The following is a 55407-nucleotide window of genomic DNA, read 5'->3' on the forward strand; positions in this document are numbered from 1 at the left end:
ACATTGATGGTAACCATTGCTGACTCTGCTGGCAGTACTTCGACTAGCCACAAATTACTATAACTTAAATAGCTTCTATTGTTGGTGAGAATTGTGAGCAAAGGGTGGTTAATGACAGTGATCTTGTGAAGAAAGAACTTGTTTCAAATCCAAACTCCACCATTTCAATTACGGGTGACCATGTCTCCCTAGGCTCTCTGATACAGTTGTCAACTACAACTTATGGAAATCAAAATGGCAAGATGTGGATGACGTGATCTAACAGGTAGTCATGAGAAGAGGTAATGTTGGGCCTCAATATCTCCATTACTTATCTGGTTGCTCTGCCATAGTTCCATAGAGATTGAGGTTTTATCTTTTTTCTTATTGTTTGTATGTTTTCGCTTGTTTATGCTCATCCAAACAGACCGACCACAATCATCCCAGAACCTTCTTTTCCATTTTAAATCTTGGAGGGGGGTGAGGGGTTATGATGGAGCGTTGTCACTATAATTGATGAGGAAAAGCGTTGTAAATGTATGTAGTGTTGACTGGGGAATTTAGTTCTAAGGGGGTAAGACCATCAAAAATGAAAACATTGGGGGTCCAAAAATTGCAAAATCACCTTTATTATTAACATATAAGCTACAAAGTTTCAATATCCCAAATATAATGCACTCAATATCTCTACAATAATATGATAATTTGGATTGGGCAGATAAAGGTCATTCATACCAGGGCACGAAACATACAACGTCCATCACCTGTGACTCTCTGTATTGAATAGCGTTCGACTTTCTTTAAAGCTTGTGAGCCTCCACCTCTGGTTAACAATGTCACCAAATTACAAATACAGAACCATGAGAAACAATCCCAGTAATGAATTGCTGCTTGTACAAGATATTTCAAGAAAACAACTCATGCACACCTGTATCACATTGGCCTGTTTGGTAAAATAGTTAGCCTATCAGCCAATTTTGGCTTGTTTGACCCACTATTAGCTGTTTGACTTGGTTAAACAACCAATATGAGTGTTTGATTAATTAGCATTTTGTACCAGCTTATTGCTCTAAAATACTAAAATTCAAAAAACTGTTCAATTAGCTTTTTGAGAAAGCATTTTGTATGTAATAAGCTATCAGCTAACAACTAATTTACCAAACATCTTTCTACAATCAGCTAATGCTATCAACTAGTCAAACCCACTAACCCAATTAGCTAACAGCTATTTACCAAACACCCCCATTATCCAAAACAATGCCATATGTAATAGGAATATAGCAGCCATATATTCTACCTTTTACAGTTCACTTATAATCGCATTTCAACAAAGACTGCTGAAATGTTTACCCAATTTCAATTTCAAAACCTTATCAAAGAGGGAATGTAAAGGAAAACTATGGTAAAATGAGGAAACAGCAAATCTTAAGTCTAGTTATGCTACTCCATTATCCTAATGGCCAAGTAATCGCTGGAAAAAATGTATAAGTATCTTGCTGGATTGCACCTATAATTCTAACGTAAACAAGAAAAAGGGTCAGAGGCTCACAGTGAGGGTACGATTCTGGCAAAGAAATTATGGGTGGAGGTGCGTTTCTCAGTGAGGAACCCAAAGGGTAGTGCTTTATGTTGAAGAGTCCTGAGAATTGAAGTTGGAGTGGAAGAAAATGGCGAAGAAACGAGCTCAAACTCAGCTACTCCTTGCCTTAGCTGCTCCAGAATTTCCACTGCAGAGTGATAACTCAATAAGCTTAGCAACCCGCAAGCAAAATGATTCTGTCGAAAATGACAAGGATTGAGATCTACCGTTAGAAAGCCTGGTCGCCGCCATTAAAGCGTTACAAAGGTATTTCTAAAAACTACAGGAAGAAAATGCGATAAACCTCTCTACGCCCTGTTAGTGAAAGTGAAACTCCAAGTTTGTCGTAATACTACTTCTCTCCCCTTGAAATTTATAAATTGGACTCTAACCCCTCATGGCTTAGAAGGACGCAGGGGTAAATGAGCCAAGCAGCTCACGAGCCCGCTCAGTCAATTTCGAGCTCAAGCCGAACTCGATCCAATTTATTTCGTAATCAAGTCAAGTTCAAATGTTATATATATATATATATATATATATATATATATATATATATATATATATATATATATATATATATATATATGTATGTATGTATGTATGTATGTATGTATGTATGTATGTATGTATGTATGTATGTATGTATGTATGTATGTAATCTAACGGCTCGATCAAAGCTCGAGCCGAACTTAAGCCGACTCGTTTCATAATTGAGTCGAGCCCGAGCCTGTTTATTGTTATCGAGCTCGAGCTCGAGCCAACCCAAACTCGATTTCGGCTCGTTTACACTCCTAGAATGATGTGGACTAAAAAGAGTGAAAATAAATAAAAACTTGGTAGGGTATATCCCGACCGACATAGCTTCACCACGACCGAGTAGCCTTTGTCTCTTTCTCTTTGTCTTTGCAGGTAACAGGTCGGGCTCCTTGAGAAGAACCCGGTCGGGTGCCGACCGGGAGTTGCCCGAGCGACGGTGTCGACCGCCGAGCGGTAGCCCTTTGGCGAGAGAGCTGACGAAAGACACGTGGCGATTCTCTACGACGACAGACAGGGCACCCGGGAGGACGACACGTGGTGGCTACGTGGAGGACATGCCGAACGGCTGGAATCCTGTCCCCGGCATAGCGGCTATAAATACCCACAGTAGCTACAGTGTAGGGGACTTTTGGACGATCGATAGGTTGTTGTTAGAGAATCCCGACCGCAGTCAGTCGGTACTCAGAGCAACCAAGTAGATTGTACTTAGGGCCTTTACCGTGATCAATAAAGACATTTACTTGCTTTATTCGGTCTCGGCTTATTTCATATTGCTTACGTATAATTAGCAGTATCATTTTGGCGCCGTCCGTGGGGACCCGTGCAAGAAACCAACGTCTTGACGAGCACCCGATCACTATATCGACATGTATCTGTGGGCACACAACAACTTTGCCGACGACCAGGCGGATGCGGCGAGCTCCTCCGACCACTATGCCACCCAACAGCAAGGTCAGACGATGGACCTCAACCTCAACCTCTCACCACCGCATCCATCAAATGCATACCCGGCCGCACAACAGCCGGTGAATTACATACAACCGGGGTACCCAACACCCGGTCTGCCATACCAGCAGCAGCCGATGATGTATCCCGCCCAGTATCCATACCCGGTCCCACCTCCACCGTATGGGTATTGGCCAGGCCAACCGATGTGCTACACTCCCCCGGTTGGTTATCCACCATATACGCCGGCTTATACAGCTCCAGCCGCCGCCACTCAGGTACAACCGACCGCACAGGTAGAGCCGCAGCGTCAGTCCGCATCCCGGGCTCGACGCTCGGCTCATTCGCGGTTGGGGTCGGGGGGTGCTGATGCGATGGAGGCACCGGCTCAGGCCGTCCAAGCGGAGGACCCTGAAGAAGTTGCCCGGGCGGTAGCTTTTGATCGTCTACGACCGGAGATGCGCCAGCGTTTGGGACCCCAAGACCCGAACCGCGGGCAAGAAGACATACAGATGCAGGAGGCTAGCCAGGAGGCTTCATCTGGGTATAGCGGGTCGAGATCTCACCGACGGCGACGCGCTCGGGATACAGCCCAAGCCGCTCAAGCCGCCGAGCTCAACGAAACCCGAGGATTGCTCTATAACCTCCAGGCGGAAGTTGCGCAGCTCAGGAATGCGTACCCTGCAACACCCCCGGTCAACCAATCGACCTTGCACCAGACGCCTTTCACAGCAGCGGTAATGGCTCAGCCTTACCCGCTTGACTTAAAGGTCTCTGGAGAGAAGAGTTACGACGGACGGGCAGATCCTGAGGCCCACGTGAATGATTTTTTCAGCAACATGATGCTGAAGGGCGTTTCGGACGCCGTGATGTGCAGGGCCTTCTATTCGACCCTCACCGGTCGGGCAGCAGAGTGGTTCCGTACCCTGCAACCGGGGTCGATCGATAAATTTGAGACCTTGGCGATCAAATTTGTAAGGAAGTTCATCACTTCCAAAGTGGTGAGGAAGTCTTACATGTACCTCGAGAAGGCCAAGCAGCTAGAAGGGGAAAGCTTGACCGACTTCCTCATCAAGTGGAAAGCAGCGGTCGGGGAGGTCGAGCCCATGGACGATGCGACCGCCACCCATATGCTTCACATATCTCTCCGGGCGGGATATCTGTACCAGGACTTCATCCTTCACCCCCCGGCCACGTATGAGGAGGCCCTTCGGAGGGTCACAGATTATGCCAACGCCGGCGAGGCGAACGCCGTAAAGCGCTTGCAGGAGGTCGGCTCTTCGTCCCGTAAGCCGGCCGGCCGAGCGGAACATCGCTCGGGAGATGACAATCCCCGATCCCGCATCAGGCCTGGCGAGTTTACGGCCTTGAACCGATCCGCAGCGGAGGCCATGCAGTACGCCCAGTCCTGCAATCTCATCAAACTCCCCCATCCCGATCGAGACGGCCCTGACAAGAGTAAGCACTGTGCTTATCATCGATGCGCCGGGCATGATACCGAGGAGTGTACCCACTTGCGCCAATTGTTGGAAGATCTGCTCAACCTGGGAAAATTGGACAAGTGTGTGGGGAAGAGAGAGGACAACAAGAAGAATGCCGATCGGAGAGATCATAGGCGTTCTCATCACCGCTCCGATCGGTCAGGTCAGGACCGAAGAGACGACCGAAGGGACGATCGTCATGATGACCGACGGGACCCTGACCCTCCCTCCGGTAGCCGCCCGTCCGGAAAGCCTACCATCCACGTCATTTTTGGTGGGCTGGAAGATGCTTCCCGACCGCGGACTAATTGCCCGGTCGCAATAGTGGATTCCCGGGAGACCGGGAAGAGGCAGAAGATGGAGCCCATAACCTTCACCCTCGAGGACCAACCTACCAGCAGCGACCACGGCATGGAGGCGCTCGTGGTCACGATTGACGTTAATGGGACGGACGTCCAAAGGGTTATGGTGGACACGGGCAGCAGTGTGAACGTCCTATACTTGGACGTGTTTGAGAAGCTTGGCCTCGACAGGAAGGAGCTGACTCCGGTTGGTGTACCACTGTCAGGATTTACCAGGGCTCTCATTTACCCCGAGGGAAAGATAACGCTCCCGGTCGAGATCGGCGCGCCTCCAAAGTCGGTCAAGACAGAGCTGGGATTTGTTGTGGTCAACCTCCATTGCGTCCACAACATTATCTTGGGCCGACCCGCCATTATGAAGATCGGTGGGATAATTTCTATGCCCCACCTGTGCATGAAATTCCCCACCCCTAATGGGGTCGGCGTGGTCCGTGGCGATGTCCAATCCGCCCGGAAATGTTACACCCGAGCGGTCAATAGACGTGACTCTGGTCCATCTTCCCGGGTGAACACCATAGCCAAAGAGGAGGCTAAGGAACGGAAGGAGCAGCCTGAGCCTTCCGAAGAAATAGAAGAAGTTCCCTTATCCGAGGACCGCCCGGATAGGAGGGTCAAGATTGGCCGAGCCCTTACCCCCGAGCTTCGAGCGGAAGTTTTGGCCATACTCCGGGAGTATGCTGATATCTTTGCGTGGGGGCCTGAAGACATGCCCGGGATCGATCGATCGGTCATCTGTCACAAATTGGCCGTCGATCCCGCAGCTAAGTCGGTCGCGCAGAAAACTCGACACCTTTCCTCCGATCGCCGCGAATTTGTCAGGGAGGAAGTCAAAAAGATGGCGGCGATCGAGCACATCCGTCCGGTGGTCTATCCCGAGTGGGTGGCAAATATCGTTCTTGTTCCTAAGCCCCCAGCATGGAGGATGTGCATCGATTTCACGGACCTCAACAAGGCCTATCCGCTCGACCCGTATCCTCTACCGAGCATTCACCAGATGGTCGACGAGACGGCCGGGGCCGAATTAATGAGCTTCATGGATGCTTTTAAGGGGTACCATCAGATCATGATGCACCATGAAGACGAGAGCAAGACAGCCTTCGTGACCCCGGATGGGCTGTATTGTTACCGAGTGATGCCGTTCGGTCTCCGGAACGCAGGAGCGACCTACCAGAGGATGGTCAACATACTCTTTGCCGATCTACTGGGCCGAACGATGGAGGCTTACATCGATGACATGCTGGTCAAGAGTCGGGACCGATCCGACCACACTCGGGACCTTCGGGAGTGCTTCCAGATCATGAGGAAGTACCAATTGCGGCTGAACCCGACTAAGTGCACATTCGCGGTTCAGACCGGCAAGTTCCTCGGCTATATGATGACCAAAAGAGGAATCGAGCCTAACCCGGCCAAAGTAAAATCGATTCTGGACATGCAGCCACCTTCCACCGTTCGGGAAGTCCAGCAATTGACCGGTCGGTTGGCAGCCCTCAGCCGATTCCTCTCCAAGCTAGCCGAGCGCGCTTTACCTTTCTTCAAGGTATTGCGAAAAGTTAATGGATTCGTCTGGGACGAAGAATGCCGAGCGGCTTTTGACGAGCTGAAGGAATATCTCATGTCACCGATCGTGCTCTCAAAGCCTGAGCTCGGAGAAGAGCTAGACGTGTACCTCGCCGTGTCCGATCGCGCAGTAAGCGCAGTGTTGTGCCGAACCGATCCGGAAGGGGTCCAGCGACCGGTGTACTATGTAAGCCACGCGCTACATGGTCCCGAGCTCCGGTACTCCCGGCTAGAGAAGGTCGTCTACGCCTTATACATTGTCGCGAAGAAGTTGGCTCCCTACTTCCAAGGTCGAGCAATTCGCGTGTTGACCGATCAGCCGATCGGGCCAGTCCTCCGAACTGCTTCATCATCAGGTCGCCTAGTCAAATGGGCGTTAATGCTGACCCAGTACGCGATCGAATACCGACCGAGACCGGCTATTAAAGGTCAAGCTCTTGCGGACTTCTTGGTTGAGTGCACCGCCCGGGATACCCGACCTCCTGAGGTTGCGGATCCCAAGGCTGAGTGGTGGTCGCTGGCTACAGATGGGTCAAGCAGCAAGAAAGGGGCAGGAGGAGGAGTGGTGGTCACGAGCCCGGAAGGATTCAAGGTCTATTTTGCTCTCATGTACCAGTTCCACCCGACCAACAACGAAGCCGAGTACGAAGCGTTCGTTAACGGCTTACAGTGCGCTCGAGACTTGGGGGCTGAGTACATCCGAGCTCAGACAGATTCCGCGCTCGTGGTCGGGCAAGTTCTCGGGGATTATGAAATCAATGGAGAGCGTCTGCAGCTTTACCGAGATCTTGCCATGGAGAAGCTTGCTCAATTCCGGGGGTATACCGTCCGACACATACCCCGATTGGATAATGCCGACGCAGATATTTTATCTAAATTGGCTCAAGATGCCCCGGAACACATGTCGAAGATAGCTCGGATTTTGGTGATCCCGAGACACAGCATTCATCGCCTACCGGTCAATCCCATCCAACCGGTAGAAGACAATTGGATCACCGATCTGAAGGAGTACCTCGAGCACGGTCGCCTCCCAGACGACCCACACCGTGCTCGGAAGGCCAAGCTGAGAGCCCCAAGGTTCCAAGTCTTGGACGGTCATCTATATCAGCGATCGTATGGAGGTCCCCTCATGCGTTGCTTGACCGCATTTGAGGCTGATTTAGTTATGAAGGAACTGCACTCGGGAATTTGCTCTTCACATCAAGGAGGCCGATCCCTGGCCTGTCGTATCATGCTGATCGGGTACTATTGGCCGTCCCTCCAGCTAGACTGTGAAAAGTTAGCTCGGGAATGTGAGACGTGCCAACTGTACGCCCGGATGCCTGGACGATCGGCAACCTTCTATCAGTCGGTCACGACCGCAATCCCTTTCGCTAGGTGGGGAGTAGACATCTTGGGCCCCTTCCCTCAGCTCTCTGGTCGGAGAAAGTTCGTGATCGTCGCCATTGATTACTTCTCCAAGTGGATAGAAGCCGAGCCCTTAGCCACGATTACCTCTCAGCAATGTGCTCGCTTCCTTTGGCGCAATGTGGTCTCCCGCTTTGGTGTGCCCGTGCATCTCATCAGCGACAACGGCCGCCAATTCGTAAGCCAATATTTCCAGAATTTCTTGGCCACGATCGGGACGACTCACGTCCGGTCGTCGGTGGCTTACCCTCAGGGAAACGGTCAAGTGGAGAACGCGAACCGGACGATTTTGGAAGGTCTGAAAAAGAAGTTACACTCGGCTGGTCGTAGTTGGGCCGATGAGTTGCCATATGTCTTATGGACTTATCGGACGACCCCGAGGGAAGCTACTTTGGAGACCCCTTTCGCCCTGGTTTATGGGGCTGAAGCCCGACTCCCGATCGAGGCTTGGATCCCGACCGATCGAGAGAGAACCTACAATGCGGAGGAAAACGAACATGCGATGGCCGTGGATCTCGATGCGGTCGAAGAAAAAAGAGAGCTAGCCGCTCGGCGTATGGCCGAGTACCAGAAGCGTGTTAAGAGTTCGAAAGACGTTCGAGTCAACCCTCGTTATTTTCAGGTCGGAGACTACGTTCTACGACGAAGGGAGGCCAGTCAACCTCTAGAGGGCGGAAAATTGGCTCAAAACTGGGAAGGGCCGTACATCATCAATGCGATCATACGGCCGGGTACATACCGACTGGAGACGACAACCGGTCGGGTAATCGAGGGGACTTGGAATTCCGAGCACCTCGTTATGTTTAGGCATTGAGCCTGTTTTTTGTAATCTCTGGACGAGGTGGGGGCTTGACCTGCGAGTAAGTCCCGGTCGTCGTTTGTAATTAAATTTCTGTTTGTAAATATTTGCTAACCGCCTGCGAGCGGGAAGAATTAATGTATATACGACCGTTGATTGCTCGATCGCTTGCATGCGTCGGCCCGATCGGTTAATTTTCATACCTCCAGTGCATGCAGGTCAATTCATCTTCAAGCTACACCGACCGGGCGAATTTATCGACCGGTCAGATGCGCTCAACATCAGCGGACATTTGAGTCACGCCACCGATCGGGGAAGCCAGGAGCTCTCGGCATCATTCCCCGGTCCGTCCAACTTCTTTCCACGACTGCACCCACTCGTGCCTCGAGCGCACAATCGTGTGGGGGCTGGGATGAAGGGGGTAGGCCCGTCGCTCGGTTACATTCCGACCGTAGAGGCTTGCTTGTTTTCAAAAATTTTCGACAAGGCCCGGAGATCGGGTAAACCCGATCGGATGGCCAGTTTGACGTCGAAGTCTCGGAGGCGCGATCGTACGGCCGTAGGGTCGGGTGTCAAGTGGGTCGAAGCAGTGCAAGACTGGGCCATAAGGCCGCGAGGTCGAGCGTTAAGGATCAGCATTTACACGACTAAAGATAAAAATGCGAAAAGAAAGAACGAACAACACGAGTTAAACAAAAGAGAAAGTTCATTCATCATCGAAAGGTGCCCGGTACAAATTCGGGACCGGGCTCCCGATTGAAGTCACTTACAAAAAAGAAGTAAAGCTACCCTACTTCTTCGAGCTCTCGGCATCGGCCTTCTTCGGCAAGTCTTCTCCGCCTGGAGCGGCGTCGGCTCCGCTCACCTTAGTCCGCTCCTTCGGATCAAAAGGCGCTGGACCGGGGTCGGGTACTTCGTCGGGGAGCGTGGTCAGGACCAGTTGGAGGTCGTCCCCTTCAAGGGCCTGCTCCATAATCTTCCTGGTCTGGTCCCTCATTTTACGTTGACCGGCCTTGTACGCCCACCGGCCGAACGTCCATATCAGCTTCTCCCCGACCTCTGTGCCCCGAACGGACTGGAGAAAGCGACCGCCCGACTTGGCATCTTGGAAAAGATATTGGGCGAGCTTATCCGGATCGTTTTGTCGAGCCTTGAGCTCGGCCGCCTCCCCGATCGCCTGTTGGGCGACCTGCTCGGAGAGGTCTCGCTCGGCCTTGGCCTTCTTCAGCTGAGCCTCCAGCTCCCAGATCTCCTGCAGCCGCTGGTTGGCGACCTTCTTCAAGCCCTCAGCTTCGTTGGCATGAAGGGCCCGTTGCTGAAGAAACTGGGTCGCTCGGGAGATCTGCACATATGAAACAACCATGTTAGCCGAACGGCAATACTTCGAGAAAATTCGGAAGAAGGAAAATACGCTTACCTCAGCCAGGTCGTAGCCGATCTTTTCGGCTACCTGGCTCGGGGTCAGCTTGGAAAAGTCTTCCTTGGCCGACCCGGCGTTCCCGATCCGAGAAAGGATCGACGATCCGCCTCTGCTGCCCCCGCCCGATGGGGTCGGGCTATGTTGTTCCCGGCGCCGCTTTAGGGCCCCGGTCTCTGCGGTGGTCTTCTCTGCCACCTTCTCCTTCCCCTTCCCGACCGCCACTCGGGAAACTAAGACCTCTGAGGCGTCCACCATGAAGCCTTCGGTCGTGGTGATGGTCGACGCCCCAATGGGTCGGGCAACTGGGATCTCCTTCTCCCCGGCCGGCTTGGCTTGGCCCTTCTTCTTGCCAAGCGAAATCTTGGCCACCGGGCGCATGGGGACATCCTCATCTCCGAAACCGGCCATTACTGCAAGTAAAACGAAGTTGGTTAGATCAAGAATAGAAGTAATCGGGTGTGAAGGGTCCGGGGTCGGGATGGCCATAAGGCCTCTACCTTTCCTCTTGCCCCGGGCGGGCATCCGCTCAATCGTTACACCCGCCGGCTCGGGTTTATACTTCTCGGGCTGGTCATAGACCGGATCGGGCAGCCGGGCCGCTTCGTAGCTCTCGGGCGACTTGAAGATGTGGTATTCGTAGATCTCGCCCGAGATCTTGGCCACGGCGTCGATGAGGGTCGGCGTCTCGACTGGGAGGACTTGCTTCCGAAAGCGCTGGCTCCAAACCCTCTCGACCGGGAGGATCCACGGATCATACTTCACAGAGAAGATCCGGTCCTTCCACCCCCGGTTGTTCCCGAGCAGTCCCTCGATCGAGCACCTATCGGCTCGGGACTGTGTCATCAAGAAACCCCCTCCGTACGCGGCCGCTAGCACCTTCACTTGATAGACAAAGTTGAAGAGCTCCATGGTGCAGGCCACGTCGTGTCGTCGGCAGATCTGGGGGAAGCACGCGATCATTCGATGCGCGTTCGGGCAAATCTGCCCGGGCATAACCTGGTAGTACCCTAGGAACGCGGTGAGAAGGCTCGAAAAGGGGAATGTGATCGGGGCCATTAGCGAGTCGTAATGCAGCCCGATCCATTTCCCCTGGTGCCGCTCGATGATATTCCCGAGCTGCCTGCTGGTGTCGAACTCGACCCGACCAGCGAGAACCGCCGCAATCCTGCTTGCCTCCCCGTTGGTCAGCAAGCTCTTATGGCCTTCCACGCTTTCGCTGTTGAGGAACTCGTACCCGTCCCCGCGTGGCGCGGCCGGCTCGGCCGGACTTCCTTCAACGGCCTCTGCTTCGTTAGCCTGATGTTCTTCTTCAGGCTCGACCTGAGGGTAATCCCCTATTACCCTCAGCGGCGTTCCTCGGACGTCCTCGGCCGGGGAACTCCGTCCGCTCGTAGACGTTTCTTCGTTCCCCGACCTGCTGGAGCTCGACCCCGACGTCTCCGACAAGCTGGAGAATAGGACATGATGTCCACCTCCTCGCTGCTTTGCTCGAGCGTATTGTCGTAGTCCGCGACCGAAACGTTTTGACTATCCGAGTCCGACATAATTCTACCTAAAGGTCGGTCGGGAGTTAGCTCGAAGTTAGTGCTATCCTACTTCTACGCTGAGTGAAGAATAAAGAAAGAGTAAGGAACTAGGAGCTTACCGAGTGAAGAAACTTGGAAGAGGATCTGAAGTTTTGCTTTGCTTGATCGGATTGCTGATCTGCTGCTCGGGACTTTCTGAGGGTACCGATTGCTTCAGAAGATTGAGGAAAGTTCAAATGAAGGCCTCAGGAACCTATTTATAGGAGAGCGTTTGGGCGGGAAAATCATCCACTTACGTGACACGACCAGCGCTGATTCCGAGGCGACGGTTGCAGTCGCAGAGGCCGGCAGTGGCCGACACGTGGCGGAGAAGGGAATGACAGCTGGCCGGTCGGTTTGGCGGCCGGCGGTTGGGCTTCTTCATCCCGGCCCATTTTTTCCCGGACGATCAAAAAGGCCCGGGCTGGGGGGCTCTTGGTAGGGTATATCCCGACCGACATAGCTTCACCACGACCGAGTAGCCTTTGTCTCTTTCTCTTTGTCTTTGCAGGTAACAGGTCGGGCTCCTTGAGAAGAACCCGGTCGGGTGCTGACCGGGAGTTGCCCGAGCGACGGTGTCGACCGCCGAGCGGTAGCCCTTTGGCGAGAGAGCTGACGAAAGACACGTGGCGATTCTCTACGACGACAGACAGGGCACCCGGGAGGACGACACGTGGTGGCTATGTGGAGGACATGCCGAACGGCTGGAATCCTGTCCCCGGCATAGCGGCTATAAATACCCACAGTAGCTACAGTGTAGGGGACTTTTGGACGATCGATAGGTTGTTGTTAGAGAATCCCGACCGCAGTCAGTCGGTACTCAGAGCAACCAAGTAGATTGTACTTAGGGCCTTTACCGTGATCGATAAAGACATTTACTTGCTTTATTCGGTCTCGGCTTATTTCATATTGCTTACGTATAATTAGCAGTATCAAAACTATTAAAGAAAATGTTATTTGTTCCATTTTTTTTATCAAATATTAGGAAAATCATTACCATCTCATATGAAAATGTCATTTTTAAAAAAGTATAAAATACAACCTTTTTTTTTTTCGTTCAACATTATAACATTGTACAATTTATTTTTATAACATTGTTTAACATTATAACATTGTATAATTTTAGTTTTATAACATTGTGCGGTCCATAGTGGTGGATGAGTGGGTGACTGCGTACTTCACCATGCTGACGGGGAATGCGACTTGTTTTTATGTGATGGTATGTTGTAGTATTAGGCGCAATGAAAATGATAAAATACGAAATGGGAAGGCTGTCTTGGTTGGGTCATTCGAGATGAGGAGGGTAGCTTTTTGGCCGCTAAGAGAGTGTCGTGGATACGGGTGTTCAAAGCTTGCGAAGCCAAGGCGCTGGACGTGAGAGAATCCCTTAGTTCGCTACACAAGATGGGAGTTGATGTTAAGATGAATGCCCAACTTGTGTTTAATGCTCTTCATGGAGAATCTTTGAATGTTACATATGGTGTTATTGTTAACAATGTTAAAATAATTGCGATTATGTTTAATAACATTCATTTATATTTTACTTGACGGTTTGCGAACTATGCTGCCCATGCTATGCCGTACTAACTCCACAACAGAGCTCCATCCATAGATGCCTGAACTCGAACTGGAACGCGTGTGCGAAGGGGAAAGAGGGAAAGAGCAACAAAAAAGAGAAAAAAAAATAGTGTTTTGTTTATGATTACGTCGGCGTGTGCGATGAGGAAAGAAAATCACGCTGAAACCAAGAAGAATGGAGAAGATCACACATATTCCCAAAATTAATCATAGGAAATAAAAAAAATTACTTCAATATCCCTCTACCATTTAAAAACCAGCGCCATTCTTGAAATCAATCAAACTCATTGAAACCAAATATGTGATCTCATATATATATATATATATATATATATATATATATATATATATATATATATATCTGTGTGTGTGTGTGTGACCGTTCAGCTGCGAACCACTCCCCAGATGAGAACGTATGGTCTAATCTAGACCATTGAAATAAGGCAATCCACTGTTGTGGTTAAATCATCGTAATCGCGTTGATTAAGGGTAAGAAAAACTATTCCGAAGGGTAATTTGGTCAATCAATGGGCTCCCCAACAGGTTTAATAAACTCGTTGAGTAGTCCCGTTGGACTAACGGGTCTATTCAATAGGACTATTCAATGGGTCTATTGAAACCTGTTATAGAATATTCTGTGTGATCGAGTATCCTATATTTTAGGAAACTAGAATATTAGCATACCATATCAGTCTAGATCAAGCTAGTATTTAAGGGGAGGTTGACCAACCCTAAAGACATACAGAAAGAGGGAGAACTCTCAAGAAGTATTCTTTTTCTCTCCCAGTACTGTAACATGGTATCTAAGCCTACACGATAAAGGGATTTTTTTTTTCGCTCTGTTGCCGTCACCACCCACACAGAAAGGTTCGCCGGCGACCGGCGACCGTAGCTGCAGATTTCGGCGTCGATCTAGGCAGCGCGTGAGGCTCACGCGCCGCCGCAACCAGCCGCCACGCGCCGGCGCGTGCAGGCATTCCGGCCACCGGAAAATTTTTCCGTCGCATGTTCCTGGGTCGCCTGAGTCCCTTCTCCTCGGTTCTGGACTTAGTTTGGACCTTTGCCGCTCCGGTTCTAAGGTTAGGTTGTTTCGTACCCCTCCAGGCTCACTTTTAGGCATAAATTCTGGTCTGTTTGGGCTCAAATATTTGTGGGTATGGCTGAGAATAAGTCTGTGGTTGTTACTGATATAGTTCCTGTTAGTTCTAAAATCACGGGTTGTAAGCTTAATGACTCTAATTACTTGGAATGGATTCATGTTGTTAAACTTTATCTTACTAGTTTGGATAAGAGTGACCACTTGTCCAAACCTTTGGCTGACCAAGATGCTTCTTGGGTTCGAGATGATGCCCGTTTGTTCCTACAAATCCGTAATTCTATTGATGAGGGTGTTGTTGGGTTCATTAGTCATTGTGCCTCTGTTAAGGAGTTAATGGAGTATTTGGAATACTTGTATGCTGGAAAGGGGAATGTCACTCGAGTTTATGATGTTTGCAAGTCTTTTTTCCGTTCTGAAAAACGTGATTTGTCTCTCCCTGCATACTTTATGGAATTTACGAAGACTTTTGAGGCACTTAATCAGCTTATGCCATTCACTGCTGACATTAAAGAGCAGCAAAACCAACGTGAACAGTTGGGTGTTCTGAGTTTTTTGGCAAGTCTCCCTTCTGAGTATGACACGGCGAGGTCTGCAATTCTTAGTAGCTCTGCAATCCCTTCTCTTGCTGATGTTTTCCCACGTCTAAGTTGATCGGTGCAATCGCAACCAAATGTGCTTGAGGCTACTATCCCGTCAAACAATGCTCTTGTTGGCCGTCATCTTCGCAGTGGGAATGGTAAAAATTCTCAGGGATACACTTCTGGTGGTATTGTCTGTCATTATTGCCATAAGCCTGGCCACATAAAAAGGGATTGTCGGAGATGGTTGAGGGAACGAGGAAATCCGACTGCTAATGTTGCATCCACCGCTGAGGCGTCTTCCAAGACGGTCACTGTCTCTGCTGATGAGTTTGCTGAGTTCTCTCAGTATCGAGAATCTTTAAAGCATTCATCCTCCTCTTCAGTCACTGCTATTGCTGACTCGGGTAATGCAACTACGTGCCTTCTCTCATCCTCCTCCAAGTGGGTTATAGACTCGGGTGCCACGGATCATATGACAGGTAACTCTAGTTTGTTTTCCACACTTTCTTCTCGCCCACATAGTTCCCCCGTCACCTTAGCAGATGGTTCTACCTCCCATGTTCTTGGGTCCGGTACCATTACGCCCATCCCCTCGCTCCCCTTGTCTTCTGTCTTGCATCTACCTAACTTTTCGTTCAACTTAATTTCAGTCAGCCAGCTTACCCGTACTTTAAACTGTTCTGTTACGTTTTTCCCTGATTATTGTCTGTTTCAGGATCTTTTGACGAAGAGGGTTATTGGTAAGGGGCGCGAGTCTGGGGGCCTCTACGTTCTTGACACCACGAGGCGAGAGCTTATTGCTTGTTCAGGTGCTGTCACTCCAGTCGAAGCTCATTGTCGTTTGGGGCATCCTTCCCTTCCCTTGTTGAAGAAATTGTGTCCGCAGTTTTCTAGTTTGTCTTCTTTACATTGTGAGTCGTGTCAGTTGTCCAAGCACCATCGTGTGCCTTTGAGTCCTAGAGTTTACAAACGAGCGTCTGCTCCTTTTGAGTTAGTACATTCTGATATTTGGGGTCCGTGTTCTGTGACCTCTAAACTTGGTTTTAAGTATTTTGTTACGTTTGTTGATGATTTTTCCCGAATAACATGGTTATATCTAATGAAGTCTCGTTCTGAACTTTTTGAGGTGTTTTGTGGATTCTGTGTTGAAATTGAGACTCAATTTGGTGTTCCTGTCAAAGTTTTACGTAGTGACAATGCAAAAGAATATTTTTCTTTTCCCTTTGTCTCTTATATGCGTAAGAAGGGTATGTTATATCAGTCCTCTTGTGTTGATACACCTTCCCAAAATGGGGTCGCTGAACGCAAAAATCGGCATCTGCTTGAAACTGCAAGGGCCTTGATGTTTCAAATGGGGGTTCCTAAGCAGTTTTGGAGTGATGCCGTTTCCACAGCCTGTTTCTTGATTAATCGGATACCCTCTGCGGTCTTGAGTGGGAAAACACCTTTCCATACTCTGTATCCTTCAAAGCCTATGTTCCATGTTGACCCGCGTATATTTGGCTGCGTGTGCTTTGTTCGAGATGTCCGTCTCCATGTCACCAAGTTAGATCCCAAGTCTTTGAAGTGTGTGTTTCTTGGATATTCCCGTGTGCAGAAAGGGTATCGGTGTTACTCTCCTGAGCTTGGTATGTACCTTGTTTCCATTGATGTTGCCTTTCATGAGGACGTCCCTTTCTTTCCTTCATCCCCAGATGCTGTTCGTAAGGGGGAGGAGGATGATATATTGATGTATACGGTAACGTCGTCTGTTCCTTCCCCTGTTCCTACCCCTCCTGTCTTGCAAGTGTATTCTCGTCGACCTCGACCTGACACACTCGTACCGGCACCGCCTCCCATTCCAGACTCGGTACAGACTCCGTGCCCTGACACCACCTCTATGTCATCAGATCCAATCTTAATTGATGACCGTCTGATTGCCACCCGGAAAGGTAAACGTACCTGTACTTATCCTATATCCTCTGTTGCATCATATGATAGGCTGTCACATGTCTCGTGTTCTTTTATTGCTTCCCTTGAGTCTATTTCCATTCCTAAGACTGTTAGGGATGCCTTGTCCCATCCTGGGTGGCGAAATGCCATGATTGAGGAGATGAACGTTTTGGATCACAATGGTACTTGGGAGTTGGTCACTATGCCTGCGGGTAAAAGATCTATTGGTTGTAAATGGGTGTTTACTGTCAAAGTTAATTCTGATGGGTCTGTGGCTCGATTGAAGGCTCGTCTTGTGGCTAAGGGATATGCCCAAACTTATGGAGTTGATTATTCTGACACTTTTTCTCCTGTGGCTAAGCTTACTTCTGTCAGGTTACTCATCTCAATGGCTGCCATTCATGATTGGCCTTTGCATCAGCTTGATATCAAGAACGCCTTTTTGCATGGGGATCTTCATGAAGAGGTGTACATGGAGCAACCTCCTGGGTTTGTTGCTCCGGGGGAGTCTGGGAAAGTATGTCGTCTTCGGCGATCGTTGTACGGGCTGAAACAAAGTCCACGTGCATGGTTTGGAAAATTTAGTCAAGTTGTTGAGAAGTTTGGGATGGTGAAAGGCAAATCGGATCATTCCATGTTCTACAAGTGGTCCAAAACAGGTATCATCTGGTTGGTGGTTTACGTAGATGCCATTGTCATTACAGGGAGCGACACCGAAGGGATTTTGTCTCTCAAGTCATTTCTTCACAGTCAATTCCAAACGAAAGATTTGGGACCACTAAAGTATTTCCTGGGTATTAAAGTTATGAGGAACAAAACAGGTATATTACTCTCCCAACGAAAATATGTTATTGACTTACTCTCTGAAACAGGAAAACTAGGTACTAAACCATGCAATACTCCCATGATACCGAACTTGCAATTGTCAAAGGAAGGGGAATTGTTTGAAAATCCTGAGAGGTATAGGAGATTGGTTGGGAAGCTAAACTACTTGACCGTAACCCGTCCAGATATTGCATACCCAGTTAGCGTTTTGAGTCAGTACATGTCATCTCCAACTATTGATCACTGGGCAGCTGTAGAGCACATCTTGAGTTACTTAAAGGGAGCTCCGGGACACGGAATTTTGTATAAGAATCACGGTTACACTCGGATTGAGTGTTTTACTGATGCGGATTGGGCAGGTTCCAAAGAGGATCGTAGATCAACAACTGGATATTGTGTTTTCTTTGGAGGTAATCTGGTTTCCTAGAAGAGTAAGAAGCAAAATGTAGTCTCTCGTTCGAGTGCAGAGTCTGAATATAGAGCGATGGCATAATCAACGAGTGAAGTAATGTGGATACACAACCTTTTGTATGAGTCTGGTTTCAAAGCTCCAATTCCTGCAAAGTATGGTATGATAACCAAGCTGCTCTTCATATTGCATCAAACCCGGTGTTCCATGAACGAACTAAGCACATAGAGATTGACTGTCATTTTGTACGTGAGAAGATACAACAAGGGTTAATCTCCACAGGATTTGTGAAGACAGGAGAACAACTTGGGGACTTATTCACGAAGGCCCTTACTGGAACCCGAGTCAGTTATTTGTGTAACAAGTTGGGCATGATCAATGTCTTTGCTCCAACTTGAAGGGGAGTGTTATAGAATATTCTGTGTGATTGAGTATCCTATATTTTAGGAAACTAGAAGATTAGCATACCATATCAGTCTAGATCAAGCTAGTATTTAAGGGGAGGTTGACTAACCCTAAAGACATACAAAAAGAGGGAGAACTCTCAAGAGGTATTCTTTTTCTCTCCCAGTACTGTAACAAAACCGTTGATATGTGATGTGACCGTTGAGTAATATTGGATAATTCGCTCACCTTTATCGTGCATTCGTGTACAAAATACTGTGCATTGCTACATAGCATGTAGTGCATTCCTATATTGAATGTTGTGCATCGATCACTATCTAGTTTGATTATTAGCTTGGCCCAGACCGTGCATTCATATATGTTTTGATCGTGCATTCATATACAGAATATTGTGCATTCCTATGCCAAATGTCATGCATCCATAACTCTTTGGTTGTGCATTCAAAGATAGCTCAACATCCTACGATCGACTTCCCCATGTCCTACGGTGTACTGCACTAATGCACATCTCACCAGCCTACGATGCATACTGGGTTGCACAACCAACACAACAGAATGCACGTACCAAAATGAGTACATATACACCAACATCCAAATATAGGTAATATTATACTAAAAAAAAAAACAAGCAAAAAAAAAACATAAAAACAAAAAAATACTGATCACTTTTCAAGGACGAACACTCCATCGATTATGAAGAAATCGTGACTCCAATTCGTAAAAGTGATGATCCAAAAAATAGGAAACAAATTGCCACATATTATAGTTTAAAAAAAAAAAAAAAAAAAAAAAGACACTACTAGCCTCACTTAAAAAAGAATCAATCCATGTCAACTTAGAAAGTCAAATATAGGCCATCCAACTAATAAAAATGAACGCACAAAATTAATCTTTACGTTCTTACATGGGGAGTGGTTCTAATTTGAGCGCCTCTCTCTCTCTCTCTCTCTCTCTCTCTCTCTCTCTCTCTCTCTCTCTCTCTCTCTCTCTCTCTCTCTGTGTGTGTGTAAAAATGTAAAAAAATTAGTTCTTCACAATGATGAACTCAATGTATTAAATTTATGAACTCAATTTGGCAATCTCAACAACAAGCTAATTTTTATATTATTATTCTTAAATTTAATGTTTATTAAATGGATATTTAACTGAATGACAAATTTTGGAACAAAATCAATACTCAAGGGACCACTTATGGTCATATTGAAAGTTGAGAAAAAATTTTGATAAATATCAATAGTCAAGGGACCATTTATGGTCCAATTGAAAGTCAAATGATAAAAATTGATAACTATCAATAGTCAAAGGACCATTCCAGGAATTAACTCTTTCTTTTAATTAATTATATTATTTTTAACCTAGCCAGCCATTGATGTTTGCAAATTAAGAGGTAAATGTTTAAATATGAGTTAATACTCAATATAGTCCTCGACTATAGTTGTTTTATTCAATTTAGTCCTAAATGATTATTTGTACTTATTTTAATCCTTGATTTTGATGGTTTTACTCAATTTAATTCTCTATTAATAATTCTATTAGTGGACTATTAGTAACAGAGTTAACATGGTAATTCCCTTTTTTTTTGTTAGATTACTCTCCTAATTTCACCCTCTTCTTCATCGATTAAATTTCTCTCATTATTAATCAACTCAATCTTTAATAAAATGAAGGCTAAATTAGAGATGACCACGGTTCGGTTCGAATCGTAAGTTCGAACCGGAACTGTGATTGTGCAAATCGAAACCGAACCGGAACCGTCCGTACGGTTCCGATTAAGGTTTGTAAAATCTTGGAACCGGAACCGGTTCCGGTTCCAAACCAAAAAAAATTAAATATTATAGCGTTTTTTTTTAATTTTTTTAAATAATTCCGGTTAGAACCGGCGGTTCCAACCGGAATCGTCGGTTCTGAACCGGAACCTTACTATAAGGTTCCGGTTCCGGTTTCGCCATCCACGGAACCGGAACCGGAACCGTGGTCACCCCTAGGCTAAATACATGTCAAAACATTGAAAGAAAGAATACATAAAATAAAAATGGATTTCACCAAGATGGATAAAGTGGATGAAATCAGAATGACAAAGGAATGTAGGATGGGGGTCGTTATACCATGGACCGCGGTGCACATGTACCGCGGTCAAAACGGCGCCGTTAGTGTTAACGGAGTGCGCATTTTTTTGTATGTTAATTACCAACTGACACTACAGTATATCTAAACCAACACTACCTCACGTATTATTTTTATATTATCAAATAAAACTGCAGTTATATTAAAATGATAATGTAGTTGTGGTGAAATGAAACTGCAGTGTATATAAAATGAAACTGAATAACATTTCACATATTTGAGTGTTTGTACAATGAAGTTATAATTATATCAAAATGATCATGTAGTTGTGTTTTAATAAAACTATAGTGTATATAAAATAAAATCAAGGGAAAATGGTCAAATAGGCCCTCAAACTTTATCTAGAGATCAGAATCAATTAGACCCTCAAACTTTTTAAAATTGCAATTAAGTACATAAACATATTAATTTAGTTCATCAAGCTCCAATTACTTGTTAGTGACCTGCAATATCAAGTCACTGAAATTCCAGCGATTATCTGGCAATAAAAATGAACGGAAAATGACTGCCGAAAAAAAATGGACGGAAAACAAGTGTCGTCCGACGGAGATGGCGTCATCTCCCAGCTCAACCGCTACAGATCCTAAGGGGGCGTCATTCGAGGACCACATGGGCGACCTCCCGGAAACGGACCGCGATAACGAGGAAGAGAAGCCTCCGATCGAGGAAAAAGACGAAGGATCTCGAGACAGAAAACAACGATCGTATGAACCAAGCGGAGGCGGCGGCGGAGCAAGAGAGCGGCGATTTGGAGAGTACTAGTAGTAGGATTTGACGATTAGTAGTATTAAGAAACCAGAAATAGAAGACATGCATGGTAGTGGAGGAGAAGCAGAGCGGGAGCGTGAAAGGGAACGACGGAGACGGCACAGTTGTAGAGGAATCCGAGCAAGAGAAATTGGAGACTCAGACGGCGGCGGCATCGGCCGAAGAGAGCTCCATCGCTCAAAACTCAGAATCCGAGCAAACAACAACACCAAATGACAAGGGAGATCTACCAAAACAATGATAATCACCAGTCTGAAACTGAAGAAATTATTCAAGATCCACAAACCGACAGCCAAAATGGTCGCTTCTCCGTCTCCGTCGAGCGACGCCTTATTTTCCGTTTATTTTTATTCCGGCGGTCATTTTCCGTTCATCGGAATTTCAATGACCTGGTATTGTAGGTCACTAACAGGTAATTGGGACTTCATGAATTAAATTAAGAGTTAATTCCAGCAATGGTCCTTCGACTATGTTGATTTTTCACAATCGGTCCCCGACTTTTAATTTGGACAATTTAGACACTTGACTTTTAAATTCTTTCCAATGTTAGTCCTTCCGTCGAATCAAAGTTAAATAAACGTTAATTTAAGGGGTAAAAACGTCCTTCAACTATGAGTGTATAATTCATCTTCGTTCTCCCTGAGAGCTGAGATGAATAAACGGGAAATCTTCAAACCACCGAAAACCATGGAAATATAGCTCGGAACATCCACGCCGCCAATATTGCTCCGATGAAGGGGCAAATCCAGTAAACATAAAACTGCTCCCATGTATTGTGCCAGTTATTTATGTAAGCCCAGCCGAATGCCTGCAAACGTAAATTCAGAAACCAGCTTTACATCAGAGGTCCAACTCGTGCAAATTCCGGTTCCGCTCGTCATCGGTGGCCGATCGGCGTTGATCTCCAACGGCCCACCCCACGGATCTCTGTCGTACATCTCTTGGTATTCGATTTCCGCCCCCTATATCACGCGCAATTCCGATAAAGAATGCGAAATGCGGATCTAGGTACCGGAGATCCGCAAGTCTCGATGCTAAATTTCTGAGCTTTCTTTCTGCAACCAAGACTGTTCAGGACTAGAGGAGAAAGAGGGAAGGGGTGGGTGAGGTGAGAAGAAGTGAAGAAGCGAGCTTATATGACAATAATGGGTTTGAGCTGTAATGCTGCTGTTTATATTTTTTAAAAAATCTCATTTTTTAAAGTATTTTTAAGTATTTTGTTGTTCTAATGTCTTGTCTGGTTGGAAGAAAAATATGCAATTTGTAGTTGGGGATTGGGACTTACCTGCTCCCATAGTTTTCCCTTTCATTTGTTTTTAGATGGCTGGAAATTTGTATTCTTTCTATCCTTCTTTCTCTTCTAGTAATATGATGGTATTTTGTATATGTTTAAATACATTTCACACAGACGATTATATTCCTCTGTTTGTCATTTAATTTCCTGATTGAGTATCAATCTTCGAGAAGTGGCAGAAGTGTGTCTCTGATGTAAAGCTGGTTCCTGATTTTTTTTTTTTTTTTTTTTTTTTTTTTTTTTTGCAGGCATTCGGCTGAGCTTACATAAATAACTGGCACAATACATGGGAGCAGTTTTATGTTTACTGAATTTGCCCATTCATCGGAGCAATATTAGCGGCGTGGATGTTCCGAGCTATATTTCCATGGTTTTCGGTGGTTTGAAGATTTTCCGTCTATTCATCTCATCTCTCAGGGAGAACAAAGATGAATTATACACTCAGCAGTTGAATCACGTTTTTACCCCTTAAATTAACATTCATTTAACTTTGATTTGACGGAAGGACCAATATTGGAAAGAATTCGAAAATCAAGTGTCTAAATTGTCCAAATTAAAAGTCGAGGACCGATTGTGGAAAATCAACATAGTCGGAGGACCATTGTTGGAATTAACTCATTAAATTAATATGTTTATATACCTAATGCAACTTTAAAAGTTTGAAGGCCTAATTGACTTTTCAGATAAAGTTTGAGGGTCTATTTGACCATTTTCCCTAAAATTAAATAACATTTTCACATATTTGAGTCTATAAATATCGAATGAAACTGTAGTTATATCGAAATGAAACTGTAGTTGTGTTGAACTGAAACTGCATGTATACAAAATGAAACTGAATAATAGATTTATTTTTTGCGAAAGGGTGTGGAACGGCAGAAAACGAATATCGTTTCTTTTCATTAAACAAAACGACGTCGTTTTGATGCTCAGTGCATAATCGATTATGTACCGCGGTGCACGATATAATATGGCGTAGGATGGAATACGAAGTCAGTCCATCGTGCCGGCATTGTGTTTGCTTCCAGTCCCATCAGTGCGTAACAAGCTTCTAGTGCGTTTTCTTCCAGCGCGTTTGGCGTGTGTTTGCTTTCAATTTGTCAACAATTGTTGGGTTCTGCATATGCTTTTAGTTTTAGGTTTATAGGGCTTGTTACGAAGGAGAAGGGGAAATTAGGAGAGTAATGTAACAAAAAAAATTAAAAGAATGAAAATTATCATGTTAACTAGTATTTTTTATGCGCGATGCGCAAAAAATAGGTGCCCAATATTAATACATTATATTACAATTTTAAATTTATTTAGATTTTAGATATATAAATTATTCTAAATAATAATAATAATGTAAATCATTTTTATAAATTTGATATTTATATTTATGAAATAATTAACATATAACTCAAATATTTAATGTGTATATATTATTATTAAGAGTAAATACCTAAAATGGTCCCTCGACTATAGCTAAATTCACAAAATGGTCATCGACTTTCAATTTCAACCAATTAAGTCCTTAACTTTGCAATTTTGACATGATTTGGTCCTCCATCTATTTGACTATTTGTTGACCGTGATCGACGATCTCCAGAAGAACCTTTAGCTCTCGTCGAAGCACGTGGAGGCCTCCAGGATGATGTTGCACTGGTTCGGAAACACGCCGTCTTCTTCGCTCTGGTACGAACTCAACTACATTGAATCCAAAGGGAGGATGAAGAAAGACGACCAGATTTGGTAGATTGCTTACGACAATGGATTCAAATGTAACAGTGCGATCTGGAAATGCAACCGGAACCTTAAAAAACCGACGGTGGACTATGAAATTACATATATATCCTCAAAAATCATGGTCAACAAATGGTCAAATAGATGGAGGACCAAATCGTGTCAAAATTACAAAGTTAAGGACTTAATTGGTTGAAATTGAAAGTCAAGGACCAATTTGTGAATTTAACTATAGTCGAGGGACCATTTTGGGTATTTACTCTATTATTAATGAAGAAGATAAGAAAATATATGGTGGATGCATGTGCATGGTAACAATAATGGAAAAGATAACGGAAGTTATAACGGTAGGGGTATGTTTGTCCAAAATATTTTAATGTACAACCTTTATAGCATAATGTACAAAAAAAACTTAACGAAAAAAACGGACATAAATCAGGGGTATAACTTTCATTCACACTTATTATGTTTTTAGATTCTGTTACTAACAACCAACAAATGGAATTCTTAACGGAGGTCTAAATTGTATAAAATCATCAAAGTCGAGGACTAAATTAAGCACAAAAAGTCATTTAGGACTAAATTAAGTAAAATCACTATAGTTGAGGACTATATTGAGTATAATCTCGTTTAAATATTAATCATTGTGACAATGACCTTGTAATCTAATGGTATGAAGTGACTTTCCAAAATGGGAGGTTATGGGTTTAAAGATACTACATTATTATCACATAACGAGTAGAACTCAAAAAATATTTGATTATTCTCCGTCACTTTTTAATATTGTGAGATATTACTGTACGTTGTATGGCTTTTTGTTTAGTTAATTTAATTCTTTTAACTAAATTATGTGATTTTTTTTAATGTTGTGAGATATTACTTTTAGCTGTACGTGGTATCGATTTTTGTTTAGTTTAATTCTTTTAATTGAATCCTTTGATCAAAGTATGTTTGAGACCCTTGCATTGTATTATAAAATTTTGTTCAAGTTGAAGTAAAATTTACTTATTCATATATTTATGTCAAGTCTAATTCCACCTACAAAAATAGAAACTAATTTTTATTATTTTTGATAAAGTTTTAACATTCAGCGTTGTAGAATTATCGAAGGTCCACCTAATACATACATTTATCACTATAAAATACTACCTACAAGAAACCTAACCTTAACAAACCCATTGACTATTTTCCATCTGTATACTTTCTCCATGATTCTAGCAACACTTGGCTTTCACTCAATTGATGAAGTAAGCTAAGAAACAACGGAAATAGAGAAGGAGAAAAAAAAAAGAAGACAAATTAGACGAGATAAAAATATTTCAAAAATATATTTATTAGGGTAAATTTATGCACTCTTTTAAGAGATGAAAGTACACAACCATTCACGTCTTGTTGATTGTTGTAACATATATATATATATATATATATATATATATATATATATATATATATATATATATATACATACTAGTCTTTTCTATGCGCGATGCGCAAAAATATATGCCCAATATTTATATATTTTTTAAATAACTAACAAATTCCTACTAATTAAAATCTATATGAAATCAAATATATTTATAGACACATAAGAAAAGTAGTAAGGAAGGCTCCCTAACCTAATATTCTCTCTGCAAGGGTTTTCCCTCATCCTCCATTGATCGGCCGCCGCCTCCGCTCGTTTTGCGGAGGCGGCGCCGACCTCCTCTCGTTTCTTTTCCTAATCCGACCGTCTCTCAATCACTAGTCCTTCGGTCTCTCCTCCGTTGCAGGCACCTCTACCCGCCTCTCTTCCACCGCCACCATCTCCTTCGGCCCCTCACCGACGTTTCTTCCTCCTTCACCACCGTCCCTCGCCATCTCCAACTCTAGATCCAAGCTTCTTTACCTTTTTTCAGCGGTTCAATAAATTTTATATATATATATATATATATATATATATATATATATATATATATATATATATTGGTTAGTGGTTTGGTGTTTAGGATTTGTTTTTGGCTGTTTTAGATTTGATTTTCATATGTTGTTTTGTTAAAGTTATTTCCTCTTGTTTCGTTTGTGAGTTATTTCCTCTCGTGTCTTTAGCGAGTTTTCCTCTCGTTTGTTTGGCAAGTTCTTTTTTCATAAGGTGAAATATTTTTCTGATAATGGAGTATGTTTGCTTCATCCCGAGCACTGAAGAAGATCTGAACCTTGATATGCAGTTCAGATTAATGGAGATATTGCCTATGGACAGAAAAGCAGCAATAGAGTCAAACTTGGGTAGCAAGATCATTAACAATATCAAAGAAGGTTCAGGTTCTCCAAACGAATTCAGCTTCAATCTTGAAAAATAATCAGAGATTCAAGTGTCGTGTAGCATTGTAAATTTGTTTCAATGTCTGATTGTAAGAATGTTTTATCATTGCATTGATCTTATTGTAAACTTTTCATCGTATGATTAATGAATTAGCTCTTTTATTTCAAAAAATATATATTTATTATAATAGTCCAATATATAATGTCTACAAATATTATTATCATTAAAGAATATAAGAAAATATATGGTGGATGCATGTGCATGGTAACAATAATAGAAAAGACAACGGAAGTTATAACGTTAGGGGTATTTTTGTCCAAAAAATTATATAGTACAACTCTAAAAGCACAATGTACAAAAGGATTAGCATTAAAAATCCAATATATAATGTCTACAAATATTATTATCATTAAAGAATATAAGAAAATATATGATAGATGCATGTGAATGGTAACAATAATGGAAAAGATAACGGAAGTTATAATGGTAGGGGTATTTTTGTCCAAAAAATTATATAGTACAACTCTAAAAGCACAATGTACAAAAGGATTACCATTAAAAAATGGACATAAATGAGTGATATAACTTTGATTGAGACTTATTATGTTTTTAGATATATAGAATTCAGTTCCCATGCGATTGTGCAGTTAATTCTGAGCCATTGATCTTGCTTAAATCAACGTCCAAGATTAACAATTTTTTTTTAAAAAAAAAACACGGTGGCAATTTGGTAATTTATGTATATAGGTTAAATTTCAAGTGCGTGGTTTCCTTCTTAAGGTGCGTGATTTTTGTGCTTAAGGTGTGTGATTTTTGTACTTAAGGTGCGTGTATTTTGTGCTTTAGGTGCGTGGGTTGTGTGCTTAATGTGAGAAGTTGTTGAAACTTAAGATGCATGATTTTCTTTCTTAAGGTGCGTGATTTTTGTGCTTAAGGTGCGTGAGTTTTGTGCTTAAGATGTGTGAGTTGTGTGCTTAATGTGAGTAGTTGTTGAAACTTAAGGTGCGTGATTTTTCTTCTTAAGGTGCGTGATTTTTGTGCTCAAGGTGCGTGAGTTTTGTGCTGAAGATGCGTGGGTTGTGTGCTTAATGTGAGTAGTTGTTGAAATTAAGGTGCGTGATTTTTGTGCTTAAGGTGCGTGGATTTTGTAAAACTTAAAGGAGTTAAAGGTGAGTCATTTTAAAACCTTAGGTGTGTGGTTTGTGTTCTTAAGATGTTTTGTTTGTGTGCTTTAAAGTGCATGGTTTGTGTACTTAAGGTGTGTGTTTTGTGTTTTTAAGGTGCTTTATTTGTGTGCTTAAGGTGCGCCATTTTAATGCTTAAGGTATGTCAACCAGACAACTGCACGGTAAGCTATACCCGCACCTGAATCCTATATACATATATATATATATATATATATATACACACACACACTAATAAGAGCCTAAAGAAGTTAGGCCTATAATGGGCAGAAAAAATGACTGTCAAATTATTAAATCAAATTAGCAAGCAGTGAGCCAGCTAAAATGACTCTTGTTATTTAAGGAGTTGAAACGGCTCTATAGTAAATTTTTTTTTTTTTAATACATGGGTGTTTTGGGGAAATCATTCTCCAAAATGCTAAGTGAAAATATTGTAAATGGCAGTGTTTGTATTTGCAGTGGTTTGGAACAAATTGTTGTTCCAAACTGTTGAATAACCAAACACTTTCTTTAGCATTTTGATCTTTGGGTTACATCATATTTACCAACCTCCAATATCTTTGGGTTGAACTAAATGAACACTGAGCAAAACACCTAAAGGACGAGTACCGTTGATTCATTAAAGTTTAGTGACAATTATAATGAATCTCTATATTATTTTGTATTCAATAAATCTCATATATTATTTTGTATTCATATACTATGAGTTACATATTTAAATAAACAAATTCGACATTAAATTACTTATGTATGAACTTCTCATATAGCTTGTGTATGTGTGTGTGTGTGTGTGTGTGCGCGTGTGTATATATATATATATATATATACACACACATACTTCTGCCCAAATGCGGTTGCGCCTTTCCGTGCGGTCACTTGAATAAGGCACCAATAGTGTTAAGAAAATGCACAACAATGAAACGCACAAATACACCAAAAAACACACAACACACCCAAAATAATGCACCATAACTCCCACACCTAATTGTGCATTTTCGAACACTGTGTGGTGCTTTTATGCATACTTAATGGTGCGTGTTTGGTGATGCGTACCTAATGATGGTATTTGTGCATTTCCTGACAATGTTGGTGTATATTTGCATAACTATTTGTGCTGCCGCATCTGAACTCTATATATGCTTCTACAAAGAAAAAAATAGGATATTACCTAGAGTTGTCAAAACGGGTCGGTAGGGTGGGCCCCCCAAATTTTAAAAGTTTTAAATTTATAAAAAAATTAATATAAAAATGTAATAAGTGTATACTAAAATAATTTGGATAGTTTAAACATATATTAATGCATTTGTAATTTTTTAAACACATTAACAAATCATTTATACTAATTTTTTTTGAACTTGAATATATATATATATATATATATATATATATATATATATATATATATATATATATATATAAAATTATGTTCACGTGCGGTAGGCTTTCTTAGGTGCGGTTGTGGGGTTGCATTTGCGCCATTGATTCAAAAGCCATTCATTAATCTCAGTCGTTGATCTTAAAAATGGAAGGGGCGGTGGTTTTGATTGAATTTCGCACACTGAGGGGTAACTTAGTAAAAAAAAAAAAAAACTCCTCATACTCTCGTCTTCTCCACTTCGTTCATTTTGCATGTTCGTCGACTTTCTCTATGTTTTTCGAAGCTTTTACGGTCAATCCTAAGCTAGAAGACGCAAAATTACAGTAGGTTTTGTGTTATACTCTGTTGATGGTATCTATTTATGTCTGTTTTCCATTTCATCATCGACGAATTTCACTTGGTGCGAAGAATTTCTTAGAACGACAACATCAATGGTGTTTGAACAAAATGTACCCCAACTGGAGCAACATCAACAACCGACGTCGGGTGTACAAGGTAAATTTCATATATTTATCCAAATATCGTGTTATTGTTATGTGAAGGATTGTATCATCTTAACAGTGCTAGAATTTAAGGTGTAAATCATTAAGATATTATATTGAAACCTTTAGTTGCGTATATTTACTACTTAATGTGCATATTATTCGTGATTGAACGATGAACAGAATATATTTTATAGGCATGTTCTTCAGTTTAATACCTTGATTGAATTAGCGAGTGAACGATGAACAGAATACATTTTATAGGCAATAATCGAGATCGAAAATCGATTGTGATTAGGAAAAAATGGAAATTAGGAATCCATGCAAGAATTGGAAAAGAGAGGCGCGCAGAGATAGTGCCGAAGGAGGTTAGAACAAAAGGACCAAAAAGCCTCTAAGTTCCCGTTAAATTTTTTATGTTTATTCTGTCCGTTAGATCTACAGTTATCTAAGGCTTAAATTTAACCCCCCCCCCCCCCCCCCCTCTTCCCCCACACACGTTAGTAATATAATCAAGTTGACAAGACAATGAAGACATATTTAATGTTATAAATTTAATATTTGAGCATTTATTTATTTTAATAATTTTTTTAATTATACATTTAGCGGGCTTGACAGACGCTCGCCGGCCCGCGGGTTAGGCAGGGGTGGGCCAAAAAGCCTGCTAAAATATGGGCCCAAAATATGAAAGCCCGCTCATCTTTTTCGTGGGACGAGCTAAGCCCGTTTTGACAACTCCAACAATCCTTCTCTCCAGTTTATAGGCCCAACTCCTCCACATCAACATATAATCTTATCTCATATTTTCTCCAATCATTTTCCTTTTTTCTCCCTTTTTTGTGGGCCATACTCCACAAGTCATTATTGTCCACACAACTGTGTAGACCACGATCCAAAAACAAATAAAGTACATTATTTTAACATATAAAATACATTATTCTAACTCATAAAATACAATGTCTTACCCCAAAAATTTTATTATTCTAACACAAAGTACATTATACATTATTATAACTCATAAATACATTATTCTAACACATAAAGTACATTATTCTAACTCATAAAATACATTATTTTACACAAAGTACATTATTCTAACTCATAAAATACTTTATATTACCCCATAAATTTCATTATTCTAACACAAAGTACATTATTCTAACACAAATAGTACATTATTCTAACTCATAAAATACTTCTTACCCCAGAATATTCATTATTCTAACACGCGCGTGAATCAATATTTTTGTAAAACATCAAAACAACGTCATTTTGACATCCTCAACAGTTATTGCATGGATCATGGTGTGGACCACGGTCCAAAAACGACGTAATTTCGCGTAATTTTTTTTCACGCGACCCTCTGCTACATACATTTTTATAACTAACTCATAATGTACATTATTCTAAAGCATAATGTACATTATTCTAACTCATAAAATACATTAACTTACCCATAAGTTTCACTATTCTAACACATAATGTACATTATTCTAACACATAAAGTACATTAGGACATCATCAATAAATAAGTTTTTAGCACAAGTTTTTAGGTGCCAAATAAGAGAGAGGAGAGAGAAAAATGTGTGAAAAGGGAAAAGAAAAAAAAACAAAGCTAAAAAAATTCTGACCAACAAACTTCCTTCTCTTTCTTGGTGGGACCCACAAATTCTTAAAAAACTTGGTCTTTGCAGGAGCGTTCCACTCCTTCTCTCTCATCCCTCTCTCTTCCGAGTTGGCATTTTTTCCTAAAAAACTGTAAACAATCCCCTTAATGGGGATGCTCTTAGTCTAACACAAAATGTACATTATTCTAATAAAAAATGTTCATTATTCTAACACATAAAGTACATTATTCTAACTCATAATATACATGATTCTAACGAGGAAATTTCAATTTTGGTCATGTGATTATAGGGGTCTTGTTAATTTCAGTCCCTGACTTTCAAAAGTGTCAATTTAGTACCTTAACTATGTAATTTTTTTTATCAATTTTGGTCACTCCGGCCAAATTTCGCCGGAAAATTTTAATAGTTAAAAATTGCATAACATGAGACACATACACATGTTTTATAATTACTTTAGTTTAGGTGCAAAATCAATATTCTCAAGGTACAGATTTGTATAACATAAGATACAAAAACACATAACACAAGACAAGCAAACGCATAGCACAAGACACAAAAGTACATGTTATATTTACTTTATTTCAGGTACAAAATCCATACGTTTAAGGTACAAAATTGCATAACATGAAACACAGAAATGCATGCCATGAGACACATACACATAATTTACAATAAAAAATGTCCTTTGTAATATGAACTGAATTACTGAACAACAAACAATTACCATCAAAATTAAAGTTCAAAACAATATCGTATAGAACCAGGATCCACAATGCACTATGCACCTTTGTTCAAGGGATAAGGATTAGTCCTGGAGCAATCATTATTGTGTGGACCATGGTCTCCACAAGCTGTATAGACCATATTTTGTATACTATAAAATAATGTACATTCAGTACAAAAACAATGTACATTCAATATAAAAATAATGTACATTGTATTTAGGGGATGTACATTATTTGTGTACTGAGTGTACATTATATTATATAAGGGATATTCAATACAAAAATAATGTACATTTAGTATATTAAAAATGTACTTTTTGTAATGATCCATACAACCCAATCATTATTGTGTGGACCATATTTTGTCTACTATAAAATAATGTACATTCAGTACAAAAATAATGTACATTTAGTACAAAAATAATGTATATTGCATACAGGGGATATACATTATTTTTGTTCTGAGTGTACATTATATTGTATAATGTACATTCAGTACAAAAATAATGTACATTTAATATATTAAAAATGTACTTTTTATTATGGTCCACATAACATTGTGTGGACCATGGTCCATACAATAATTTGCCCATACAACCATGTGTGCATCATGGTGCATACAATAATTTGCCGTCCCAGAGCGAGTGAAGAGTGAAGAGCTGAGCTTGTTCGGCCCAACGGCCAAACCGAAAAAAGCTGGCTAATTAAGAAGAACACAGCCTACAAAAGGAATTTCCGGAACTGCCCCTGCAGCAAGCATAAGAATTAACGAAAACACAGTCCGCCCCTTTTCTTTGCTTTTATCTCTGCACGCACTACTCACCTTGTTCTCTTCCTAAAATCGACGATCTTCTCTATGCTCCCTCCCTCCTTAATAATCTAACTACACTATCCCCTCTCTCTCTCTCTCTCTCTCTCTCTCTCCGCATTTCTCCTTCCCAATCTCCGCCCGATCGCCGCCTTCTCAGATCTGCTCCCGCGGCCGCCGGACTCCGGTGCTCCGCCCTCGCGCTTCTCGCATTCTCCAGGTTCTTCCTCCACCACAAGCTACGTAGCCATTTATTTGTATCGTATTTCTTTTCTCCTGATTTGGAGTTTTAATTGCTCTACTGATACTGCTTCTTCGGTAGGATTTGCCCTGGTTTACTAATTGTGAGCTAATGTAGAAAGGTGTAGTGGAAGTTGAGATGAGTAGGGAGCTAAGTTATATGGCGGGATTTCTTAACAATTGTATGGATTTTGCTGACGTGGTAATATCTTGGAAGCTTTGGTTCCAAGGTAATAGGAGGGAACGGATAAGTGTTATTTGAAAATAAGCTGATCTCGATCCATATTTCTCAAGTTTAACTTCATTTTCCTACTAAGTCAACAACTTAGTGCTTTAGTTTATTAGCTTAGCTGAGTGCTGAGTTTTAAAGCTCTTTTGTTCAATTCAACTATATTGAGTGTCTTAGAGTATTTATAAAAAAAAAAAAAAAAAAAAGGTGTTCAATGTTGTATGTTTCTATTTTGCGTTTGCTTCTGGTATCAATCAGATTCCCTGAGGATTAGCTTAGATAGTAGTAGGGGGTTGGAGAGTCGGAAGGAGGTAGAACCAGAATTCAGATACCAGTAATTAAGAGTCAACTAATTGCTCAAGGTTCACTGTGAATTTTTTGCTTGTTAAGACTTGGTGGAGATATGAACCCATATCATTTGGTTAAAGATTAGTTATCTTATTCCGCCAGTGATTCCTTTTAATTGACAGAAATGGGAGGAAGAATTGTTGTATTTATGTTAAGAGTGGTTTCTTTTCCTGACATTTTTACCCATGATTTCTAAATTGGATAACTTTTCTGTGTTTTTTCCCCCCTTTAATATAATAGGGTTTGGATTATCAAAATTTGTGAAGTCAGGTAATGGCTTCAACATTTCATCCTCCACCTGCATTTGCTGGAAGTTTAGCTACTAAAGCTTCAGCTTCAGACCTCCTCCGTAGCTCAAGAAGTGGTGTTTGTGGTGTGCCATTGAAAGCCCTGGGAAGGGCTAGATTGGGCTCCAAGAAGCGAGACTTTGCAGTTTCTGCAAAGCTTAGGAAAGTTAAAAAGCACATTCATCCATGGCCAAAGGATCTTGATCCAAATGTTAAGGGAGGGGTACTTCGCCATCTGTCTCCTTTTAAGCCTTTGAAAGAAAAGCCAAAGCCTGTCATATTGGACTTTGAGAAACCTCTTATTGGTCTACAGAAGAAGATTATTGATGTATGTTCTTTTCATTAGTCTAGCATGCTGTGTTTAACAAGAAAATTTTCATCTTGATTTTGAGTAGTGTTTTTTTTCCTGAGAAGAAATTTTTCCTGGATTACAGGTTCAAAAAATGGCAAACGAAACTGGGCTTGACTTCAGTGATCAAATTATTTCTCTGGAAAACAAGTATCAGCAGGTTGTTCCATAAAATGTACTTATGAACTGTTACAAATGCAAATACTTCAACTCAAAAGTCTAGTTTAAGTACCTTTGTGCTAGTATTTATAATCTTTGAGGATTATGATGCACTCTTTTGTATTGTTTTTATGTAATTGTATACCTAGATTTAGGCTCTACCATGATTAAACACACTAACTTCAGTTCTTGCATTCAAAAGGCTGATGCTTCAATCTTGAGGTTTGATGGTAAGAATCATCTTTGCAGTATGCAGCATGTTGCATAAACAGAAACTAGTTAATCACTGGTGAAAAAGCGTTCTAAACATTTGATTTGAGCACTTCAATTTCACTGTTGAGATCATTGCATGTAGCCATTGGTGTTAATATTTGCCTTGTAACATTTGTTCTTCTTTTGATATGCATTTCAGGCTCTTAAGGATCTTTACAAGCATCTCACACCTATACAACGGGTCAATATTGCAAGGCATCCTAACAGGCCAACTTTTCTTGATCATGTGTTCAATATCACTGATCAGGTCTTGTTATACTGCCCTTCTCAATATTATATGCCTTTGTTCCATTTCTGATTTTCCAATGTGTTTTAAGCTTGTAAATCATTTATGTCAACAGCAATTTGTGGAGCTCCATGGTGATCGAGCTGGGTATGATGACCCAGCTATTGTTACTGGTCTTGGAAAGATCAATGGCCAAAGTTTTATGTTCATGGGTCATCAAAAGGGCCGAAACACAAAGGAGAACATACAGCGGAACTTTGGGATGCCAACACCTCATGGGTATGCATTATTTTTGTATCTTTAGTTTTTTCAAGGTATTGCTATCCTTTTGCAGTAATTTACTGTCTAAATATGTATTCAATAGTTATCGGAAGGCTCTACGGATGATGTACTATGCAGATCATCATGGATTTCCCATTGTTACTTTTATTGACACTCCAGGGGCATATGCAGACCTCAAGTCAGAGGAACTTGGCCAAGTATGTGAACAATATTGGCCCATTTACGTCTTCTGTAATGGCTATTCATTCTGGACGTAATTAATTATATTGCTATGTGCAGGGGGAAGCAATAGCTCATAACCTGAGGTCAATGTTTGGTTTGAAAGTGCCAGTTATCTGTATTGTTATAGGAGAAGGTGGATCTGGAGGTGCTCTGGCTATTGGCTGTGGCAATAAATTGTTAATGCTTGAAAATTCAGTCTTCTATGTTGCCAGGTACTTGAATTTGCACCCTTTAAACTATTGAAATGGTTTTGTTATGTGCCATTCTTTGAAGTCGGTTGTGTCTTCATTACACTTCTATTTGTAATTTGAACTTTCATTGATTTGCTTACCTTTTTTTTCACCTTACAGTCCTGAAGCATGTGCGGCTATTTTGTGGAAGACTGCAAAGGCTTCTCCAAAGGTTGAACTCATTTTTCTAAAATTTTGTATCAGAAAATATATGAATATTATAACCAACTATAGCATTCATGGGCATGTAGGCTGCTGAGAGGCTTAGAATTACTGCTCGAGAGCTGTGCAAGCTGCAAGTAGCTGATGGTGTTATCCCTGTAATATTCCTTCTCTTCTGTGTGTGTGTGTATATGTGTGTATATATATATATATATATATATATATAAAACTAAATTCGAATTCCTCTCTTTTTTATAATGATAATTATTTACCTCTTTCAACCACTTTACAGTCTATCTGACACTCTGAACTATAACTCTTTCTGGCTAGGGTGTGTACTATACTGGAATAAGATTCAATATTTGGTAGCTGAGATGTTATTTTCATTTTTGTAGTTTCTTAAAGTCATTGAAGATTTGATAGACTGTATTAATATGTTTTATAGAGATTAGCATGTATTTTGAATCTGATTGTCTTCTCACTGTCCCCTTTGTCCACTTAATTCACTTAAACTGTGATATTTTTAGCGGTATTTGATATAGCCTTTGTCCTGTTGCAGGAGCCACTTGGAGGTGCACACTCTGATCCATATTGGACATCCCAGCAGATTAAGACTGCAATTCTTGAATCAATGGATGTAAGTGATCAGTTATTTAGTTTCTATTTCTTAACTGCAGTTGTCAGGAAATAAAATCATTGACTTATAACCATGTCTTTAGGAACTTGGAAAAATGAATACAGAAGAGTTGTTAAAGCACCGGATGCTTAAGTTCAGGAAAATGGGAACTATTAATGCCTTCCAGGAGGGAACTCCTGTAGAACCAAAGAAGACAGCCAACATGAAAAAGAAAGAGGTGCCCGATGTAGTGCCCGAGAAAACTCCAGTGGTTGAGTTGAGGGATGAGGCGCCTGAGAAGACTCCAGTGGCTGAGTTGAGGGATGAGGTTGAGAAACTGAAAGAACAGATACTGAAAGCAAGTGAATCATCGTCAAAGATTCCAGAGTCTGGTCCGAAAGAGATGATAGAAAAACTCAAAAGAGAGCTCGACTACGAATATACAGAGGCTGCCAAATTCTTGGGTTTTTATGAAAAAATTGTAACACTAAGAGAAGAATTTGCTAAGGTGCAGAACTCAAATGACCAGTCCAATCAACGTGCGTTCATGGAAAAGCTTGACATGCTGAATGATGAGTTCAACCAAAAGCTTTCTGCTGCTCCTAATTTTGAGGACATAAAATATAAGCGTGATATGATAAAAGAAATTTCCGAAGCCCACAATCTCTTAGCAAAGAGTAACAAACAAGCTGACTTGAAGCAGGAGATTGATAAGACATACAAAGAAATTGTTAGCCGTGCTGATTTGAAGAAGAAGATTGAAGCTTTAAAGGCTGATATCAAGAGAAGTGGGGTGTCAACACTAGCAGAGTTAGACCAAGGTTTGAAGGATAAACTTGCTCAATTGAAAAGTGAGATAAAATCTGAATTTGCAGCTGCTCTTGAACCCTCAGGTTTGCATGTCGTTTCACCTTCGTTCCTAGATGCCAGGGTAAAAATAGATAGCTTTAACAGTGAAATTGGTCATGTTATGGAAGATGTTGTGAATTCGACTGATTTGAAAAACAAGATTGAGTTGTTGAAAATTGAGGTAGCTAAGGCAGGTAAGACACCGGATGAAGAGTCAAAAGCCAAGATTGAGGCTCTGAAGCAGGAAATAAAGCAGAGCATGGCAGAGGCTATGAATTTCTCTGAATTAAAAGAGAAGCATGAGAAGCTGAAATCCGAGGTTTCAGAATCCAACAAAATGTCTGGAGGTTCAGATGGGAATTTGCTTAAAGGGGATGGTCAATATGATAAATTGATGCCAGACGGTTCAAATATTGAAGTTAATTTTGAACCAAACCGTAGCTTTGCCTGATATCTCACTTGGCACCAATTCCGATCAGTTGCTGTGGTGTTGTGTGAAGACAACCAACTTGAAGGATGAATCTGCTGAAACTACATCAGCATGCGAAATATCTCTACTCCTTTTCAAACTGCGGTTCCTTGTCAACTTCTACTGTTGTCTTCTTAATTAGTCATTGAGGTTTTCCTTTTCTGGGTTAGGAACACTATGCCTGTTGCTTGATTATGAGTTTATTCGTAGTGGTATTTATTTCAAGGTTTTGTCAGGAAACTTTTATATTCTGGTTGGCTCTTTATAGCAGCATTGCATTGTATTACATACAGAATATTGGCCGAAAGGAAACGCAAAATAAATAGTATGCTTCAAGAGTACGATAATTCTACTTTGCAGGAACTCAGATTTTAACTAATCCCATTAATCAGCTTTAATTCTTTTTTCTTTTTTTTTTTAATTATCATTTTGCTTGTTTGTATTGTACAGCATTTGTTCTCTGCTCATTCATATATCACAATTTTATACAGATGTGTCCTTACATTTAGCTTAAGCTTTTTATGGCATGCCTTTCTTAGATAAATAATCATCTCTTTGACATTTAGCTTAAGCTTTTTATGGCATGCCTTTCTTAGATAAATAATCATCTCTCAAGGAGATTGAACAATCAAGCAAGACTGAAGCAACCTTAAATTTTCCCAAAAGAGGTACCTACAATTCAACAGGGGATTAGTCACTGTATTCGACGGTGAAAACTCTAGGTACACACACACAAAAAAAAAAAAAAAAAAGCAAGACCTGATATTTTATACCACCGGTGTTTGACAAGAATGGATTTTCATTCTTGAATACTTCTTTCATCACATTCCAATTGCAGTTAAGTTACACAAACTGTTGAAATGGCTTCTGGTAGTGCCAATGCTCAGAATGCATGTTTGGCATATTTTGTCCACAGGATACCATGTATGTAACTACATTTTCACTTGAACAATTAGTGGTCACAACAAACTGGAGAAGACAACAACAGATCATGAGTAGGGTGGTAGACAATCTTGCCACTGAGGACGAACATGCTTTTCTAATCTTTTTTGGGGTAACGAGGGAAACCCGCAACCACTACCTCTTTTCCGATCTTATATCATGGCATCTCAATGCCAGACAGACAGACATGCCACCTCAACTCAAGTCCTCAACTAAGCCTGAAAGGCTAGAACCCAGTTTAGAATATAACTTGTAATTTGGGGACAAGATTATTTAGGCTGAGAATGTATCACTTCCCTAATGTGGTATATCAGTTCCATTTGTGGCCAATGACATATGTTAAACACAAGTGAAATTTTACAATGCATTTTTGAATTTGTTTTCTGCACATTATTATATGCCTCAAATGTCTGGGGTTCATGTTTCTACCAAAGCAATGTGAATATGTGATCACCATTGGGGGATATGATTAACCTAAACCAAAACAAAATATGCCCCATCAACTTCTACTCACAAAATGATTTACCAATTACCGGTATACCCCATTAGCCAAAAACAAATCTGTGATGAGATCAAAGGAATGCAGTTGATTGTTGAATACTTGAAAGATGAATTTCAAGAAAAAAGAAGGGTAGTAATCATGATCATCAAATCCAAACAACTTCATAGAAAGGAATCCAAGTATGAAAACTAGAACCCAAAGCAAAGAGAAATATTCCACTTTTTTTTTTTACAACTATAGATTGAACAAAAAACAAGAAACCCAAGCAGAAGGGGATGATCAATAGGCCTGCAAAACAGGCCTCTTACCAAGCCTCTTAATCTCCCTATCCATCTGACCAGTGAGCATCAATCCAAACATCTTGAAATCACACAAAAGAGACCAAAACGGGTGCCCAAAAGTTGAAGGCACATTCTTCTCAACAAAGAAATGGCTGTACCAGGCTAAGCCATACCCAAACAGAGGCACAAAAATCACACACCACCAATTAAACAACACAGAGTATATCAACCACATGATACTACAAAGGGTGCCTGCGAAATGCCAGCGCCTTGTTGCTGCTTTCGAGTGTTGGTTCATGTACACCGGCCAAAACTCCTCCAAGCTTCTGAAATTCATAGCTCCTAAACCAAAACCCAGATCGAGAAAACCCAGAATTCCTGATAAAAGATCTGATCTTTGTACCAATCAACAACAAATTGTAGAAATCGCCCTTATCCAAATAACAAGATCAGTACTGGGTTTTCACATGTTCATAGATCGAAATTGGATTTTGAACAAAACCCACAATAGGACTTGGGCGGTTGACTAGCAAACTCGATACAAACAGGTAAAAGAGAATCTATTTCCCAAACAGATTTGTTAGGGAAACGTAGTTTTGTTGGGGAAATAGTTGCTCTCAGAAATCTCAATTTTCTTGATTGTTGATAGGAAGAAGAAAAGGGACTCCGCGGGTTAGAATTTTGGTTGCGGGTTTCGTCTGGGATGGTATCAGTAGCAGTAGCGTGATTGTTTTTATCATTTCTTTGTTTCTACTTTCTAGAACAGATGTGTGTGAACTTGTGATTGAAAGAGCTCTCTGGTGGCAGAAACATCAGTTTATTGGCCCATAGTTTCTTGTGCTCGTTTGTATAATTAAATTTCACATTTAGGTCTTCACTATTAATATTTTCAATTAAGTGTATGACTTTGTAATTTATATCATATTTGGGTCCTACTGTTAAATTTATTAACCAACTATTGCTTGAATTTCAACAAGAAAACAAAAATTTCAGCAATTATTTATCTGAAAATACTCTTTTAATTAGAACATATTACTTTTCTGTTGAGATTTCAGAATTAATTGGATGAAAACTTGGTCAAAAAATTAGACGGTAGCACTAAATGTGATACAAATTACATAGTCGTGTATCTAATTTGAAAAAATTAATAATTAAGAATCAAATATAGTACAAATTTAATAGTCATGTACCTAATTTGAAAATATTAATAGTCAAGGACTAAATTTGATATATGTACAATACTTTTTGTTTGTATTTTTTTTTGTTTGTATCTTAATATGTTATTTTTTCCTTTTTTGTCCAGTAGTTTAGAAGATTTAAGAAAATTTTGTATTTTTAGTTCATATAAAGTTACATTTTTATTCCTCTTTTTGTTTTTTGTTTTTTGTTTTTTGTTTTTTTTTTGTTTTAATTTATTTTTAATTATTATAAAAATTGAGACAAAAATGTAAGTTAATTTGAAACTTGATATCTGTTGGGGTTATGGTGCACCAATTAGTATATTATATACATACAATTAATACATTATGTACTTTTAGTTATAGATTATATACATTTAGTTATAATTAGACATACATAATATACTAATTAAAAATACATAATATATTAATTTATAATAAGAGAAGGGGATACCCACATATACAACCTATTTAGGGATGGCAACGGGGTGGGGCGGGGGCGGGGAGCATACTCCCCGTCCCTGTCCCTGGCGGGGAATTGAAAAATTTTCTTGTCCCTGGCGGGGAATTGAAAAAATCCTCTGTTTCTGTCCCCGCGGGAAATTTGGCGGGGACGGGAAATTTCCATTCCCGATCAACCTATAGTCAAAGTCTCAGATTAATACAATTTTTAAAAACTAGTATTTCACCTGTGCGATGCATAGACATAAATTTGGAAATATTGCATTTATGTTAATAAATTGAAAGTAATCTTATTTATTATTATAGTGGCTATATGCCATATTTTTTGAAATTGGCAGCATTTCTAAATTTAAAAAAACTATTACATATATACAAAACAATAATAACATTATGATATGACATTGAATATCGGTGTACACTTCATTTTCTGTAGTGTTCAAACCCACATTAGAGTCTCCACATATTAAGATTTTCAGCCCATCTGGATTACTAACCCGAGATGCTGCTACATATAACTATCCATGGTTAAACACGGGTTTCTTTAATAGTAGTCCGACATTAGATAAAGTTTGTCCTTGACTCTTGTTTATTGTCATAGCATATGACAACATTATTGGAAATTGCTTTCTCTGAAATTTAAACGGTAGTCTTAGGTCAGAAGGAGTTAATCCCAATCGTGGTATTAGTACCCTGGTGCCTACATTGTTGCCACATAGAATTTGAGCTTCAATCACATGGTTTCCTAATTGTGTAATGATCAACCTTGTACCATTGCACAATCCCAAGGAGTGGTCTATATTTCTGAGCAGCATAATTAGCGATCCAAACTTTAATGTTAAAGAATAGTTTGGAACACCGGAGCATCTCAAACTGTTAAGGAACTCTGTAGTGTGAACCTCCGATAACATATCAGCATTTGTATCTGACTTGCAAACCGAATCACAACTCAAATATGTCTTGGAAGTTGCCTCATTCATACTGTTCATGTATTCATTCACCTTGTCCACAACATCTAATGTTGGAGCTAATATAGCTCGAGACTCCAAATGTTTATGATCTAGTTGACCCTGACCGTACAAAGGAAATGTGCTTTGGACAATTTTTGCTATGGGGTCAACTTCATTTCTTAGAACAAAATTATCTGGAATCCTTATATTGAAGATACCATTCTTTTCTTCTCCTAAATTTCCATCTCCTAGATCAGCAATCCATTTTGCAAAACTGTCTAACTTTTCAACTTCTTCTGCACTTGAATACCACGCAACCTCAGATTCTTTGTTAAGCGTAGTACTTCGCAATTACTCCACAAGTATGATGAGGTTATACTTGCTTGTACTATATCTTGTCTACTGCCTTTTCGTATAACTGGTAGTATTTGTATAAAATCACCTCCAAGTACAACTGTTTTTCCACCAAAAAACATTTCTAAGCTTTTTGGATTGGTGAATCGCAATGTCTCTCATCGTCCGATCTAGTGCTTCAAAACAATGCTTGTGCATCATCGGAGCTTCATCCCCTATGATTAACCTAGCTTTTATAATCAATTCAGCAAGTGGACTACCTTGGCTAATGTTGCAAGTTGCGTTTTCATTCACTGCAATGGGGATAGGAAACCTTGAGTGTGCAGTCCTTCCACCCGGTAAAAGTAGTGAGGCTATACCGCTTGATGTTACATTCAAAACAACTTCTCTCTTTGACCTTAAAGTAGCCGACAGTGTCCTCCATAAAAATGTATTGCCAGTTCCACCATATCCATAAACAAAGAACAAACCACCTTTATTAGATTCAACATCCACCATCACTTTGTTGTATATGAGTAATTGTTCATCAGTTAGTTTAGAAAACAGTGATTCATGTTCTAGCTTTAACGCTTCTTTGTCGTACGCCAATTTTTCGTATAACAACCGATTACCGAAATAGTATTCATGACTTCCCACTGGCATCGACATTGGTGGATAATCACTTAGAGACCAGTTCCAAGTATTCAACAACTTCTCCACTTCCATGAGTGCCCCATTTTCTTCTGTTCGTCATTGAGCATCAAATCTATATAATTTATAAACAAATTAGTTTAATATATAAATGAAAAAAAGTACATTTAAGTAAGTGTTTTGAAGAAGAATTGTTTACCTGGATTACTTGTATTTATTTTAGCATTGAACTCAACATCATCAGCTAGGTATTTCCAAACAATATCCCATACTTTTTCTGGTTTTGCCATTGAATTTGATGTCAATAAAGTTACAAACAATTTACGTAAAGAATGTGCTGAGGACCATATCGCTGCTTCACTGATCGCGTCAACATACTCTTTATCATCCTCGATTAAACCATGTGCATAACAGGCATCTCTAAATGAAGTATATTGCACCCCCTCAAAATATTTAATTTCACCAAAGGATCTTGGTCCACGCACAATATTTAGTAAACATCTAAGATAGAAGATTTCTCCGCTATTTGGCGGAACATAAAAAATACGACCAATTGCAAACTTCCTTTGCCTTGGATGCCACTCTCTCTTATCTTTTTTCCATACAAATTTTGTTGGCATTTCAGCGTAAGTCAAATTTCTTGCCTCGCTGTATTTGCTGTTAGCATCAAACCATGCAGTGAACATACTTTGTCACACAGTTGAACGGTTAACAACATCATTGACAACATCATCATCATTAAATATGATTGATTGCTCATTTGGTAGATGAAAGCTCAAGCGCTCTACCGATGGATCCCTCATCTGTATATCAATGGCGAACATCCTCCATGCTGCCTCACAGGGTGAAATATACCTACAATCATAATACATTTTGATCTCATCGATTACCTTTCCAGTAGCTTCATCAGCCACAGTGCCACACTGTTATAGAATTCAGCAGTAACACAATCATTCCCCTTGTTCACATACTTAAATAAGTACTTAATTGATCTGGATTGATTGCACCACTCCACATTTATATGAGCCCTATACTTCACCAATAAATGTCTGTTGTGTGGAACGACATAGCTGCTATCTAGATCAATACCATTTTTCTTTATGGTCCTACCGTTGTCACTCCTACGGTACACAGGATAGCCCTCTTCATCCATTGTTGATTTCTCCACATATTTTTTTTGGATAGTATTTGGAGCATCTACCATTAACCATGCATGGTGAATTCTTCCTACACGTACCACACGGTCCGTGCATCATAAATTCTTCTACTGCTTTGTGATACTCTGGATCGCACAACTCACTTGGTATATCTGCTGAAGTGAATTTGTCTAAATTTGTTGCAGCAACAGACCCATGATGATTTGCCAGAAACAACAATATGTGTGCATGCGGTAAACCTCTTTTCTGAAATTCAATGGTATAAATCACTACAAAAAAAAAAAATCTTTAATAAATTTAGTATTTTGGAATATAGATCAAAGTACTTGCTAATAAACAAATAATTATTAAACCTTTTAACATATAAAATATTTACATGCTAGAACAGAACCAAAGATGTTTTCTTTACGAATCTCCTTAGTTAGAGCATTTAACTTCATCTTAAAAACAAGACATATTATATCTGGCCGATCTTCGACCTTTAATCTCCTTTCTTCCAAAAACCATACAATTTCAGGCCATTTTGGGTTACATGTGAATGTAATAAACAGATTTGGATATCCAATACATTGGCATATTGCCATCGCATCCTGGTAATTTTGCACCATATATCTTGCACCACCTGTAAAAGTTGAAGGCAAAATAATTCTACAGCCTTGAGCAGATGGATCAAGTTCACCACGGGCCAGAGCATCTGTCAAGCATTTATAAGACTCACATCTCAATGATCTTTGGTGGGTCCTAACATATACTAAACATCCCGATTCAATCATAGTATATGCATCTACCAGGAATTGTTGTAACAACCTTCTTGCGAACAACAATATTGACATCTCATTTTTCCTATCTTGAATATAATAGGAGAAGTATTCTCTAGGACTAATCCTAATACGACCAGGTCGGCTTTGTTGTTCAACACCTGAGAATTGAATGTCCTCTCTATATCCATCTTCACCAAATGAGAATAACAATGGGTACTGTAGTGGTAGATAAACTGGGTTTAATTCACTAATCCTTTTAAAAATACCAGATCTTGATTCCACCAAGATATCACGTTCTCCCATATTTGGATCTAAGTCTCCCACTATCAAAGCCAGAACTTCACTAACTTGTGGTAAATTATATGTTCGGGCATCCTTATTCCTCTTTCCTATTAGTTTGATCTTAATCTTTGCCATTGGATTTGTTTCAATCTCTATTCTTGCCATGCGAAAACTTTTTACTAAGACATTGTTTTGATTTAATGCGTCTTTTATGTCTTGTACTATATCCGCATGTAGTTTATTGTGCACATCATCTTCTCTGTATATTGATCACAAAATATATTTAATTAGCATATTGCAGTAAAAACTAATAAATGCAATTTATATATAATGTAATTGACGTACCTTATTGCATTGATGCGATTTTGGATTTCGTTTTGAGTATCATAAATGTACAATTGAGCAAACTTCGGTCTAGAGCCAAATTCTGGCATTAGGCTTCCCAAAAGGTGAAAATTCTGACTGTGTAAGCGGAAAACGGGTGGTGCAGTACCATTATTTAAAGTCCTATCAATTTTCCCACCCATTGAAGTGAAGCAAAACATATTGTTGTAGGACCTAATATTTTGTAAAAAATGACAACTCTTGTTGTCATTCTTAAAAAAACAAATCAAATATAGCAGCAGGCAGAGTTGGTTTAGTAGGCAACTTTATTTTCCCATGAGTACAACAAAGCGAATACTTTGGTCTTGAAGTTCCCAAAATTTGGTTGATCCTTTCTTCCATCCAAAACACCGCACCACAATGGTCACATGAATATATTGGATCACCAAAATCTAAATATGTACCTATATAAATTATTGCGAATTTTAGTTTTTGTTTAATTGAATATACACAATCAAGCAATCAAACAACATATATATTTAATTCCAAAAATTTTAAAATAATATACTAACCATTCTGCAAAGATGTAACAGAAGTTGATCCTCTAGTGACAGTGTCAAACTCAAGCATTAACAACCGATTCAACCGTACATTGCCTTGAGTTAATGTTGGATTAACAACACATGAACCTAAAATGTGTGAAATAGAAAAAATTAAAAAACTAATATGAATGACATGAATGAGAAAAATCATTAAAAACTCCAATTATTGAGTTTTATGAAATTACCGTTTATGCTGTTTTGAAACGGTTGACAAATAATATTGTGATTAACATTCGGTACTTCCCTAATTGTCTGTTAGCATGTTCTTGAATTTGTATAAGAACCTGGGACTATTAGAAAATAAGAATTTTAAAGGTTAATTACAAATTTTAAAAACATAACATTTTACAAATGATTACATTGTAGCGGTATTTAACAATGATATAGTCTTAAAAATCTAAAAAAGATTTAACATAATATATAAAATGTTTAACGAACAATTGACTTAACAAATTAAGAACAATACGCCAATACCATTAGTCACGGTGCTAGATGGGGTATCCATTGAATTACGAAGAGGTCTAAGTACACGCCTCTTATTCGTTGTTGAAGTGTTGTTGCATGTCAAAATAGACTTTGAAGTGCCTGACAAATGATTGTTTTCATTACCTGAACAAAAGAGCAACAAAAAGCAATCCTTCAATATTACAATAAAACAAAATTTCATTTTCAAAAAATATAATGAAAAGAATAACTATTTACCACCCATTTGAGTGCTTGACGGGGTGTTGAATTCTTGTAATGGTATTGAAATGTTCTGATCTCTAAAGTTGATGTGATTCTCTTTATCCAAATGATTTTGCCAGAAACGAAACCGTGTGGGAAAGAGCGGTGAGGAGGCCGGTAGTCGTCTGGCGTCGCGCTGCCTCGGCAGAGGCAAGCTACATGGCGGTCCATGCCCGCGCACCTCAGACAGCGCCCGCTGTTGCCGTACCGGCTGCGGCGGTCCATCGGCCAAAATGTCACTTCGATGCTGGCTACGATCCGGTAACCGGCCAGGCCACGTACAGGGCAGTCTTGCTCGATCACGATGGCATGTTCAGAGCTGCGGCCAACAGGAAGCTTCCGGGGTGTTTTTCGCCTCTCATAGCGGAGGCCCTGTCCTGCAAAGAAGTCTTGTCCTGGCTTAAGGACCGAAACGAGGTTGAGGTGGATATTTTGACAGATTGTCTCGTGTTTAAGAATGCCGTTTGCTCAGTAGCTACGCCGAATTTATCTTATGTTGGAATCGTGGTAGACCAATGTAAGGTAGCTATCAACAGTTTTGATTATTGCTCGCTCAGTTTTATTACTAGAACACTTAATTTACATGCGCATACACTAGCTAGATTAGCATATGATCAGGATCACTGTATGTATTGGGACTTGATCCCTTTTGACTCTATCGTTCAATTCTTGGTTTAATATATGGGTTACGCCATTTTTCAAAAAAAAATGATTTTGCAGATTGCTAGATTGTTTTTGAACACATTCATCTTCTGCCATATTAAATACGCAATTGACACTGAGTTTACTTAAATAAATAAATAAATAAATAAATAAATAAATAAATAAATAAATAAATAAATATATATATATATATATATATATATATATATATATATATATATATATATATATATATATATTAATTGGAACTCTAAGTTAAGGAACATTAGATTAATACATCAATTTTTTTAGTACCAATTTAATATGAGATGATTTATTAAACAATGACTGTGTAAGCAGTTAAATGTTATAAAGACTAAAGAAATAATTATTTAATTATTTAACTAAATTCTGTATTTTTATTAATCAAATCCTTCTCTATACAAATATACATGTAAAATATTAAAAAAAATAATAAACAAAAAAAAAAAATGTCAACCTGTATCAACACGTGTAATGTACTCCATCATCCATCAAGCTGTGTAAGAATTCATTTCTCAGAAATGACGAAGAAATGTCGACATTTCCGATCTTCTTTCTATCTGTGTTAACATGGCCCTATCTAGACTTGTATGTAATCATCTACTATTCTTGATCCTCCTTCACTGATTCTACTTTAGCTTAAAATATAATCTTGTATCCTCTATTTCTCGACATCAAGATTACACAGACTATTAAGTTCTAAGGTTTCCAGATCTGGAAATGTAGAATGAGTGTTTGGTTTTATCTTCCTTTCAGATCTCCGACAATGTACTCTATTCATTTTCTTGTCTAATTCGCTAAACCCATACGCTATTTCGCTATTCTACTACACAATTCTGTTCTCTTCCTAGATCTAGAGCTGTTGTGATCTGAAATTTTTTGATTTGGAGGTTGTACACATTTTAGATCTTCTGTGGTATTTGTCTACGGATCTACAGTTCTCTGTTGCTAGATCCAGATTTTAACACACCAAATCTCAAATAAGGATATACAGATCTGCTTAAATAGGTATTTTTGTTTTCTAAAAATTGTTCTTATACAAATCATGTTTATAGGTTTAAATCTATAACTTCATATCCGTGTTTAAAACTAACTGTAATCTGTGTTTAATTTTTTCTTCCCTAAAATTTTGCAGGCAGAAAATTAACTCAACATTTGGACAAAGAGAACAATACAGATAAAGCATTATAGGTAACAAAATGTATATTACCTGGTTGAGTTGTTACGTTCTTCCTTTTGCCTCGGATGGCTGTTGATGCAATGATCTTCCTCATTGAGTGAGCAATAGTATTCCTTTGTGTGTAATATGGTAGCTTATGTGCAGAGCATGCTTGAATAAGTATTTGTTTGTCAGTAAATTAGACTGCAATTAGTCAATTTTTCAGTTGATATAGAGAAGGATTTGATTCCTATTAATGATTAGTCTTATTGGGAATAAGAAAAATCTTTTAGTATTCCAGCTTTGCCATTAATTTGTCTTTCTAGTATATAAAAGGATTTTACTTAAATATTTATTTAATACTAACCATTTACTTGCAGAAAATGGTATATGATGAAATGTTATTCTGATGTCCTTGTCGAACATTACGGTAGTGCTATAGTTCAATGTAGTTCTGTATCTAATACCTAGCAGTTCTTTGCAAAAAAATTGCATCTGATTAATTCTGATTCTGATGCTAATGTATGTAGCTTTATGTTAGTTATATATTTCCCAGATGAGTTGTATTATTTAAATTTTACTTAAATATTTATTTAATACTAACCATTTACTTGCAGAAAATGGTATATGATGAAATGTTATTCTGATGCCCATGTCGAACATTACGGCAGTGCTATAATTCAATGTAGTTCTGTATCTAATACCTAGCAGTTCTTTGCAAAAAATTGCATCTGATTAATTTTAATTCTGATGCTAATGTATGTAGCTTTATGTTAATTATATATTTCCCTGATAAGTTTATTTAAAATTGTTTTTTTGTTACTTACAATTTGTTTTTTTTTTTTTGATAAATTTACACACACAGTGAGCATGTTCTTGGTAATTTGAATGGACTGATGAAATGAATGTACGGCTGAATGGACTTGTGACACTTGTCTGTTTTAAAGTGTTGCTGAATGGACTTGGTTATTTTAATGGACTGCTGAAATGAATTTCATTCACACCAGTATTTATTAGTTATGTAGCTAAACTTTTTTAATTTGGTTTTTTTTTTTTTATTATTTATGTCAAAATGTAGTTTTCATCTGTAAAAAACTTAATCTGGACACCTTTTGAAGGATTAAAAAAATGCCTTTGGTATTTACTACATTTTATAAAACAATTGAATATTGAACCTTTGATTATTACCATGTGAAAGAATTTTATGGTTTTTAGTTATTTCCAATGCCAAAATTGTGTTATGTGTAAGGCAGTTTTGAGTCTTAAGAACTCATAGTTATCTCAAATGACTATGATCTCAAATGACTTTTATACTGATTGTTTTTGCACTTTACTAACCACTGTGAAATTTTTATGAGACGCCATAGTAAGATGGATCAAGACAAAGTCCCATTGATAAGTAATTTTATGCAAATCAATTTTAAAATTTTTGCATATAGCTGAATTGAAGTAATTTAAGCCATTTTGAATAATATTGTTCTATTTGTTTGTATGTCAGGAAAGTGCAATCTTAAAACTATATAACACTGTTAAAGTGTTGTGTAATGAAGACATAACTTTGAAAGGGATGAACCATCTGATGGTCAAAATGAAGACAGAGCTTTTAAAGGTAAAAATTTTCAAATTGCTATTTACATATTAAATAGCAGTGTAGATTACAAATTCCTACAAATTGATGCTCTATATCTATTTTCAATTCAAAGTGTACATAGAATTGTCTTTAAAGCTTCTTGGTGACAGTCTTCAATGTGCAATGTGTCATGAGCATTTATACAACCTGCATTAGAAAATAGATAGCAAACATAGAATAATATTCAATAAAAAAAACATAGGTTAATATAGTTAGTTAAAACCACCAAGATATCACATGAACTCTAAGTCATGGTCTTAGAGTTTAATTAAATACTTCGAGAATGTTCAAAGGCCATCTGCCTTAAAGTTTCAGAATGTCCATTGCCATGTTCAAAAAACAACCAAAAGTTCATGTCCCAAAAAACCATAAAAGTTGTCCAATGTCACAAAAACAGATAATGTAGAATAGCCCTTAGTAAACCCCATTACAACAACAAAGTCATTGAGTTTATTTTTTCTCCTGCTTGATAACAATTGCTTTTGATCTTTTTGCATCCTGAGTGGATGAGAATTGGTCCATCAGATTTCTCTTGGTTAAACCTGGAGATATCTGTTCATCATTATGTGCCCTCATAGGTTTATGAATTTGCTGTACAGCATGGCTACTGGCAGATGAATCTCCAGATTCATTATCCCGAGTTGAAAAATAGCATGTTTTTTAAAAAAAAAAAAAATCAAACCCAACAGAAAACAAACTGTATAATAGGTCAATTACATACATTACGGTCATCATCATCTTCCTCTCGAGCAATTAGTTTTGAGAGCTCATCCTTCTCATCTGTAAGGGTACAATGTGCTGCCACCAAGTCTTCATCTTGGGTTATGTTCACCACAGGAATCGCTAAGAAAGGGTTTCGAATGTGCTCATTCTTTACTGATACTTTAAAAACCATAGCTTTGCCCCTGAGAGAATCAAATTCTGTTGGAATCTGAGTAGGATCCTGCAAATTAGAATCAGAGTTAAATTTTCCAGAATTTTGAATCTGTTAACTATTAAAGCCTAGAGTAGAGTATATAGGTTGATAAAAAAAATCTCCAACCTCCAAGTATTTGTTTCTGAGATCATAAGCACTCAATCCTAATAACTCAACACATTCATTATCCCATAGCACAAAAGGTGCATCCCCAGACTTGTCACCAACTCTAACACCCAACCTGTACCTAGGAATTGCTAGTTGCCAACTAATTTTGCATGTGTCACACCATAGTAATTCCTTTTTCTGGTCAAGTTTTCTAAAACATCCTTCTTTCTTGAAAGAATAGTAGTACCATTTACTGGCACTCTCCAATCCATTGATTTTTGTAGGAACATGGTAATAGCCTGACTGTTGTGTTTTAGTCAAATAGAATAGAGAGTTAAATGATCCAAATAAGAATCTAAAAATATTATTTGGATACAACTAAGAGACTGTAATGATTATTACCTCAGCCCTCTTATAAATTTCAGCTATGGTGCTAACAATCATATGTCTCTTGCTAGAATATTCCTGACTGTTCGGGTATGAAAATGTTGAAACATTTGTCATACTCCTAATAGGAGTCTGATGATCCTTCAAACTGGAAAAAGTTTCAATGGTCAGATAGTTAAATAAAATAAAATAGCCATTGATGGAAAAGTAAAATTTACCTAGCCTTGAATACTTCAAACTCTGGACAACCATGATTTATCTAAACCTTGGTTGCATTATATGAACTTGATATTCTGACTTCAGCTGAAATAAAGAAATAAGTTGTTAGATGTTTATTTTTGGTTAGGTAATGTGTATAAAATAATTGTAATAGGGAGATGAAACTTACTGTCTAAGTGCTTTGCTCTACACATTTGCAACATAATAATTATAAGGCCATCAACATTGTCAGTAAAATAGGGCAGTACATCATTCACATGTGAATCCCATATTGTGCATTTAATCCCATCGTTCCTAAAATCGTGGATAATATCATGTTTAAAAAATGTTTATTATTTTTTATGTATTGAATCAAGAATTTAAAATTTCTGAACTTACTTGGAGTCTTCAATAATAAAATCCACCAGCTTTGATGGATAAACTCCTATAGTAATTGACTTTAGAGGATAAAACTCAACAACCCTGGCAATGAAATCTAGAAGAAAATATTTGACAACAAACATTGACTTTAGAGTTTAAAAAAAAAAAAAAAAACCTATAGATTGAAGAATTAAACATAAACTAATTAGGAGTTTATAGTGTAAAGAAAAAGTATTGTTTAATAACCGAATAATAATTTCTCATGAATAATTCATCCTAGAATATCATCAAAACTGCGAAGCCTGAACATACACTTAGCAAAACCTTTCCTACGGTGTCTTTGAACAGTAGTTGAATGGTTCAACTCAATCATGTATTCGTCAGTAGTGAGCTTGTACTGATAATAATTAGAGATTACCAAAAAGTTTTTGATACAATAAACTTTCCCCTCTGTGAACTGATTTGAGAACTTATCTAAGTATTCCTTTGGGATATTGCAATGGAGATAGGTTCCCTAGAAACCAAAAATAAATAATAAAAAATTAATGTAAAACTGATTAGTAGAAACTGTAAATACTAATATGTATTACAACATTCAAAAGCTTACATCTGAATTGTGAAAAAACATCTCTTGACTTTTAATAATATTCGTATTTCTCCCTTCATGGACAGCATAACTTCGAAATAATCTAAGCCTAATGGCTTTTGTGTAGGTATGTCTGTTGATATCTTTGGCCAATATAAACAAAGATCCCATTTTAACCAAGAACAGCATGAGATTTAGATTGAAGAAGCAGAAGGTGAGAGTGGTGTTTGCTACTCTATAGTATTTATAGAAGGATGATTCTGCCAGTGTGTATCTCGAAGGAGGAAATATTAATGAAGCTGAATGATTATGTTGCATCGAAGATTGAAACGTTTTCTGATCAGCCATAAAGTAGAGTTCAAATCTGATTCTATTATGTTTGCTTATATTAAAAAATGTAGAAACGTTATAATTTCAATTTATTTTTTGGCTGCTGTTATTAAGTTTTTGATCTGGATCAACTTCCAAGGAGCAAACCACTTTATTTTAATTAAGTATTCTATCGGTATACGAAGTCTCAAATGTTTTAAAACTAATAGTTAAACTGAATTAACAAAACGTAGTTTCATTTAGGCGAGAATTTGGGACAATTTGTTTGGCCATGGCTATATGGCTTTAATATATAGAAGGATACAAAAGTAAAAAAAAATGAAATCCAAAGTCCTAATAGAGTTATTTTTAAAACTATAATTCTTGAACAATTAACATTCAACTATTTTTAATATCATACGAACTAACGAAGTTCAAATTTCAATTCGGAATAGCAAATGCAAACTAAAAATAATACAATAGTAATACTATAAAAGCCTTCAATTATTCATTTTTCATCCTTCACAATTTTCTTCTTCAATCTGAAAGAAAACAAAATAAGTTACTTAATAGTTCAAACATTTCTCGCAATACATGAATAGTTATAAAGTTTAATATATATACCTCCATGTCTTCAAGTTCTTCATGACTAATCCCACAATCATCATAAATAGTACCATATGCATCTTTCCAAGTGGGCACTACAATAAACAATACATATGTAATATACAATAATATCATAAAACAATATATAAATGTCATTTAATAAAATTTGATTACCTTGGCCTTTGGCATCTTTCAACAACCAACTTTGAGAACACATCAATCCCTCCAACGTGTTCGGGTGAAGCCTACTTCGATGAGGAGTCACAACCCTACCACCAGTGCTAAAAACTGATTCTGAAGACACAGTAGAAATGGGTACAACTAAGATATCTCTTGCAATCATTCGCAATGTTGGGTAACGAAGTCCAACACCTTGCCACCAAACTAAAACATTAAACATAGGATCATTTCTTGGCATATTTTCTTCTTCAAAATATTTGTCCAACTCTGATTTCAATCCCCTTGTAGAATTACCTCTATCCTTATATGCATCAAATCCAGAATTTAAAAAAAAAAACCATCTTCAGAATCACCCCCTATCGAGATTTCAGAATCAGATTGAACATTGTTGTTAGGTTGATGAGCCTTTTGATACTCTTGCACCAAATCCTTACAATATTTCATAACTCTATCCATTTCTTGTTGAGCACTGTTGTTAGTGTTTTTATTTTCTCCAAAAAACCCCAACATATAATTGGCAATATTATTATGGCAAACTAAGATAGGGTTTAGCTTGGTGTCTGTTTGTTATTACAGAAGCAAGGTTGCAAAACTCGACCGCCTAGGCGCTAGGCGGCACCGAGCCTTAGATTTTTGGCCTAAAGGCGGCCAAAACTCGGTCGGCCGCCTAGGCGGCCAAACTCGGCCAACTCGGCCGAGTCGGTCAACTCGGCCAACTTGGCTGAGTCGACCAATTTCGTCCAATTTTGACCGTTTTTGACCAATTTTAACCAATTTTGTCTGATTTTGACTGATTTTTTTCGATTTTGACCGATGTCGTCTTTCATTAATTATTGATTTTAATATTATTATGACATTATGACTTATAAATTATCATTATTTCATTTATTTATATGTGTTATTTGAGTGAACGTTGAAAACAACCTCATTAAAATTGTCGAACTACAAGTCTGTTACTATTTTTTTTTAATTCTTTTAGTGCCCGCCTAGCGCCGCCTAGAATCCGCCTAGGCGCCACCTAGACCGCCTAGGCGCTAGGCGCTGCCCGGCCGCCCGACTAACGCCTAACGCCTACTGCAACCATGTACAGAAGACTGATTGATCAGGTTCATCAACAGACGCACTGACACTGAAGATCTGATAAAGGAAGATGTTTCCAAAATGCTGAACGCGGTTTGAGAAGACTTTTTTGGAAAGGAAATCAGCGGATCTGTTTTGGAAGGTATGGACCGAATCTTTAAGATTGCTTTCTTCACATATCGTCCTACCATCTATAATCAAAGATATCTTTGGAGAGTGTTCTTA

General features: G+C 39.4%; 3 protein-coding genes across 7 annotated transcripts in view; 1 reads left to right on the plus strand and 2 right to left on the minus strand.

Annotated features, from left to right (window-relative positions):
• Window positions 1-1890, minus strand: part of LOC109157879 (OTU domain-containing protein At3g57810) — a 5121-nt gene extending 3231 nt beyond the window's left edge. The window contains exons 1-3 of the mRNA XM_019305729.1: window positions 1786-1890; window positions 1529-1706; window positions 715-802 (exon numbers count right to left, since the gene is read on the minus strand). Of these exons, the coding sequence (XP_019161274.1) occupies window positions 715-802; window positions 1529-1706; window positions 1786-1810 (291 nt within the window). The 5' untranslated portion in view covers window positions 1811-1890. The remainder of the gene's footprint in view (window positions 1-714; window positions 803-1528; window positions 1707-1785) is intronic.
• Window positions 1891-32832: 30942 nt separating this feature from the next.
• On the plus strand, window positions 32833-38161 carry LOC109157857 (acetyl-coenzyme A carboxylase carboxyl transferase subunit alpha, chloroplastic). Of its 5 annotated transcripts, none has more exons than XM_019305700.1 (11): window positions 32833-33089; window positions 33953-34301; window positions 34408-34482; window positions 34894-35001; window positions 35096-35259; window positions 35345-35459; window positions 35542-35696; window positions 35835-35886; window positions 35966-36034; window positions 36436-36513; window positions 36596-38161. In XM_019305700.1, exons 2-11 carry the CDS (start codon window positions 33960-33962, stop codon window positions 37790-37792), a joined length of 2355 nt encoding a protein of 784 aa, XP_019161245.1. In that variant the 5' UTR covers window positions 32833-33089; window positions 33953-33959; the 3' UTR covers window positions 37793-38161. The 5 variants fall into 5 exon arrangements, with proteins under 5 accessions (XP_019161245.1, XP_019161243.1, XP_019161241.1 ...); XM_019305698.1 differs by having other exon boundaries at window positions 32834-33089; window positions 33919-34301; XM_019305696.1 differs by having other exon boundaries at window positions 32834-33089; window positions 33927-34301.
• Window positions 38162-41690: 3529 nt separating this feature from the next.
• Window positions 41691-43792, minus strand: LOC109157775. Its single transcript, XM_019305616.1, has 3 exons — window positions 43306-43792; window positions 42565-43198; window positions 41691-42465 (listed from the first exon to the last, which is right to left on the minus strand). The coding sequence occupies exons 1-3, from the start codon at window positions 43790-43792 to the stop codon at window positions 41691-41693; spliced, it is 1896 nt and encodes a 631-aa protein (XP_019161161.1).
• Window positions 43793-55407: the final 11615 nt, after the last annotated feature.

This window comes from Ipomoea nil, unplaced genomic scaffold, assembly GCF_001879475.1.
Source record: "Ipomoea nil cultivar Tokyo-kokei standard unplaced genomic scaffold, Asagao_1.1 scaffold2792, whole genome shotgun sequence".
NCBI lineage: Eukaryota > Viridiplantae > Streptophyta > Magnoliopsida > Solanales > Convolvulaceae > Ipomoea > Ipomoea nil.

What these genes read in the sequence shown, in the direction of transcription:
- LOC109157775 (XM_019305616.1), bottom strand. Translation starts at nt 43,792, where the DNA reads ATGTTCACTGCATGGTTTGATGCTAACAGCAAATACAGCGAGGCAAGA. An exon ending in AATAAATACAAGTAATCCAG is followed by an intron (nt 43,199 to 43,305) that starts GTAAACAATTCT and finishes AATGACGAACAG; the next exon opens with AAGAAAATGGGGCACTCATG. An exon ending in AAAAACAGTTGTACTTGGAG is followed by an intron (nt 42,466 to 42,564) that starts GTGATTTTATAC and finishes GTAATTGCGAAG; the next exon opens with TACTACGCTTAACAAAGAAT.
- LOC109157857 (XM_019305700.1), top strand. Translation starts at nt 33,960, where the DNA reads ATGGCTTCAACATTTCATCCTCCACCTGCATTTGCTGGAAGTTTAGCT. An exon ending in AGTCAGAGGAACTTGGCCAA is followed by an intron (nt 35,460 to 35,541) that starts GTATGTGAACAA and finishes TGCTATGTGCAG; the next exon opens with GGGGAAGCAATAGCTCATAA. An exon ending in CTGCAAAGGCTTCTCCAAAG is followed by an intron (nt 35,887 to 35,965) that starts GTTGAACTCATT and finishes ATGGGCATGTAG; the next exon opens with GCTGCTGAGAGGCTTAGAAT.